The 72089-nt window shown below is 37.9% G+C and overlaps 2 protein-coding genes and 1 long non-coding RNA gene across 4 annotated transcripts; 2 read left to right on the top strand and 1 right to left on the bottom strand.

Annotated features, from left to right (window-relative positions):
• The first annotated feature begins 3553 nt into the window (after window positions 1-3553).
• LOC121382096 (protein PIF-like) lies at window positions 3554-15806 on the top strand. 2 transcript variants are annotated; one of them, XM_041511591.1, is made up of 10 exons: window positions 3554-3623; window positions 7018-7144; window positions 7872-8183; window positions 8690-8887; window positions 9667-9846; window positions 10274-10423; window positions 10960-11306; window positions 11902-11992; window positions 13187-13266; window positions 13700-15806. In XM_041511591.1, the coding sequence occupies exons 2-10, from the start codon at window positions 7039-7041 to the stop codon at window positions 13736-13738; spliced, it is 1503 nt and encodes a 500-aa protein (XP_041367525.1). In that variant the 5' UTR covers window positions 3554-3623; window positions 7018-7038; the 3' UTR covers window positions 13739-15806. The 2 variants fall into 2 exon arrangements, with proteins under 2 accessions (XP_041367525.1, XP_041367526.1); XM_041511592.1 differs by lacking the exon at window positions 7872-8183.
• A 775-nt stretch (window positions 15807-16581) lies between these two features.
• LOC121381913 lies at window positions 16582-33674 on the bottom strand. Its single transcript, XM_041511330.1, has 3 exons — window positions 32928-33674; window positions 19401-19544; window positions 16582-18298 (listed from the first exon to the last, which is right to left on the bottom strand). Exons 1-3 carry the CDS (start codon window positions 33124-33126, stop codon window positions 18087-18089), a joined length of 555 nt encoding a protein of 184 aa, XP_041367264.1. The 5' UTR covers window positions 33127-33674; the 3' UTR covers window positions 16582-18086.
• Window positions 33675-51754: 18080 nt separating this feature from the next.
• LOC121380995 lies at window positions 51755-56181 on the top strand. The gene is made up of 3 exons (XR_005959029.1): window positions 51755-51892; window positions 53812-53878; window positions 54554-56181. It is a non-coding gene; the product is annotated as an uncharacterized LOC121380995 (long non-coding RNA).
• The last annotated feature ends 15908 nt before the right edge of the window (window positions 56182-72089 follow it).

Here is a 72089-nt window from a genome sequence, read left to right on the forward strand (position 1 = left end):
CGATTGATATATACAAAGTCATGATATCCTTGTCGGTGGGACGTTGCGTATAAAAAGATCCCATGTTGCTAATAGAAAGTGATAGCGGGTTCATTAAAAATGCCGACGGGTCCTGTGGAGTCAACCCATCCTATCGCCTGAAGTAGCTCGGTCGACCGCTCTACCACTGAGATACTAACACACCTAACACTGTGTGAGTCATCATTTTAGTGCGGCATTTTTTATTATTATTATTATTTATATTTAGCCATGCTTCCTGGTGAAATGTGAAATCGGGATAATTATATACATGTACGAGCTGGAATTTGGTGTCAAATATGTCACTGAGGTACAATGTTGGTGGGGTGCATTTTGCTTTCAAAGTACTAGTGTGCACATCCCATCGCCGCAAAACATACACACGCACACCCACAAATATAATATATAGCGATATACATATGCATACATATATACACGCGCGAACATGCACACACACGCACGCACGCGCGCACACACACACGCACGTACACACACACACATACATACATATATACATACATACATACATATAGATATTCATACATCAATACATACATACGATTCGGTGCCATAGGTTCGAGTCCCAGCAACGGCATGGGACAATTTGTGAGGCCAGAACGTTTGTAATTATCTCCTGCGCCAGTGCGTTATTATCTATGTATGTAACAGTCATACAATATATAGATATTCATACATCATTATATACTAGCCAGTGCCAGGTCTGCCCACTGTGTCATGTACGCTTGTAGGCCACATGCATATAGTTGAGTTAAAGAGCATAATTTTTATGGATGCCTCAATAGCTCAAAATGTATCGTGACAAGTCTGCGAAATTGCGGGCGATTCGGTGCCATAGGTTCGAGTCCCAGCAACAGCATGGGACAATTTGTGAGGCCAGAAAGGATTTAATTATACCCTGCGCCAGTGCGTTAATATCTATGTATGTTACAGTCAACCTCGACATACATACAATATATAGATATTCATACATCAATACACAATATATATACAATATATAGCTAATCATACATATATACATACTAAAAGAACAATCAAAGGAAAAAGAAAAAAACAAAACAATCTGCTCTTGATGAGAGAATAATGTAATGACGCATATACTTGTAACTAATGCGGACTTTGTAAAAATATTATTTTCACGTTTTCAGAATGCGGTAACAAGTAAATAAACTATCAACGAATCAACGTAGTTTAGTTAGCAATATCTGGGCATACACTGTACCGTCTTGACAGGTGAAGTAAAACGTGCTAGTTGTAGCCGCGTTGGAGGACATCATATTAATATCTTACACAAAATAAAACCATGGTTGTGTATTTTTAACCAACGCAAATGTATGGACTTTTGTTCTGGTCGTAGCGTGGGCTTTTATAACACGAATAGCCAAATTTATACACAAAATAATGAGATCATGCATTTGTTGGGGCGAGCTTGTTTATTAATCATGTTTTTATTGTATTTGTATTGACATACGACCTGACACTAACGAATCTAAAGCTGTTTTTATGAAAACAAAACTATTTCGTATTAAAGATTTAACACAAAAAAGAAGAAATGTATATTTTATCGTGCTATTTATTATTTATATTATTATTATTATTATTATTATTATTATTATTATTAGTATTATTCACTTTGACAAGTTAATTGTAAATTGGTATGTTAAAACTTATAGTAATGATAAAAAGAGTGAACATTATGACCAGTCTAAGGTATAAATTATTGAATCCTGCAATGCACTATATGTATACTTCATCCACAATGCAGATAACGAAATGAATGCTTCCAAAAGTATCATTATTTAGCTTATAACCAAAAAGCAAACATAATATTATGTATCAACTTGGTTAAAAATCCAAATACAGAATATACCAAAATCAGTTGAATCAGCCTTGTACAATCACCTGTTTACAAAGAAAACACTGAGTGTATATCGACATTTATATGTCCACATCTAAAGATCTTCTGCATATAAATTGTATTATAGTAGCATGTACTGGGACTTTTAACATTAAGGAAACGGCTATATATTTTTCTGTTAAAAACACGAAGGCACATGGATGACTAAACAGCACTACGAACGTTGTTATCTGTCGCAATTCCACCGAATGCACCATAATGATTGCCTGTGGTTTACGTTTTTTATATACTGCAATAATAGTGCTATGTCATCTTCCTTATTTCCTCATTAACTCGCACCGCACCGCAGTTTAGCGCTTTTAGGACAGGTCAAGACATAGCTACATTGCATCTCGTCCCTCAAATTAATTATAGACCTACCTCACCGACATGCGGTGTTTTCGCTTGGCCGATTTCGACTATACATATGTCATAATTTATAACTTTGGCATGGATGGGGAAATATAGCTGTTAGGATTGTGAGGAAAGAGGCGATCATGATGTAATGATTTCTATTTCTGTCACAAATGGCATGGTGATTAATGAATTAATTATCATTACTGCGTGCATGTGTTTTCATGATTATAATAACTGCATGTTGCCAAAGACTAAAAAAAACAATTGTGTGTTTCCGGGAACTCGACCCTACCTAGAAAAAAGAACTGACCCTAAATTGTTTTCGAGGTTTTATTTTTAATTAGAATTTTGTTTTTAATGTATTAATATGTAGGTGAAAACAGTGCCTACATACCTTGTTATCTGGGCCAATAGAATATATGTAATAATAATAACAATAAGACAAATGATAATAAAATTAAAATAAATATAAAAAACCAACTTACTCTACCTAGTATGTAGGTGGGCGGAGGTGTGTGTGTGTGTGTGTGTGTGGTGGGGGGGGGGGTTACACTGGCGAACTAAGTTTCGTGTCATGCTCCCCTAAAAATATATATTTAAAAAATTTCGCTTTGACCCCCGACCCCCAGATAGCTGAGGTGTATGTCCAGGGCATTGTAATGCAACTTTGATGGGCGGGATACAAACATGCCATTATAAAGAATCTAACATAATATCGTAGTGAAATAATTAATTTATCTTATTTATAACGTATATTACATATACCGATCTTGTGGTTATTTAAAAAAATACGTCAATTTTTATTGAAAATAACTTATTCTCATAACACTCAATCAAAAGTTATGTGTCATATTGCGCCAGGCAACTGTCTTGCAGCTGCGGAAATGTCTTTTTTTTAAATGACTTTTTTTTTTTTTTTTTAAATTTTAAAATTATTATTGTTATTTTTTACATAATTACATATAATGACTGGAGGAATAACACTAAATTAATAAAACAAAATATTTATGCATTTTGGGGGCACAAATAAATTAAATAATTCATGTGACGTCATTGGATGCACCCCTATTAAGTAGTATTCTGTCATTGTCTAATGCCAACATATCGCAACACCCTATCACACCAGCTCGTGCTGTTTCGTGAATTAATTAAGAATAAATTTGTCTGAATTATTGAGGACATTTCCCGGATGCGTGGTCGATACCAAATATGGGCATTGGTCGTAGGAGTGTTTTAGGGATATATATGGCGGTTGTGTAACCAAGCTAACACAGTTTAATTTGTGGTTATACACTTAAGAAGACGAGAACGAAAAAGATCGTATTAGTATCTGGTAAGTTTAAGAAGTTTAATATTAATTACAAAACTATATATTTAGATAGCTTGAGTTTTAAAGTGTGCAGTTAACTATATTATTTTAAGAACTCTATATGTAATACGGAATTTTAAAACTTCTTATAAAATAATTAATTGCAATTATTTTATCAGATTAACATAATTTAAAATTAATACAATGCTAGACATCAAAATTTCTTTTGTAAAATAAAATATTTGAGTTTTTCTTTATTAACACGGTCAATTGTTTTATAAATACCTACTGAAATTTAGTTGTTTTTTTAACATAATTTATAATTCTTTAATTTTATAGTAGCTAATTAAAATTCGCTAGTAAGTTCATTAATCTTTAAATTATTTTGGAATTTGATTTTCATGTTAGTTGTTTTATAAACTATGATGTTATTTGAAATTTAATACGTCTTAATATTTTACTTTATTTGAAAATAATTTTTAAATTATCTTAATATGTTCACTGGGATTTTAATTTGGATTTTAGTAAATAATTAGTCGTTTTACAAACAATGGGGTTTAACTTATTCACATGATATAAAAATATTGTATTTAAAATGTATTATTCTTTAAAATAACTTTTGCATTTGAAACATTATAACTAGAAAGTCATAAAAGTATAAAATGTAATGTGCGTTTGTGTGTGTCCTTACCGAGACTAGATTTGTGGTACACATTCGAAAAAGATGTGCGGGATTTAGCTCAGTCGGTTGAGTACTCGCTTGAGGTGCTTGCGTCGCAGGATCGAACCACCTCGGTTGATTTATTCAGCTGATTGTTTTTTCTCGTTCCAACCAGTGCACCACAACTAGTCAAAGGCCAAGTTAGTAGTGAGTGCGTTCGTGTCTGTGGAGAAAGTGCATACAAAAGATCCCTCGCTGCTTTGGGAAAAATGTAGCGGGTTTCCTCTGATGACTACGTGTCAGAATAACCAAATGTTTGACATATCATTAGCCGATGATTAATCAATCAATGTACTGTCGTTAAACAAAACAAACTTTACATCAGAATAGTTAATGTGTAGTCAGTTTAGTGAAAAATTACAATTATTGATGAAGTAGAAAATTATTCAGATTATTTCCTAATGCGAAACGTATGATAAGATCGTTACTATATATCGCACAATGTGAATGTACCGTAACCCAGTGGTAAAGTGCACGCTTAATACACAGTCCATTTAGAATCCATCCCTCACGGTGTCTTGCTAGTAATGGAAACATGTAGCAGATTTCCTCTCTAAGACTATATGACAAAATTACCAAATGTTTGACATCCAATAGCCGATGATTTATAAATCCATGTGCTCTAGTGGTGTCGTTAAACAAAACAAACTTTAACTTTTTGTCTCAAACTCATAAAAATATAATTCAGTCACAATAAAACTAAGTATACCTAGCGTAATACTAGTATATAATAACACGGGCGGACTGGCAGTCTTCTGGATCCGCGAACTGTTTTAGAATCCGCTACCACCGAAAACCCACAATATTCTCTCTCTCTCTCTCTCTCTCTCTCTCTCTCTCTCTCTCTCTCTCTCTCTCTCTCTCTCTCTCTCTCTCTCTCCTTCTTTCGCCACCCTCTCTGTCTGTCTCTTTCTCCCCCCTCTCTCTTTCTCCCCTCTCTCTCTCTCTCTCTTTCTCACTTTCTCTTTTTTTCTTTCTCTCTCTCCCATTGATCAAAGGAACCAAATGCATATGTTGACACCAAATAACCACAGTGTAAAAACTTCTGAAATATCGTTAAACATAACGGGCTGAATTTACAAAGCCTATTTATGTCTTACACGCGTGTAACTACATACATTTACAATACAATGTTTAAACACCTGCGTTTAAGAAAAACAGGCTACGTAAATTCGGTCCAATTATTTCTCTTCGTGATTGCACGGCCATCCCTGTCGATGATCAACATCATAATATATGTCAGTCGGAGAACTGTGCAGGTTAATGTGTTCCGCGCTGCTCATGCATATTCATAGATGTCACCTGTCAGATATGATATTTATGTGTTTTCTTCAGGGTGCCAATAAATCAATTTTTTTGGCACCGATTGATTGGTGTAGACGCTTTATGTGTCTTGTTTAGAGAGTATAAATTATGTACACCAGGTCTTAAATAATGTTTGCCCCCAAAACCCAGTCTCCCATATTATTATTCCTGTAAGGAATGGCTTATGTACTTTTATATTGTATTTTATATTACATTGTATTATTGTGGGCATAAGGCGATACTTAAATCAAATATCTGGCTGTCACAGTTTGTCTGTCTACGTCTTAGATATAGTGCGCGACACTTCAAACACACGTTTGTAATATACTTTTGTTGAAATATTATACTGCACGGGGAATATTGAATATTATTCGGCATCGATTTAGGAGTATAAAGTTTTTAGATTACATTACAGAACACACTCACCATTAGTTTACTATTCTGTATCAAATTACCTTGTTAAAAATAAATATGACATGAATTAAGGACTTTGAAATACATTTGTTTATTATTAATATTTAATTATTAAATATTTTGTGTAAATTATAGCAGTTAATAACATATACATTTGACAAACCTAAAACAAACCACATAATACTACTAAATACCTCAACTTTAAAATGTAAGCTCCATAAGACCCTTTGTTGTTCTTGCAATGAACCATCGTTATAATGTTTTTAAAAACTCATTCATATTTCAGACACTACCACTACCGCAAACACTCACAAGCCATCGTATACTATACTCCACCATTTGGTATGGGTTACATAATGACTTTTACATTGGCACGGTCAGATAATATCCAATAATAATATAAATAAAAAAAATTAACGAAATAATTATGATATGGCAGGAACAGAACAGAACAGAAAATAATAGAATAGAATAAAACAGAAGAGAAGAGAAGAGAAAAATCCCCAGAAGAGATCAGAAGACAAGAGAATAAAGTAGAATCGAACAAAATGCTTTAATTAATTTGTTTATTTAAATTAAGGCCCAAGCACGTTGTCCTAGGTTCGCAATTCATGTGTCTTGGTTGCATATTTGGGGCGGGATGTAGCCCAGTGGTAAATCGCTCGCTTGATACGCGGTCGGTCTAGGATCGATCCCCGTCGGTGGCCCATTAGGTTATATCTCGTTCCAGCCAGTGCACCATGATTGGTATATCAAAGGCCGTGGTATGTGCTATCCTGTCGGTGCATATAAAAGATCCCTTGCTATTAATGGAAAAATGTAGCGGTTTTTCACTCTAAGACTATATGAATGTTAGCCGATGATTAACAAATCAATGAGCTCTAAGACAGAGGTTAATAGGTCAATAGCATGGCTGTGAAACAGGTATGTAACAAAACCATTCATCAGTATTTTAATATATATTTTTTTAAATTACAGAATTGTCCCACAGAAATAAAAATGAAATCCTTTGTGGCTCTGGTACTGTTTGTCTCCCTCGTTCACCTCGACCGGAAGTCTGTCGATGCTCTGATTCCACACTCGTATGGAGAACCACAAGCCATCGGTAACTATCAAATTATTCAGTTTTTGCTGAAACAAAAAGCAATCTAAAAACATTTATGTTCACTTAATGTGATATTGACTGTTTTTGGGGTAATCATGTCCTGGACGGACGAGCCGGTGAAAGTCGACACCTGCGCCCATGACAAGCGTACGCTACAACAGCTTTCTCTGAATATGCACGTTAAGCCCTTTGACCTGGCCTGACCTGACCTGACCTGACCTGCTTTGGTGTGCTTTCAATTTTATCGATTCCATTTTCTACCAAGCTACATAATTTCATCAAGTCATTAAGATCTTTCAGTAAGAAATACAAATCGTGTTGAGCTCCAAATGCATGAACAAAATATGAAATGGTAATATTAATAATAAGAATACCCATACGAGCAACTGAAAAAATAAATCATAAAAAGAGAATTGCTGTGCTCATAACGTTAATGTTATATTTTTGAATTTTCAAGCAAAATAACCCAGTTTAAGTGGCCACACTTTGTACACCGCAGTTTTCATATATTTAATGTTTTAATGAATCGGTCAAATTTTTTTAGGCTGCCACAGCTGGATGGTTATTTAACACAATCAGCGAAGTCCCAAACGGGCTCCATTCCGACTGTAGGTTCTCAAAACAGCATTCATAGTTTCAACATAGACATTTTGAGCATATTTCATTGACTTAAAAAAAAACAATATTGAAAAACATAAAATAATCTTATGACCATCGTTGTTCACAGCGAGCAATACCAACGATGATGATGATGACAACAACAATGGCTACCAGAATGTCCCACCTGTAACTCCTTGTCCACTAAACAAACTGCCGAATCCAAAACCTAAAGCATACGTAGTTAAGACTACAACACCGCCAGAACCACCAACAACAGCTACTACTACAACCACAACCACACCAATCCCCACCACAACCACAACCACAACCACGCCAGTCCCAACCACAACCTACAAGGCACCAGCGCCAATGAAGGATATAAAAGTGATACAAGGGGCTAAATACCAATCGAAAGTACCGTTCATCGCATCTGTAAAGGGTGAGCTCATTTATGGTAGTATCCCATGTAACTAAGAAATAGTGAAAACAACGATGTCTCTTGGCTCTAAAGACCTTTAAGAATATAATTATATAAAAGAACTGATGATTTAGCAGACTGCTAGTTAGAATTAAACTAAATAAATTAAGTTTTTCGTCTCTTAGCAGGGCCGTAGCTAGGATTATTTTTTTTGGGGGTGGGGGTGGGGGGTGGGGGGTGGGGGGCAACTGAGTAGTTAATAGTCTAAAACTCCTTAAACAGTTAAGAAGAGAATTTTCTTTAAGTTTCTATAATGTTTCTTCCCACCCCCTCTCCCGCTAGCTACGGCCCTGCTTAGAATATGTTTATAAAATGTAAGTATTATAATATTGCATAATGTTGGGTAAGGCCTCGTTGTAAGTCCACAGAAGACGATAATATTAAAAATAAATCAACAAATGTGTGTCCTTGCCACTTTAGTTGTTTTCTTCTGTAATGAAAGATTTCCTCTTGTGTTTCAATTCTAGGCGTCTGTGATAACTGTCTCATGACAAATGGAGTTGGATACGTACCACACCCTGACTGCTCGCACTACTACCAGTGTTACTATGACAACAACGAGCAGACAAGTATCCGGGCGGTGGAGAGAAAGTGTTCGTTTGGTTTGTTTTGGAACCAGAAGATATTGAGTTGTGATTTCCCACAGAATGTCCCGTGCAGCAAAGGTAAAGACATAAAGACAATACCTTTTAATATTTCTTTATTAGCAATGTTCTTTGAATTACGAGCTACATGGTAATTAATGAAAACAATTATAACATAAGAGGCTAAAGCTGCCACATGCAGCCTTACAATCAGCATATATACGGTATAGATAACTCTTAGTCGAAGAAGTTGGAAATTGAAGTTGCTCGTTTAGAATAAGGGTGGAATGTAGCTCAGAGGTACAGTTCTCGTCATTGGTGCGATGGATCACCGGATGAACCCTCATGATAGTCGCAGGGTCCAATAATTGACATTTCCAAACTTCTTGGTGTGTGCTTCTCTGAATATAAGGATTCCTTGTTGTTATTCGTTAGAAATACTCTATATGACGGCAACGAGTTTCCTATTTCATATTCTAGACCAATATTAGACATCAAATAGTCAAAGTATAAAATGTGATGAGTTGTCGCTGAATAAAGATTTGCTTCGTTTCCGTTTGAAATGTTACTGGAAGCATTTCTGACTACTTAGGCAAAGAAAGTTCCATGTTATTTTGTTGGCACCTCGCACACGTTTCAAACACAGTTGTGCCTGATAACCTGAAACTATTTCATACCAAAATACAGGCACATGCATTTATTGGCTTGATAAACAACATTTTATGAGACATCCCGTCAAATATTTCACTTTTGGCAGACATGGCAGTATGCAATGTCCGTTGAACTTTGACACAATGAAATGCTGTGTTATAGTACTACTTATATGAATGTATATACTACTACTTATTTTGTTGTTTCAGACATTTGCTTTAACACTCGACCACAGCCAATGGTAGGAAACTGCCGAGGATTCTGGGATTGTAAATCTGGATCACCTTCAGCTCAGTGTTGCCCTCTTGGATACTCATACAACGCGCAGTATTGTCAGTGTGTACCGGATATGACGTGTCGTGATGTCTGTACATCCAAAGATGTTGGAGGTAGGTGCCTGTTTTTTTAACATTAATTTTTTTTTTCTTTAATTGAAGTAAATATTATAACATTAAAGTTATATATTCCACTCTTCGTAACACTTAATATTCTATGACTGTGAAATAATTTTTATAAAATTTCAAAAGAAATACACTATATTTTGTATTACATTAAATCAGTTTTGGCATTTCTAAAACCTGTAAACGTTTTAAGACATATAAATTTGTTATATGCATTCGAATGGTCTACAGAAGTATGACTTGTTTAATAAGCATAACCCTACGAAACTTATTCATTTTGAGGACATCTTTAATATTTTATTACACGGCAGCAGTTTAATTATCTCTCTTATGGCTTGATAACACGTGTTATATTAGTTAAGAGTTGTTTTATGGTGTGATAATTTTGTTATGTACCGCTTATCTTCCATTTCAGCGATCATCTGTCAAAAGCTGGCTGTACCAGACAAACGATACTACAACCAGTGGACTCAGTCTGGCTGGGTTATAATGCCTTGTGCTCCATTTACAGCGTTCAATCCCAACACCTGTGGCTGTTCTGAGAGAATAATCAGTCAAGCACCAGGTATGTATATCATGACCATTTTAGAAATGAGGAATAAATAATGATGATGGTGATGCTGCTGATAAAGAGGATGATGATGATGGTGATGATAGTGTTAATGACGACCATGATGACCATGATAATGACCCTGATGAAAATGATGATGAAACTCATAACAACTCTAATCCAGGCAAATCTACATAAGTGCAATGTTGAAATGTGAGGCTGAAATTGTGACTATTTCACAGGGATGATTATAGGTTTCTTCATTGTTCATTTGATTTAGTATGATTTTCTACATATTATTATGTCTACAACAGTAGTCTATGTCCTACAGTTTACTAAAGTAATACAGAGACCTTATACAAACTAATTGTTAATCCAGGAGATACATTTCATTCAAATTAGACAGGAAAATATAGTAGTATTAAAGTTTAAACGATGATGTATATTTCTAAATGCATATTTTAGCCTTTCTGTCAAATGGAACTTTACCCTATTCAAAACTGACTGTATTATTTATGTCGAATATTAAATATCAATGATTTGTTTTTCAGCTTGTGTGCCCGAAGTATATTTACCTTTCGACAGGTCAACAGACGACCAATCAGACAGAAAGGTGCATGTGGAAAACAACGGAGTCAAGGTATCCAATGGGGTTGCTTATTTCGACGGCAAAGGAAGTTTGAAGATTAACAGATTCTCCAATGGCTGGTACGGTAGCACTGTCATCATCACTATCAGATACAAAGTGATTGACAACTCGTGTCGCCGCGTCCTTATCTGTAACGGAGACTGTGATGAGCATCCAACTCTTTTCATTGGCTCGAACCCTGATGGGGTGGAGTTTTATGCAAAAACAGAGGACAACATTATGCCAGTGAACTTCACCATTGCTTCCTCTGTAAGTACAAGCAGGCTTTAGTGGTCATGATACATGCTATAATTTAATACATAATTTCAGATCATGTAACACCTTGTGATTATGTATTCAAAAATTACGTATATTTGATCTGTAAATGTAATTATCATTCTCAACACTGAATCCAATTCATATGTACTTGTCTGGAAAATGTTGTACTGGGCCTAGATTTAACATTGTCAGTATTGTCTGACCTTCATCGCTCCAGAATGCATATATTTATCCTTAATAGCCTAAACGCTAGGTGTTATTTATTTGTGAAAATTGATGAGGACTAGGCCGTTTTCAGAAACACCAAATACCTGATCAGTTGCAACAAATAAGTGACCCCTAGTTCCTGATCTTTAAATAATATGAACCAGAAACAGTTCGTGTTATATCGTACTTCTGCACAAAGTACAGTCGATTAGGTGTTTTTGACAAGGTTTCATTGCTTGCGTGAGTCATAACATTAAATTTGCTGATAGTAATGTCCTGTTAAATGATATTTAAGAAGGTATAGCATGCTGTTCGGTTTTATATTACCATACTGTTAATTATGAACAACAACCAATTATTATCTTTAAACTCTTTTCAGAATCACGGTTATCAGACTGCTACCTATATTCTGGATGGAGGGAAACTGATGGGTCAAGTTGGATATGGCAGATACTACGAGCCAACTAAAGGTAATGTTGCGACTGTAGTTCATATTTATGTAAGTGTTCTGTGTTTGTTTCAATAAGGCGCGGGACGTAGCCCAGTGGTAAAATGCTCGCTTGATGTGCGTTCGGTCTAGGATCGATCCCCATCGGTGGGCCTATAGGGACAGTTCTCGTTCTAAATAGTGCACCACTACTGGTATATCAAAAGCCGTGATATGTACTGTCCTGTCTGTGGGATGGTGCATATAAAAGATCCCTTTCTACTAATTGAAAAATATAGCGGGTTTCCTTCTAAGACTATATGTCAAAATTACCAAGTGTTTGACATCCAGTAGTCGATGATTAATAAATTAATGTGCTCTAGTGGTGTCGTTAAACAAAACAAACTTTAAGTTTTATTTCAATAACCTTCCTTTTCAAAGTGAAAGACTATGAACCAAAATTATTGGTAATTACTGGACACTGAGTTGGAGCCGCTATAGCTGATAAGAGCCGCGGTTCCTGATCAGGGTTATTTCCCTTTCGCTTTGCATTGTATTTGTAGTCAGTTTAAATCCCCGATATTCGAGGAGTTACCACATTTGACGTCCACTATAATTATCGGAGTGTTGATAATTGAGAAACGTTATCTCCTTGTATCCATCTTGAATCAACGCTAACTTGAGAAGAGTTATCCCGCGTTCACTATAACATGTAACTGTCATCAGTCTGACAACAGAAACCGATCTTTATCACGTCGAGGTCACCATCCAGTGGCATAATAGGAATAAATACACGTTTACAAATTGAATGAGCAGTCAGTTTGATACACAGTGAAACCTCTCAAAACCGGACCCTCTGTAACCTGGAATTTCCCCCCGCAAAAAACCAACAACAAAAAAAACCCAAAACAAAACAAAAAAAACAAAAAAAACAACACCGGACATTTTTCACGGTCCTTTTAAAAAAATTAGTACAGAACTTAACCTCTCTAAACCGAATACTTCTATAAAACCGGACGTTTTACTTGATGCCGAGGGTGTCCGGTTTAGAGGGGTTTCACTGTATACCAAATGGGTCTTATTGTTATGTTACTCACATTAGAATTATCGTCACGTTGGAGACACCCGGAGAAGAGTTATGCCCCTTTTCACCATGCATTGTAAATATTAAATTTAAATATTAATTAAAATGTTTTGTAGTGGAGTTCATAAAGATACAATTTTTCTCTCTTCTCAGGTAACCTCCAAACCACGACCAAAGCTTTAACCATAGGAGGCTGTGGGACGTCTGAAAATTTCAAAGGCTACATTGACGAGGTAAATAAATATCTATTGTTTTTTTATTAGGTACTAAAGTTTAAATATGCATATACACCTATGTCGTAAATTGAAGTAATACATAACAGATGTTGAACGAGTTAAATGTATTCAGATTTGAACAATCAATTGACTGTTTTGATAGAGATAGAGAGAGAGAGAGAGAGAGAGAGAGAGAGAGAGAGAGAGAGAGAGAGAGAGAGAGAGAGAGAGAGAGAGAGAGAGAGAGAGAGAGAGAGAGAGAGAAGGATGGGTCTTACTGTGGATGGGTCAGTGATTAGAATGAGACTGTATCATGAGAAAATAAACTACATACAATTAGAGTAAAGAAGATGAAATGAGGCTAGTATGTTGAGCGATTGTTAAATATATGGTACCTAATAATAACTGTTTACTAACTTGCTTTAATGTATTTATTTTTGTTGTTCTACAGATTGCCATATACCTCTGCAAGCCACCAACTGTCTATTAAGGAAATACCAATCCAAGAAATCCAGAAAAGTCTAGCTTCTTTCGCTGCATTCATTTCGCTTTAATCCAATTATGTGTACCTTTTTACTATTACTTTTATTGATTTGTTTTTGTGTGTGAAGTGTAATATTTAATTTATTTATTTATGCTCAAACTTAACATAGTTAAACATGAAATGAAACCTAACTGTATTTATTATTTATTGTTTATATCAATCATGATTTTTTTTATTTAACTACACGTTTAGTTTAGTCATTGTTATGCAAATATGACACCACCAGAATGGTAACCATGTAACATTGTATTAACTGGGTTTTTTTCACAACGAACATATTATTTTGACCCCCTTCTATTTAATACGACATAATCTGTATTATGTCATCAATTAATGCAAATTTTAATATATGTATGTTAAATGTATAAGATACTTTACTATACAGTGTGTTATGACACTATATTTAAATAATGAGACAACGGTATATGAGAAGCTGTGGTATGTCATACCCTGTCTATGAATACACGCATATAAAAGATCCCTCGCTGCTTTATCGGTAGGAGAAGATGTGGCTGTAGAGGGTTTCCTTTCTGTTCATCTGTCTATCGATCAAATGTCAAAATATCCATGTGAGACACAAATAGCCATAGTTAAAAGTGTTCTATTATGACGAAAACAAATATTCGTTTGCAAATATACAGGACAATATTTGTTCGTGTAAACAATATTATTTTTTAAGTATTAATTATAGACGTTATTCTCCCCTCCCCCTTTTTATTTAGTATGACGCATTACATGTGCTCTATGAATACTATCAATGTGTATGTATACAGAATATAAAACCAAACCAGAACGCAAATCATGGTTCAGGTGACTTTATGTTTAAAATAAATTTACTATAGTCCGTCCGTCCCATCCTACAAAAAAACAAATTGTAAATAATTTCACTTTGGTTTGACATAAGAGGAAAAGTAAAAGTGTTTTGGAAATATAAAAAATATACTATTTTAACAATCAGCTCATAAATAAATAGCTTGTAGTGAATTCCGCTGTATGATAAAAGGTGTTCCCTGTGGGACGGACTATAGATTACACGCGCTCGGATCTGTGAACTGATAGGCGTATACTATTCCCGCCTATAATTATCCTGAATCTGTGTTGAACCGTTCTTAAAGGCAAACTTTAATCTTACAGTTACATGTTTCTTCTGGTCTTCAGTATAGGATCAAACTTTTAGGAGCCGTTTACAAATGTAAACATTATCCAGGCGCGTTAACGAGGGAGTGGGAAGGGTGGGGGTTTTTGTGTGTTTTTGGGGGGTTTTTTGGTGGGGGGTTACCTATTCGGCTCCCTAGAAACAATTTAGACCCACTCATCTCCACTACCTGGCATGCATTCCTGCACACGCACCTGTTTTTACGAACATACAAACAGTACGCTATAAAGGGAGGTGTCAAAATCAACATTTATAGGAACCCTTTTAGGAGGGGGTAACAAAACTAAATACTAGTACCCTTTTTACACTTGCGAACATTTTGTTAACTGGGAATGGGACCTTAATACTAAAAATGCTTTTAGTATTTTACATAATTTTTTTCTTCACTTTACAATATGTTACCATATGACATCATGCCGTCTATAAATACTGTTATGATTATAACAAATAGCGCCAACAAAGAATTTCATTCTTCAAAGTATTAATTTTTTGCATAATATATATTTTTTTGGTCACTTAATATTTGTCACGAGACAATATAATGTCCTGTTTAAGATCATTAATATGATGTACGTGGGATTTTTATTTGTATAATGTACCATCAACCTTTGCCGCAGGTAACATGCTGTTTTATGCACACCACGATTTGCTCATCTGTCTTTGTCAGTCATTGTTTATCATGCATACAAGTGGACATTAATTCACACTGACACTCTACCACTGTTCTTTGAAGTATACACGTATTAATGCAGATTAATGCAAAGGTAATTAATGCAAGTCGATAAAGCATCGTGTATTCATTTTATGAAATGCAAAATGTTTATTTTGATAATAAAAATGTGGATTTTATTTTTCAAATATGTTTTGTCTTGGTTACTGTTGTAAGAAAGATCCAGTTTTCTTCGACTGCATTCCGTTCGAGCTTTCTCATCTGTATATGGGGTCTTCTTATGGCGCGTTCAAATAACATACAAATATAAATGTATTCAACAGTCTCGCCTTGGTGATATAGAGGTTAAACCGTTGGATTTAAGGCTGGTAGGTGCTGGGTTCGCATACCGGTACCGACTTCCACCAACACTAAGGCCACTACACCGAATCGTTCCAGAGCCTTGACTGATGTATCAAAGGCCGTGGTATTGCTGTGGTATCTATGGGAAAGTGCATATAAAAGATCCCTTGTTGGTTTATCTGTATACCAGTAACCTATGTGGCAGCTGGTTTCCTCTAGCAATCTCTCTCTGTCTGGTGATCTGTTCTCTCTATCTCTCAATATGTGTGCCTGGCTCTCTCTCTCTCTCTCTCTCTCTCTCTCTCTCTCTCTCTCTCTCTCTCTCTCTCTCTCTCTCTCTCTTACACACACACACACTCTCTCTCTTTCTTTCTATCATGTAGATTCGCACACTTGAATCACTATCAGGTATTTTCTTTATATAAGAGAATAGCACGACATAGCTAGTATGGAGGACTGCCACTCCCAAATTTTTTTTGACACATTGGCTTGAATAATAAAGTCAGATTTAAGCACAAGACAGAGATCGCCTTTGACAGTCGTGGTGACATGTACTCATGAACCATGTTAAAACACTGGTGATGTGTTCCTGATTGGCTTCAATTTAGACAAATGCTTAAAAATTATTCCTTTTTTATTTGTACATACCTGTGCAAAACATAACATTGATGTTAAATTGTAATACATAAGTATGGAATATGCGTTTCCATAGCAACTCGACAAACCACTCTCGTATACGTCCTTGTTTTACGATAACACAGTTTGCTGGTTACAGAGTCTTTTGCACATCTGAATATTTTATTATGACATGTAATTATTTTACAGTGGCGAACCTACTCTAAAATAACAAGTGGTCCAATAAAACAAAATCTAGCTAGCAAAGTAATACAGGGTCTTCTCTGGGCGGATAAAAATGGAACTTCTAAACTAAAAGGGCAATGGGGCAATTGATATCTGCCCCCTTCCCCTCGAATAGGTACAGCCCTGGGCCCAATTTGACAAAACATAGTAAGCCTAGTTTTAAACACAAACCTACGAGTAAAACACAATTCTTATTACCATCGTAAGTACAACAAATATAGTTTTAAGTACACATATTTCATTTCCTTTTGTCATTAAAATGCACCATCTTCCGTAATGATATAATTTTCTGCGTGAAATAGATGCCAAACACGTCTAAACGTATGACTGGTATAACTGCTAGTCGCAGACGTAAACTCACGATATTTTGTGAAATGGGCCCCTGCAATGTAATCATATATCACTGATGTCGAACATACGTCATAAAAAAGTAAATGATCCTTTTATTTGTATGACGAACTCGTCGCCAGTGGAATACATCATACAAACGTCATCATTCATGTTAATATATTCATACCCCAATTTATATACAATAACAGAGCGATCGAAATTACATTTAGTGCACGAAGGGTACAGGGGTGATTTGTACTGTCAAAGGATATACATTAAGTTTGTTTTGTTTGACAACACCACTAGAGAACATCGATTCATTAATCATCGGCTATTGGATGTCAAAAGGATATAAATGATTCGTCTCGAATATTTCATTATTTAAAAGATGTGTTCTAGAGTACAAGTATACACTAAAAAAAAAAATTCTGCACATAAATGAGTTCGTCGTTCATTGCAATAACATTTTACACTAATATGCTTTTCCATAATTACTCAAAATTCAGCTTAGTAGAATCAAAAATCAAAATGGGTATTTGAGCCATTTTCCATGTGTATTTTTTGGCTTGCCGTGCGAAATGGGAACTGAAGGCGAAAAACAGTATAAAATGGACTCGTATGAAATCAGTTATTGGTAAGCCAAAAAGCGTGCACATAGAAATCGGTCCTTAAGACTCCAAAACTTTGATTAAATTTATTTTATGTACACAATTCTAAAGGCGCAGAATGTATTTATTACCATTAACAGTCCGTGTTTATTTGTGTTTGTGGTGGGGGTTGGTTGTACTTGTAGCTAAACAGTAATAAGCACTCGAAACAATCTATGTGTTGAAAAGCAAATCGAGTGATACTCTTTTGCAAAATTAATGCTCTGTTTTCTTTGTTTTGTCCTTCTCGTCGTATTTCACAGCACAACAACAACAATCTGGATGAAGTCAGCTGTCAAATAAATTGCTTTCCGACAGAGATTTGCTCGTACGAAGGAACAGGCCCACAGCGAGAGCGTCGAGGAAGCACAAAATGGCGGCCGCGGCAGACAATCCGATTGGCCAATCCACTTTCCCGCCAGAGGTCTCGCGCTTTGGATACCGTGCCAGACCAGCGGACTTTTTGGCAAATACTGCAATTCCAATCACAATGGACGTACCTTATTCAAAAGAGAAAGAGAGAAAAAATAAGCCATAAGCTGAAACATTAGTTCTCGTACAAAATTAAGTTTATGTCGGCTGAATTTACGAAGCCTGTGTTTCTTAAACGCAGATGTTTAAGAATTGCAAATGTATGTAGTTACATGCGTGTAACAAGCTTTGTAAATGTATTTAGTTACATGCGTGTAACAAGCTTTGTAAATGTATATAGTTACATGCGTGTAACAAGCTTTGTAAATTCGACCCAACTATGTTCTCTACGACTGGCATATTAAAGAGGTGGTTTGTGTTATCGTGCATGTGAGAAAGTGAGCCAAAACGCCCGCATGTTATGATAGTGTATTTCATCTCACAATGTGTCCGTTGACATGGTTAACTATACAATCAGGAAACAGTTTGGAAGGAGACTTTTCCCATTGCTGTTGGGGAATATTTTATATAGTACGGTGTTTTATCTAAACTAGATTTTAAGCAAGCTTATAGTTACGACGTCGGCGAATAAAGAAAAAAAATGGTTTCATAATTTATAAATCACAGTAGACAATCATCAAAATGGAGCAAATACAAAAATATTTTAAATTTATTTCACTTTTTGGAGGTGCGAAGCCTCAAAGTGAATTTTCTTTTTTAAAATATTTTTTCCGACTCGAATCCTTAGGTATTAAACTTCACTTGCTACAATCTAGACCTACCCCACACCGTTGCATAATTTCCTGTACAAGTGCCTGTTTTATCATCTATGTACGTCACAAGTATTATTTCATTATTACAACCAGAGGTCTTAAACGCTTGAATTGTGATAATCTAACATTGATACAGTTTGGTGAACCAAAACTACATTAGGCCAATAACACTGCATCAAAATCTAACAAAATTAAAAATTAAAAATCAGAAAACTGGCTAAAGAGAAGAAAAAAGAAAAAACAGGTGGTGAAAACAAATATATATATATATATATATATTAAAGCAAAAGTCCAGTAAATCCTGAGCCTGACTCTGCATAGATAATGATGTGACGTTGATCCCAACATGAGAGCGGTGTGTCGGTAAGTAATCGATCATGCTGTTTGACAAGCACCACACGCAGCTCTGCGCACTCACCTGCTATCGCCATCAGGCAGACGAACAGTCGATTGAGCACGTGAGCCCCACTGGCCTTGAAGAGGCCGACGGCGTACAGCGTGACCGCCACGGCGACCAGAACGGCAGCAACGACTTCGAACACCTTAGTCACCTGGATCCAGGCTGAAGAACAAACAACAGCAACAACAATGAGACGAGTAGTCAAAAACAAATACAGAATTTCCTTCAAATGTGATAAGTCAATATTAGCGCTGCATTATTATTATTATTATTATTATTATTATTTTTTTTTTTTTTTTTTTTTTTTTTTTTTTTTTTTTTTTTTTTAAGAATTCTAAAAGAAAGACCCTAGTTACTTGAATTATTAAAGAAATAATCACATACAGTAAATTCTCTCTATCTTAAACTACGTTTTCTCAAATGGCACGCTATCTCAAAGAAAGAGATTAACGACAACACTAGAGCACATTGATTTAACGGCTACTGAATGTCAAACATTTTGTAATTTTCACGTCTTAGAGAGGAAACCCGCTACAATTTTCCATTAGTAGCAAGATATATTTTATATGAACATACCTCGGCCTTTGATATATCAGTCGTGGTACACTGGTTGGAGCGAAAAATAGCCCAATGGTCCTACGTCCCGCCCCAGAATTTGTTTCAAATGTATTAAATCGATATTATCGATGTTTTTTTTGTTTTTTTTAAAGCATTTTTTTTTTAAAGGACCCCAGTTACCTGAATTATTAAAGAAAGAAATAACGTAGTTTTATTTAATTACAGTGTTCACAACAGCACGCATGTAGACACACAAACACACACACACACACACACACACATACACACACAACACACACACGTACACACACATACACACAACACACACAACACACACACATACACACGCAACACACACACACAACACACACACACATAGACAGACAACACACACACACACAACACACATAGCACACACACGCACAACACACACACGACACCCACATAACACACACACAAAACACACACACACACAGCACACAACACACACACAACACACACACAACACACGCACACACACAACACACACACAACACACACACACAACACACACACAACACCCACATAACACACAACACACACACACAACACACACACACATATACAACACACACACACACACAACACACACACAACACACAACACACACAACACACACATATACAACACACACACAACACACACAACACACAGTACACACAACACATACACGCACACAACACACAGCACACACACACACCACACAACACACACATCACACTACACACACACAACACACACATCACACAACACACACACACAACACACACAACACAACACACACAGCACACATATACAACACACACACACACACACAACACACACAACACACACACAGCACACAGTACACACAACACATACACGCACACAACACACACAACACACACACAACACACACACACACACACCACACAACACACACAACACACACACAACACACACACAACATACACACAACACACACACAACACACACAACACACACACACCACACAACACACAACACACACAACACACACACACGTCACAAATATACGGCAGGAAATGCATGATGAGTTTGTTTCGATTCCGTAACACACAAAAAAACCACCAATTAAAAAAAGAAAAAACTAAACAAAAATGAATAAAAGTAAAAACTAACAAATATGAGTATCAAAGAAGTGATGTAACTGTGCCAGAAGTGTGTTTACATCAAGGGAAATAATTGGCGCATCGGCAAGTACGGTTCCCCATTACTGTGATAAGACTAAAATGCCTTACGTTTTGTTACCGCGAACAGCAAAGAAATCGTAACGCCAACTGATGATTTACTGACATTTTAATTAATTGGATAACTGTTGTATTTGACCATTTGTGGACGTTAATGCTGGTTTTACTTGAACTAGCATCATATTTTAACATTCTGGATCAAACAATGCACAAAAAAAAAAATCGATTTAGAATTTCAAATCACTTTTTACCAGTTGAAAAGGGGAGGTGGACAAATATTTTATATGAAAATAGAAACTGTACGCTTTGTAATAGCAATATTGTTGGAGATCAATTTCATTATCTATTTATATGTAAAAACTTTAGACAAGAAAGATTAAAATATCTTAACAAATACTATGTAAATATACACAAATTCCAGCAACTCTTCAGCTCAAAACGTATTAGTGTTCTTAAAAAATTGTGTAAGTTTATATCAATTATTAACAACAATTCTGTGCTTCTTGACTTGCGTGTAATTTTAACTGTTTTTAATATTTAGCTGCTCATCTGTTTGTATCGTGGTATATATGTTTCTGAAATCATCTTGACAATTTGTATGTTTATTATTATTTATGTTCCTCTGATGCCACCGAATGGGGGCCATGAGAGTAAATAAAGTTCAGTTCTGTTCTGTTCTATTCTGCCAAATGAGTTATACCGACGACGCCTAGCCTGTCTGCAAATGGTCAAATACACAATAATTTTCCCCTTATAATGTGTCACGGGGATTCTATAATACCCGTAACTGAATAAAACACGATTATCCAAATATCTCTCCTAACTGTATATCTATTAGATCTCTCTGTAACGGGCGGTATATACCCGCGTTGGCTCGTCTCTAGGTATGATCAGAGATACGATCTTATAAAGTATATATTATATAGCACGTTTAGTTCACTAGAAAACACAACAAAAACACAATACACTTTGGAATCTGTATTAACCTACGCTGACAAATGTACTGCCGCAGTAGTTAATTAATAACAACAAATAATGACAACCCAGAACTGATCACTTAATTAGTTAATCTCTAGGTGTCTAGTTTACACAATATGCTAATCACTTCACCGTGACACAACACCCACACGTGTGATAATTGAGAAACGCTTCCAGGGGAACTTGATTAATAATGGAATTACAGCTCTATTCCTAACTGGTTAATTTTTAATTAACCCTAACTACTCATTCAGTAACCTTGTAACACAGAATTAATACTGGTACCTATCACAATAAAGACAATAACCTACAGTTTACCTAGGTCTTCTAGGATGACTGGCTAAGCTTTATATTACCAAATACTCGTATAAATATAGAACAGTAAGACTACGATTTACTTCGTCAGATGACCGAAGACACTGTCTAAAGAATATTGGTATAATACAGTATTGCAATATTTAAAGTCACATCAATCACATCAAGGTTATACAACAGAGCAGAAAATAATATATTTACCAAAGTCCAAACGGACAACGTTCCCGGGAAGCCTTCCTTTTTGGTTCTCCTAGATATCTCTAAACCCTAGCTATTTATTATAAAACAGAAAATCGCCTGGGGGTACAAGGCGGTACCTTACGTATCATCTGAATTTCCACAGCGACCAAGACGGCATATCTTTCTCTTAGATCGCCAGACTGGCTGTCGCCAACCGCGAGCAATCCCCTGGCCATAAACAGCACTACCGGAGATATTACGTAACTACTATCCACATGGCCTCCACACCTGCTCTGGGTGTGTATTAGGCGTACCGATCGAGGACCGTCGCGCAGAAGTATTACGTAACAAGTTGCCCACCTGGCTAAGTGCAATTTGGAACTGCACACGGCCTTCTAAAACAATAAATATCGCCACAGGCGAAAACAAATTAAGAGCATTTTCCGTCACATAATTCAATAAATGCATTTATTTATTTTTAAAGGCATATTGTCACAGACCACTGACCTATTAGATAGCCTAACAAAGTATTAGCTAAAAATATGTAAATCTGATTTGTCCCTAAATGTACTTTATTCAACCATCTACGTAGCCATCATACTCCACTTATTAATTATATTTCATAAAAATAACTGAATTATGGCAATGGTTTAGAATTCAAAAACGAATATTGTCAACAGGGTTGACATGGATTCACTCCAACGTGGTTCAGTTAAGGTGATGCGATTTGGTTTCCAAATATTAATGTAATTTTCATTTATTATAAATTTTTTGAGAAATAAGGTTCTTAAATCTGTGACAGTATGCTTTAAATATTTTTATATATATATTTTTTTTAAATGAGCGCAGCTCTAACCAAACCTAATCACTACGTCTTATAATATAATTATTGCGCAAGCAAATTAAAATAGATTTACGTTTTTACGTGCAAATACAAGTGTTTTGCATTTGTTGTTTTACTGACGACAGTGCCAACCATTGTTACCGATTTTACTTATTCCGAATAGTTATGAAAACGAATGCTCGATAACAAAGATGCATAATTCAGCATACCGATGGTTACCGTTACTTACTTCCGCATTCCTGTCAGTGTCACACCGTTGACGTCACACACACGTTTATAAACAGCATTTACGTCATACAAATTAAAGGAACACCCATTTTGCTTCAGAAGTAGCGTATGAATATGTAAATAGGCTCTTGGGGAATACCCTAAATTTCCGAAACGTTATTGGTTGCTTTACTGCCACAAATGGCTTTGATTAGCCAATCAAATGTCACGTTATATGCAGAATGAATTAGAATACATTTTTATGTGACCTAGATTAGTAATTGCATCTAAACGAATGACGTGTTAGTTACGAGAATACAACTTTAAATAAACTCGAACTTGAAATTTTAATATAAATTTAAACTAGACCTTAAAATTGTTTTCGGGAACCCGACCCAACTTAGAAAAAAGGCCTACCTTATTCTTTTTCCATTGTTTTATTATTCAGATTAAAAGAATAATAATAATAATAATAATAATAATAATAATAATAATAATAATATCTAGGTAACAATAGTACATACATAACATTTTATTTGGACCCATAGGGGTGATTGTAATAAGGGGGGAAAAAGGCCGACCTACACTACCCAATTTTTTTTTTGGGGGGGTGGGGGGTGGGGGGGTGGGGGGGGGCAAGATCCCGGAAACACAATTTTTATGCCCTAGTTATTGGGCCGCTCTGACTTTTTAAACATAACGGCCGTATCTACACATTGATCTAACGGGTCATTCATGGTACGTGCTGTCACGCAGTTGCGCTACCTGGCGGTTAAACAACACTATGTTCTTAAACCTCAACATGTGACATCACGCGAAACACACGTGATGCTGGCGTGATTTATGACGTGGTGTTCGAGTGGTGTTAGTTTTATGTACCGGTATTGTCTGTATCTATGTTAACATATGTCCTTACTGTCACGCCCTCTTCGCTATTATTTATAAATCTGAAGCGAGGAAAACAAAGATACAAACAACTATATATGTCAAATAAACATAAGCTTGACTGACAGGCAAGTACGAGTTAAAACAGAAATAAGAATACACATGTGTATAAGTCTGACCATATAACATACCATGATGATATTATGATTGGCATAGACTTACTGTCCGAAGGAAAGGAGCTATTGTTTGTTTTTAACCATCTGAATATATTCCCCCGATTACAGGATCCCGGTCATGGGTTCATAACGTACGTCCATTCGCTATTCCAGAAACTGATGAACACTGTAGGTATGTGTCAAGGCCACATACAACATAGCTGGGATGGAGAGCGTCAAACAAAAGGCGCCGCCCAAGATTTTTCTAACCATTTAGTTTCAAGTTGTAGCCCATTACCATGACCTACATCACTAGGCATGGTAGGACAATCCTAGGAATAGCACTTACCCCTCAAATATCTTATATCCAATTAAGGTTCAAGCACGCTGTCCTGGGCATATAACTCAGCTATGTGGGATGTCTGTCCAGAACAGTGAGTTAGTTGTTAGTGCTTAGTTATAGAGAAGAGGGTGTAGTGGTCTTACACCTACCTACCCATTGAGTCGTTAAAATTTGCTCTGGGTAGGAGCCGGTACCGAGCAGCGAACCCTGTACCTACCAGCCTTATGTCCGGTGGCTTAACCACGACGCTACCGAGGCCGGTCTTAGTTATTAGTCCGCTACTGGTCCAAAGGGAGGGAACTATAAGTTGCCTCTTCATCCGTCTGTCCGTCTGTCTGTCTGTCTGTCTGCCCCATATAGAGTTTTCCGGACTTCCTTTTTACAATGCCTCTGTATATTGAGCTAACATTTTGTATATAACTTTACCATATACCGTTTCAGATTAAGTTTGACTTTCATGATGATTTACTCATTTTTCTCAGAGTTATAGCCCTTGAAATTAGGAGATACGAAAATTAGTTGAGCCTGGTAGGGGGACTTGTATTAGCAGTACTTTCAGAATGCTTGTTAAAAATGAAAGTTTAAGACTTTGAGACCTCTAATAATGTATTACAATAAATCATACATCATCGTGTTAAACCTGTTTACTTAGCGCTTTACGTTTTACAACTTTACACCTATATATGTTTAGAAATGAAACCCACTAATTGGCAGTAAAGGATCTCATACATTCTATCACTTATCACATTCAACAGCCTTTGATATACAAGTCGTTAAGCATTCTTCTATATATGTAGCATACATATCATTAGTGATCCCAATGATAATGAGCTAATTATGTATAATTCTGCTTTAGTTACCATTTAAAATTAATACACAGACACAGACACACACACACGCACGCGCGTGCACGCGCGCGCACACACACACACACACACACATACACACACACATAATACATAAAGATTACATTATTAAAAAAAAAAACCCACCCCATTTATTATTAACATGACTTTTTGTTTTAACGCTTGGGAAAAGAACACTGATCCAGTCGATTTGTATCGCATCAGAACTTTGACATAGCATGCGGCGAATTCCACTCATGCTGTTAGTAGGTCAACATGGCGACTGCAGATAACGATTTTTTGAAAAACTGCTGATTATTAATGGACGCTAGTTTGGACATTTTGGTCTTATCACATTTGTCAATCTATTCTAATGGTACCTCGATTGGTGACGAAGAAGGATCAAATCCGTTAGAGGTACTTCCCTATCAATTTGAGCGGGAATACAACAACGATGATCCAGCGAGCCAAATGACTAAAGTGCTGTTCAGTGTATCGACGCACCGAAGCAGTCAAAGATCATTTTCTATGTGAATACTGTGAAATACTTAATAAAATGTGTCTCTCACCAAAGAAACAGTGCACAATTTGAGATACACTACAAATTGTTTTATGTCTGTAGTAAATAAACATTTTAAAATTGTCGATAAATGTAGGCACCCCTTGTATCCAAAATGATTTGCATGTCCGGTGTTTCGGAGAAGTAGATGTGGATCGGTTACCTCGTTATTTATAGACCGCCCATGACCTCACTTTGTAGCCTATGATCGCTACACTATTGTCTCAGATTAATTTAGCACTTTTTTGTTTTGTCTTGTTAAAAATATCACTGTGAAAATAAACTATCACACATGATACATCGCATGATCGGTTTCCAAATCGTTTTCTTAAAGGGACACACCCTAGTTACGGCTAGTTGTTAACCATTACGGCGTTGTTTTTCGCTATTAAACCCATTTTTCACAAATAAAATTGCACTTTACTTACCGTTTATTATTTAGAATATACATTTCCATTCACCTGAAGTGTTTTTTGGTAATCCTGGTAATCCTGGTTTTTGTAATACCTCAAAATGCATTTTTCGTATTTCATAAAATGGCACGGGCCTCTGAGAAAAAAACGTTGAGCAGACAAGGTCTAATCTATTTTTAGACGGGATATTTCCATTTCAATGTCACAGACGTTGGTATACCACGTGACCGTTATCATTTTGGTTCGGTTTGTTTTCTCGTGCACGGTTCGCGCAATCAACATCCGATTTGTTGTTGTTCAATTGTGAGATTTTTCTTCACAGTTCGTGAACATTTTCAGTAACAATAAAGTTCAGACAAGTAAGTGTCTCAATACAAAACGTTACAAACCCTTAAAACCAATAATTTGGCTAAGTCTTACGATATCTGGAGAGCGGATACAACCAGGACAGAACAGTTGGAACATGTCCAGGAGAGGTGAAAGGAACGCACCCCAAGTCTGTGAAATTGTTCGTGACGTAGGCATTGTTTTGCTTCGAGCGACATCTACCGGTGACATCAGAATACTAACTTTCAAAATTAGTTCAAGCAATTGGGACATGGGGATTCCCATGGTATTTATCGATATAAAACCTGCTTTTTCACTCCATTTGATAAAAACGTGATCTAAGTGTGTTACAGGTTTGTAGATTAACCAAATTATAATTTATTTTCGCTGGATGGAACTAGGGTGTGCGGCTTTAAGTGACACAGTTTGTCATTACTGCACATGCATACATGTTCATTGCCATGCATGGCTAAGATGCCTACATTGATTTTTTTCCTCGAATAGATTGCGCACACACGTGAATCACACTGGATTGAATGTCAAGTGAGGTGTTAAAACTTTCGTTTTGTTTATATTTTTCTCTGTTTTCCATTTCAGTTTAAATAAAAATATCCAAAAGAAAAAAGGAGAAGAATTATACCTCTTTGCCCCCTCTTTCTCAGTCACCCGCCCCCCCCCCCCCCCCCCCACCCCATACCCCCATGTCTACTTGTTTCCGCCGTTCCTGAAGTTGGCCAACTTTCTGATGGCGGTTGGTAGTCTAAGCTAGAGTTACCGAAACCGGTTATAATATATTCTAGCATCAAACTGAAGCTGTACTGCATGCTAATGTTTTCATTTCATGTTCGTCCGGACAAAAAAAGAAAGCTGACAGTTTTGTAACAAATGGGCCACGTACACTGGTACTAGTAATCACGAGTTGCATAATCCCTTAATCACGTCTTTAGACCGAGACACCCGCCGAGTTACGTTCACTCGCGGTTTCCGTAGATCATACATTTCTGCGCAGTGTGCAGAGGAAATACGCGCACACATACACAGTAACGTAATCCTACAATCGTTCTGTTAAAGTCGTATATTGATCTTCAAAAACAATAATCGTACAGTTAAAGCCATTGATCGTAAATATGTTACTGTACGTTTATAAACATATTTACAAAAAGAAAATTCAATATTTAGTCATGTACTACATTTTATTATATTTATCATTCCATATTCATGTAGCCAGAGGATAGTATACACCGGAGGTCAACACAGGGTCAACACAGGAACTCAACATCCAGCAAAATGATAAAAGAAATGCACATAATGGCTGTTTTCCAGTGCCGGATTAAAAGTTTACTAAATTGGGACACCTCCTGACAATTCACTAAAATATATTTCTAAAAATACTTTAAAAATACAGTATCATAACAATTTTGGCAAACTGTCATATCAAGACAATGCTTTAGACAGCAAAGTGTAAACGCGGTAAGCATTGTAGATGAATATATATGGTTGCCCGCGAGTAAGACATATAAGTTGGGCCTTATACGGTTCTATCAGAGGTAATATATATTGGTTTTTGAATCGATCTAATTGAAACGAACTTTTATAAATGTGTTAGAGAATGTAAATTTGAATCTGAACACTTAATACTGTTTACTCTCTCTCTCTCTCTCTCTCTCTCTCTCTCTCTCTCTCTCTCTCTCTCTCTCTCTCTCTCTCTGTTTGCTTTCCTCATTATCATTCTCTCTATCTCTTACTGTCTCCCCTCTCTCAATCCCTCGTACGTTTTCATTTTTTCTCGCCCTCTTTCTCTTTCTCTTAGTTTGCCTTTCTCTCTCCGATCTGTCTCTTTCCACCTGTTCTCTCTCTCTCTCTCTCTCTTCTCTCTCTCTCTCTCTCTCTCTCTCTCTCTCTCTCTCTCTCTCTCTCTCTCTCTCTCTCTCTCTCTCTCTCTCTCTCTCTCCGTTTGCTTTCCTCACTATCATTCTCTCTATCTCTTACTGTCTCCCCTCTCTCAATCCCTCGTGCGTTTTAATTTTTTCTCGCCCTCTTTCTCTTTCTCTTAGTTTGCCTTTTTCTCTCCGATCTGTCTCTTTCCACCTTCTCTCTCTCTTCTCTCTCTCTCTTCTCTCTCTCTCTCTCTCCCGCTTTCTCTCTTCTCTCCTCTCTCTGAGTTCTGTCTCTTTTCAAAAACCTTCTCTCTCTCTTCTCTCTCTCTCTCTCTCTCGTTCTTCCTCTCTCTCTCTCTATCTCCTCTTTCTCCCTCCCTCCCGCCCTCCCCTCTCTCGCTCTCGCTCTCCGATCTCTCTCATCTCTCTCTCCGTTTGCTTTACTCACTAGTCTTGTCACCTTCTCTCTCTCTCCGGCCTCTCTCTCTTCCTCTCTCTCTTCTCTCTCTCTCTTCTTCCTCTCTTTCCACCCTTCTCTCTCTCTCTCTTCTCTCTCTCTCTCTCTCTCTCTCTCTCTCTCTCTCTCTCTCTCTCTCTTCTCTCTCGCTCTCCATCTCGTCTCTCTCCTCTGTTTGCCTTTCCTCATTATCATTCTCTCTATCTCTTACTGTCTCCCCTCTCTCAATCCCTCGTACGTTTTCATTTTTTCTCGCCCTCTTTCTCTTTCTCTTAGTTTGCCTTTCTCTCTCCGATCTGTCTGTTTCCACCTGTTCTCTCTCTCTCTCGTCTCGCCTCGCTCTCTTCTCTCTCTTCTCTCTCTCTCTCTCTCTCTCGTCTCTCTATTCTCTCTCTCTCTCGCTCTCCGGTTTGCTTTCCTCACTATCATTCTCTCTATCTCTTACTGTCTCCCCTCTCTCAATCCCTCTCTTTCTCTTAGTTTGCCTTTCTCTTTCCGATCTGTCTCTTTCCACCCTCTCTCTCTCTCTCTCTCTCTCTCTCTCTCTCTCTCTCTCTCTCTCTCTCCTCTCTCTCCCTCCCCTCCCTCCCTCCCTCCCTCCCTCCCTCTCTCTCTCTCTCTCTCTCTCTCTCTCTCTCTCTCTCTCTCTCTCTCTCTCTCTCTCTCTCTCTCTCTCTCTCTCTCACTCTCACTCTCACTCTCACTTCTCACTCTCACTCTCTCTCTCACTCTCTCCCTCCCCTCTCCTACTGATGCTACTTCTTTACTTCTTTTATAAGAAATGTAACGACTATGACTCGAATCTCTACACAAAATAGTCCAAATGATGTTTTTACGAAATAATTATTGCAGGCACCAATGGATCACTGTGCCGCGTTCCGTCTACAGGATAGCCAACATAACAATAGCCTCATCTGGAGAACTATACCTGCCAAGATTGGTTTCACATATTAGAACAAAATACATGGAACGTCAAATTTACAAGCAGGAGTGGCGGGACGTAGCTTAGTGGTACAACGCTCGCCTGATGCGCGATCGATCTAGGATCGATTCCCGTCGGTGGGCCCACTAGGCTATTTTTTCTTTCCAGCCATTGCTCCACAACTGGTGTAACAAGGGCCGAGTTATATACTATCCTGTCTGTGGGATGGTGCATATAAAAGCTACCTTGCTGCTAATCGAAAAAAGTAGCCCATGAAGTGGCGACAGCGGGTTTCCTCTCTAAATATCTGTGTGGTCCTGAATCATATGTCCGACGCCATATAAAATGTGTTGAGTGCGTCGTTAAATAAAACATTTCCTTTCCTTATAAACAGGAAAATATTTACTCTTAGATATTACATATTTCATGCCATGTTGCTTTTTAAAGGAATTCCTTTCGATTGTGTAATTTCAAATTCAAATGCAATTTCTATTTTGCAATTGTTTATTCCACTTCGCATATAGGAAAATCAGTTATTGACGCTGTCATTATTTTGTATATTTCCAAATTCTGTACGTGATCACAGTAAACAAATGTTTACATGTTGGACTGAATATTTATATGGCTTTTCTAGCAAAAAATAAAAAAGAATTGATATTTGTGTACAGAGTGGACACATTGAAAACCAGTAGCCCTTAAATTGAAGTGTGAAACATGAGTTTATTGTGACAAACGATGTACTAAATAAACTGAAAAACATGAAGGCATATTTAGGAGACCGAGCGTTCGCAACCTCTTGCTAGACTGGTTTTGTGCCTAAATAAAATGTGACAGGACTGGATAAGTTGGGAACCATTCAGCGGGGTTTTTTTCGTTTTCTTTTTATAATTATCTTGTTTGCGAGTGCTCGACCTTCTGAGTACACTGCTGGAACCGCTAAGCAATTCTTTTCATGTAAATTATCAGAGAGATTACGAGTTTTGAAATATCGCGGTCGTAGGAGAACAAGAAAACCCCTACCGAGTCCAACGAGTTCTTTCTCCCCAGGTAGACGCAGTAGTGTATTTGTAAAACGTGGTAACTAAAGGAATACTGTACAGTAAAACGTCTATACCTGGTGTTTTTAGCTTAATTTAGAGAACTAAATATATATTTATAAAGTGTTTATAAACAGTAATAGTCAAGCATAAATAAAACTTATTAGCACTGTAAAATTGAGTTCGACAAGGATGTCTTCTTGTAGCTTCTTTATATTTAATAAATATGTCATTAATAAATTTGAAATGAATATATTATTGTATTTTATTCCTAATTTATGGACCCTTACAAGGACACTGCATAGTTATGTCGAATACAATAATATATTTAAGATGCATTTAAAACCGTCCTGATTACTGATTTATTTAATTAAATATAATATATACTCGTTTGCTTTTTAATATTTTCTTCAGTGTTTATTCAAATTTTCATTTGTTTATAATACATTATATACTATTATGAAATAACAGACTAAAACAAGAAAGGGAATTACGTGTCTAAAATTGACAGCTGATTTTGATAAATATGTGACAGTCACAACCGTGAACATATTAAATGTTTTGAGACGTTGAGCGATCGTGACATTTAGGTATAGTCTCAAAGGGACATTTCTGAGTTTGTTGCATTGTAAGATGTTTCTGACTAATAAAATATTTCTATGATTAAACTTACATATTCAATATATTTTCTTGTTTAGAATATCAGTGTCTGTATATTCATTGTGTTTCTGGTCGTCTTAATATTTGTAAGAAGCCCAAACTGGATTTTGTTTTCAAATAATTTCGTGCGTAAGAAAAAAACTATATTTTAGGAAATATTTGATAAGCAATTACAACCGTTAAAAAGTCTCTTTTAGTCGATAACATCTTAAACATTGCAGGCAACTCAGGAATGTACCTTTAATCTAGGACCTAACGACAGCAAAACACTTGTTGGTGTTAAAAATATTAATTTAAAATTTAAAAACCTTTATAAAGTAGAGGGTAGGTAGCAAAACAAAATAAGGTCTATTTGGGATATTATGGCAATAGGGCAGATAATTGTGCCTTGTTTCCCAATACTTTTAATATGAATAAACCAAATGATTTTAAATGATTATTCTTTACGTGTTGGATATTATGAGACTGACATTTCACCTCTCTCTCTCTCTCTCTCTCTCTCTCTCTCTCTCTCTCTCTCTCTCTCTCTCTCTCTCTCTCTCTCTCTCTCTCCCTCTCTCTCTGTTTCTGTCTCTTTATCGTTCTCTCATTCACACACACACGCACACACACACTCGCTCGCGCGCACACACACACACGCTGCCCCCGCGCACACATACGTATGCACATACACACGTACATACAAAATAAAAATTGGCATATTTAAAACAACCCCTAAAAACGATACAAATCTTACCATTTCTTCCTGAGGCGTCAGTTTCTCTTTCTTCACAGCTGCCCTGTTCGCAGACTATGGTCGTCCAGATTCCATAATGAACAGTTCGGTTTTCTCCAGGCTCTCCAACCACCCACCAGCCTGGAACCAGCAACCCTCCTAGCTGGCAAGCCAGGGCAATAGAGCCCAGTAAGACCGCGGTGAGATCGATAGAAAACATAAGTCCTGGTAAACAAAATTCTTCTACTTTGTTTTTTCACCCCGTCACATATAATCCGTAGAAAATAATACTATATCTAGTAAAAACGTACATCCGTCATCATTTGGATCATCTTGTTATTGTTTTGCTGGTTATTTGTTTAGTTTGTTTCCTTTTCCTTTGCGTAACTTCTATTGTCCGATGATGAATAACCAAAGTTCATATAATGCGCATAAACTTGTTGAAAACTGACTTGCCTCGAAGCTGCAGTATAAACACTTCCGGTAAGATATTTTAATTCAGGTGAGAGCAGACGTCAAAGAAGAAAACAAAATTCTTAGCTGTAACAGAAACGTCACATTCTGAGTTCAGCAGACGTGACTATCTCTCTCGCGCAGAAATAACAGCGCTGTGGACATTAGGAACTGTTTGGAGGAAATACGCGAGCCTACCGCTAAGAACGGCGAATGACCCGAGCTTTAACGTCAGGCTTAGTCGTTCTGTAATAGGATTACATGTCAACAATTTCAATTTATGTCTTGCAAACACTTCATATATCTTTCACCAGTAGGATCGCTTTATAACAGTCGTATGAACAGATGACATAGCAATGGGCGGGATTATTTAGTTAGGCGAACGCACGAGAAAGCAGATGATAATAATAACCGGGTTACTACATTCATTCTGTCCACTAGAAGCGGTATTCCTATTTAATTTGCATATAACGAGACATCTGATTGGCTAATCAAATCCAGTTGCTGCTGCACTAAAACTGTCGGATATTTTAAGGATTTTCTAAGAGGCCATTTGCATATATTCATATGCTACTTCTTGTTGTTTAGTTGGACGCACTAACTTTTAAAGTAAAACCTTTGAAAACAAAATACAATCATTAAAAATAAATATGTAAATAGATGTTATATATACAATCATTAAAAATAAATATGTAAATAGATAATACAAATATTAAAAATAAATATGTAAATAGATGATATAAATGCAATCATTAAAAATAAATATGTAAATAGATGATACAAATACAATCATTAAAAATAAATGTTTATTAAATATGGTATGATGAAGACATTGTGACACATTTTATTTTTCAACTCGTGTTTTATTCCAGTTAGTAACACCATTTTCATATTCAACAATATTGACAAAACCTATGATTTTGTTGATTTTAAACAGGTATACATGATAACAAACCCAAAAACAAATAAATTTCATATTTATTTAATCATTTATATTATACGAAGTTTTGTTTTAGCGTAACCACAATAGCTGTAGCCATTGATCAGCAAATTTAAATGATTGAATTTTTAAGCCACTTATTGAATAGGAAGACAAAAACTTAGGTTTCCACGAGAGCATAGATTATGGGGGAAACATTTCCATGTTACACACAATTGTTGGCAAATATGATATGCGTATTGAAATTGGTCATTCCACTTACCACTCACTTTGTCATACCCTCTTCTTGTGTAAAGCAGCAGGCTATTCACTATCTTGTAGTCCGTTGCCACATATTTTACTACCAGAAATTATACCAACATCCTGGATAGTTTATAACATTTGATGAAGATAGCTCTCACATAGATTGTAAGTGGTCCTGATTTGGAATTTACACCTTCAACATGAAGCGTATTAATAAGTTTTTAATAAAATAAAAAAAAATCCTAAGCAACAGTCAAAGATTATGAACTAATATTCCTCAAATTGCCTACTGATCCTGAGGTTGTGACAACATCACTGAATTACTGTCTTAGGTATCAAAGAAAGTTGAGTAAGACAAAGTTGTTATGACGTGTGACCAAGTCATTTATGAAATAGTATTATCACTTCGGAATTCGTGTCCTGAACATTTAAATACTGCTGTACCTTTAAACGAAATTTTTAGTCTGCAAAAGGATTCTTCATGTGATTAAGGGACATAGAATATATTCTTGTTCCTGCACAGGTTTTCCTTCCAAAATCTTCCAAAAGGAATCTTTCTGGAGAATCTATTACTTAATACTGAAGGCGAAGAGTGCGGTGTGCACTGTAATATTTAGAGTTATTTTGATTGTATTGCCAGAAACATCAGATCTGGATATTTTCTTCTCTTTTTTGCAAATCTTGATGAGACTGTTATTAATATTATTGATATTTTGGTGAGGAAGAGCATAGTGAAAAACACAGGTGTGTTCCAAGCAGATGATGTTTCTTAATTCATCCCAAATGTATGACCACTCCTTCAAATGAATGAATGAATGAATGAATGAATGTTTAACGAAATATACATCGACTACTGGGTGTCAAACTATGGTAATGCAAACAAATAAAATGATGATCAACATCAATATAAAAATTCAAAATTTTAAACATACATTGTGATAAACATATTTAAGCACAGCTATAAACCAAGTTTTAATGAAGTAGGACTAATAGTTCTCTTTTGAAATGGGGCTTAACGTAAAACTAACGCTCGAGCTGAATGTAAACGTTGACACTGTCGCCGACGTTGCCGACAGCGTAATATATATATATATATATATATAATATATATATATATATATATATATATATCTTGCGTTTTACCTATGTTAAAACAAAAAACATTTTGCATCATCTGTGATACAACTTTCCATAAATAACTTCGAAACTTTTATAAAAACAAGTTTTAGAAAATTCTAGGATGCCCATGAAATATGCGTTCTATATAAAATTCGCAATGGATTTCGCAAAGCAGACCGCCATTTCATAACTTTTGAGATGATAAACTTCAAATAAAAAATGGTTTAAAATGTATAGCAGAAGGGTTCACTTTGACCACCCCTGCGCGTGCTGTAACCTCACCGTGGTGCAGGGGTGTAACATTTTCTTTGAGAATGGCCAATACAGCACAAAATTGAAGTTTTGAGTAAAATTCAGTATCCGTAAAATTCTGTGATATTTGTGTTTTTGCACAGTTCTTTACACTGTTTTTGTTTAAACCTTGAATTTTTATATTGATGTTGATCATCACTTTATTTATTTGCATTACCATAGTTTGACACCCAATAGCCGATGTATTTTTCGTGCTGGGGTGTCGTTAAACATTCATTTCATTCATTCATTCATTCATTCATTCATTCATTCATTCATTCACTTTGACCAAACCATCCAGCATTGGCTACCTGACTAATGGCCCAATTAAATCTAGGAAGATTAACATCGTCTATTGAAGTTTCAATATTTTATCATTCTGAATTTACGGAGAATTTTTAATGGAAATCGGACAAATTCAGAATATACCATCATGTTAGGGGTTTTTTTCGACAAAAGTCCACATATACCTTTTCGATATCCGCAGCATTGTGGTATCCCCACACTTCACAATATGATAGCAAGCCTTCACTAGCCGAGAATATCTACACGGCCGCCGTATATATAGCCACTTCTGTACATACACGGTCGTCGTATATATATCCACTTCTCTACATACACCGCCGCCGTATATATAGCCACTTCTCTACATACACCGCCGCCGTATATATTTGCGACTTTTCTGCATACCCGGCCGCCGTATATATAGCCACTTTTATGTTAAGTGATAAAGATCGCGATGTCCATTGGGGTTGTATTTCTAGAATTCATCTTTCTATGCAGCATTAAGCTCCCACCCAGAACGACTAAATGGATAGGTGTAAGACCAACGTTGTTTTGTTTAACGACACGACTGGAGCACATTGATTTATTAATTATCGGCTATTGAATGTCAAACATTGGGTAATTCTGACATAGTCATAGAGAGGAAACCCGCTACAGGTTTTTTTCCATTAGAAGCAAGGGATCTTTTATATGCATCATCCCATAGACATGACAGAACATATCACGGCCTTTGATATACCAGTCGTGGTGCACTGGCTGAAACAAGAAATAGCCCAATAGGCCACCGACGCGGATCGGCCCTAGTCCGAACGGACATAGAGAGTGACTTAATGTGCGCCGTGCACTAGGATCGACCTTAGACCGACCGCGCATGAGGCGAGCGCTTTACTACTGGGCTACGTCCCACCCCCGTGTAAGACCACAATACCCTCTTCACTCTCACTAACAACTAACAACTAACAGCTAACCCACTGGCCTGGACAGACAGCCCAGATAGCCGAGGCGTGTGACCAGGACAGCGTGCTTGAACCTTAATTGGATATAAGCAAGAAAATAAGTTGAAATGAAAAGGAGACGCGGTCGTAATGATCGCTAACTTTTAAAACGACCTTGCTTATTACAATGTAACTGACATAGATTTTACTCCTGGCTTTGTATTATATGTTTAAATGTTAATTGTTTGCTGTGTTGTTTGTCATGTTGTTACGTGCATCACCTGTAACGTCAGTTTTATTGTCCAGATATTGCGACTTTGTGACGCAGGTTCTGTGCTGACGTTTTCATTATTCCTGACATAAAACCTGTATGGAGAACAGGATTACATGTTATGGGGCTTTTTAAAATATTAAAGCAAGTTTATGGTGCACATTTTATAGCCATTTCATCATGCTGTAACAGGTCCGTTGGACAGAATTATGAAATTTGATGCAGGGCTCGAACTTAACGGCGGCAACGACGGCAATAAACTGCCGTCGGGTGGGGGCGTCACCGATGGTACTTTTGTGCCGTCGGATAAAAATTACGTCGGTCGGTAAAGCTCCTGACCGACGGCAAAATGTATAAACATGTATGAACACGGATGTTTGGATCCTGGTTGGAATTAATGGGCGCTTAGTACCACGCGATGGAACTATATTTAGTCATGCGCATACCATGTGTTGTTGTATAATATACGTTCTCACTGCATTTTTCCTCGTCGCTTTCGTGATATGCCGCCCCATTTGTTGTTTCTGCGCCCCTCTTTATATTTCGGTATCCTGTTATAATTTACAGCACCCAGCTCAGATGCACATTTTTTTTAACACTGAAAAACATCGATCAGTCTGCACACTGGACATCAAAGGAAACAAGCGTTACCGTAACCGTATTTGGCGCCAACTTTGTCACGTGATCAGAACGGTCATTCTGTCTTTTATGTCCACTAACTCATGTCTGATATTTTAACCTCAGTTGCAGATTTAATTTGTCGTAACTGATGATTTTTACTTACTGTCATTTGTTTATTCAGCAATTCCTTATAACATATTAGAAACGTTTATTATTATTTTTTATTTTTTTTAATTATTATTTTTTTTTTTTTTTTATTATTTTTTTTTTTTTGGGGGGAGGGGGATATCACCGCTTATAAAAACGGAAGTGGTAGTGTTCATTATTAAAATCATTTATTTTTGGTGCCAAATAATATATACACTGCCTTTACAAAAACGAAACTACTTTTTATCAGCTGACAATATCAATGTGATCTATTCACTTGATGAAGATGGAAATGAAAATCCCCAGAAAAATGTTATCCTAAAGTAGCGGATCGCTTTAAAATATTTCTTTATTATTTTTCAGATATCTTAAAATCTTTATTAAAATAATAATATTAAAACTTTAATCGGTTTAGCAAAACGAATACCCGTGAATGTCAGACCGACACTCCGTTTTATCTGAACTACGTTTTAACTAACAGTTGCAAAAGATATATATCGTACCAACTTTTCAGTACCAGATATCAAGGTGCAAAATAAGGGACATGAATTTCCTCAAAGTTGACCAACTCACAACGATATACGGTAAAAAACCGTTCCTTTTTTTTTTTTTTTTGCTTTTCAGGTTGTGTTTTTTTGCTTTTTAGTGGGTTTTTTTGCTTTTCAGTTGAGTTTTTTTTTTTTGGGGGGGGGAGGGGGTTATTGGTGGGTGGGGTGGGAGCTGCGCGACCATCCTCCTTTAATTTTTACCCAGCAAGAACACTATATACCTGTAGGTACAATTTAATGTCATCCACAGAACACTTTTTATGTCATATTCACCGAAAACTTGATCAACTTCGTCTCACAAACACCAGGTTCCGTTAAATGTTATCTTATACTAGTAGTCCATGATTCCATTTGTAATAAATTCTTGATTAATGAAGTTTATGCACATACATTGAAGAAATATGACTAAAGTACATGAGAAAAATACCCTTTCAAATAAATTTATTTGCTGCAAAAGTCAGTTTAACAAATTTGCCATCGACATACTCAAAATTGCCGTCGGTCGGCCCTTTCATCGACGGCAATTTGTTTTTTTAATTGCCATGGGTGATAAATTCTCAAGTTCGAGCCCTGTTGATGGGTGTGCGGGTGTGACTAATATTGATGACGGGAAGACCCAAAACTATCTAAAGGGGTTTGAGTGGAGACGGGTTCGTACTTTACCGTCTTGTGTTATTTTACCGCATTTTAAATCTCTTCCCCCTCCCTCTCCAATCCGCAGAAAAAAGTGGGCGGAGAAAGGGTCCTGTATTCCCAACTTAAGAACCGAAGCATTCCTTTGTTATTATGCTGATATATACACCGCGTCACTCATATTGTTAGTACTACACATGTTAACGATGCCCGTCGTGCAACACACTAATTATGAAAGAAGGAATGTATGGCCTTCGTGATTTAGGCCCAGAGTGGTTTCCTAAGTAGCATTTGGATTTCAGTATGAGTAATGATACTTCCGGTTATAGGCCACAACGAAATGGTAAACGCTGTGCAAACACATGTACCTACTATCACCCCAACAAATGGGTTGTCTCAACACACCCATGTCTGAAATTCTGTATGTTGTGCCCGTGCAATGCGTTCTCACCATGGGTATAAAAGTGTGCATGATTGCCATCTACATATTCACGCACACGTCAGTTAAAAATGCGTCGTGTTTAGGCTAATGTTGAGAAGGGCAATGGAGTAGGTCGGATACATATCAGGCCACAGACCACAATTCATTTTACTATATGTTTTTATATAGCCTTAGTGGCTATAACATTTTTATCAGCAGGCCCGTGGATGTTTGTATGTACCTTTGCCTGCCTGGGGGACACATACCCTGAAAAGGACAACCCTGTCGTCCAGCTCTTTCTCCCAGCATATTAGTTTAAACAAACACACCCTCTAAACCTGGCCGGAGTACACCCATTTTACACAAAAAGCACTACTTTTGCATGGGCCGGAATTACCACAAACAAGTCTTCAATGTCAACACGTTACACATGTTTACAAACTACATGCTCTCCCCTGTCACTTCAGTCAAATAGTTGCCACTTCATAGCTGTCTGTCATGACATAATCACAGTCAAACAGCAGACTACTTGCGCGGACAAATTTCCGGATTTCCAAATGGGAAGATAACTGTAATCTGAGGCCAGGTTGAACACAGTCAACGAGAGTCGCGAGGCACTTCATTGTCAGTCAGAGTGTGATTGGGTGGATGAGGCTACGACTTCAAAAGACTGGATCCGTTTCCTATGCACAAAGACCAGGGCCAGCATTAAGGGTGTATTCTACCAAATCAAACCCCATAGACGACAATAGTAACATATGTGGCTAAAACTCAAAATAAATGTCACGGATATAAATACTCCCACATCTCACCCTTAAAGTGAATCAGAAAAAAATTGGGGGTCAGGCTGCTCATTTCTGAAATAACGGGTAGTGTCTGTGACTATCCTAGTTCCACACAAAATTCGAGGACTTGTTTTTTACAGGTACCTCATACGTGTTTCAAACACATGTCGCTACTTGACACAGTGGTACTAGATGAAATAAAATTGCATATTTTCTTTACCCAGATTAAACTATTTGTTTTAAAACCAACACACTCTCATTTATCACTAATCACAGGACTTGTGTTTATTTCTCTATCAAAAGTTGGATGCACCTCGAACTTTGACCCAGCCGGAAGTTATTTAGTTTAGTAATACCATAAGTAAATCTATCTCTCTCTCTCTCTCTCTCTCTCTCTCTCTCTCTCTCTCTCTCTCTCTCTCTCTCTCTCTCTCTCTCTCTCTCTCTCTCACTGTGTCTCTCTGTGTCTCTCTTTCTCTATCTCTCTGTTTCTGTCTCTGTTTGGCTCTCTCTCTCTCTCTCTCTCTCTCTCTCTCTCTCTCTCTCTCTCTCTCTCTCTCTCTCTCTCTCTCTCTCTCTCTCTCTCTCTCTCTCTCTCAGATGGGACGGGAGCTAGGTCAGTCGTCAAAGCACTCGCTTGATGTGTTTTGGTCGAACGATCCAATCCCCTCGATGAGTCTATTCTCTGATTAGGTATTTCCCGTCTCAACCAGTGCCCCACGGCTGGCTGCTATATCAAAGGTCGTGGTATGAGCTGTCATGTATTCGAAAAGATCCCTTGCAGCTGATGGAAAAATATAGCGGGTTTTCCGTGTGTCACAACGACCATCTGTGTGACATCCAACAGCCGATGATTAATAAAAAAAATAAAATAATAATAAACTATCTCAGAACATAAATGCACTATAATAACATTGAACGGATGCGTAAAACTAAAATGCATGTATACTTAACAAAATTAGTTAAGGGCCAGTAGATTTGGGGTTTTTTAATGTTTGTGTGTGGAGGGGGGGGGGGGCGGAAGGGGGTTGTTTTGTTTGGGTTTGTTTTTGTTCTTTTCTTGGGGGGGAGAGGGTGGGGGGGGGTTGGGTTTGGGTTTGGAGGGGTATAGCTTCTTCAGAACGGTTTAGGACCTACAAGTCTCGTCGCCATTTTGTTTTTGTTCATTGCCCATCTAAACTATTTATAGGTAGCAGTATTCCAAATAGCATTTAAATGGTACGTTAAATAAGGTCACGCCTACCAGTGGTGATATATTAGACACGACGTGTAGTCATGAAATGTTGTTTCATTTGGACTGTGAATACCTGTTATTATTTCTGTTCCTATGTAAATTGCAAATATATATTACTGTCGTAAAATGTATGTGTTATGAAGAAGGCCTAGTAAGTTGTATAACTTGTGTCCAATCCATCTGTTCTTTACAAAACAATAAAATATATTACTGTCGTAAAATGTATGTGTTATGAAGAAGGCCTAGTAAGTTGTATAACTTGTGTCCAATCCATCTGTTCTTTACAAAACAATAAAATATATTACTGTCGTAAAATGTATGTGTTATGAAGAAGGCCTAGTAAGTTGTATAACTTGTGTCCAATCCATCTGTTCTTTACAAAACAATAAAATATATTATGTTTCAATCAATTACTCCCCTACTGGTCCAGCCGGAGGGGACTATAGGTTCCAGCCTTGTTTTGTTTCAATCAATTACTCCCCTACTGGTCCAGCCGGAGGGGACTATAGGTTCCAGCCTTGTTTTGTTTCAATCAATTACTCCCCTACTGGTCCAGCCGGAGGGGACTATAGGTTCCAGCCTTGTTTTGTTTCAATCAATTACTCCCCTACTGGTCCAGCCGGAGGGGACTATAGGTTCCAGCCTTGTTTTGTTTCAATCAATTACTCCCCTACTGGTCCAGCCGGAGGGGACTATAGGTTCCAGCCTTGTTTTGTTTCAATCAATTACTCCCCTACTGGTCCAGCCGGAGGGGACTATAGGTTCCAGCCTTGTTTTGTTTCAATCAATTACTCCCCTACTGGTCCAGCCGGAGGGGACTATAGGTTCCAGCCTTGTTTTGTTTCAATCAATTACTCCCCTACTGGTCCAGCCGGAGGGGACTATAGGTTCCAGCCTTGTTTTGTTTCAATCAATTACTCCCCTACTGGTCCAGCCGGAGGGGACTATAGGTTCCAGCCTTGTTTTGTTTCAATCAATTACTCCCCTACTGGTCCAGCCGGAGGGGACTATAGGTTCCAGCCTTGTTTTGTTTCAATCAATTACTCCCCTACTGGTCCAGCCGGAGGGGTCTATAGGTTCCAGCCTTGTTTTGTTTCAATCAATTACTCCCCTACTGGTCCAGCCGGAGGGGACTATAGTTCCAGCCTTGTTTTGTTTCAATCAATTACTCCCCTACTGGTCCAGCCGGAGGGGACTATAGGTTCCAGCCTTGTTTTGTTTCAATCAATTACTCCCCTACTGGTCCAGCCGGAGGGGACTATAGGTTCCAGCCTTGTTTTGTTTCAATCAATTACTCCCCTACTGGTCCAGCCGGAGGGGACTATAGGTTCCAGCCTTGTTTTGTTTCAATCAATTACTCCCCTACTGGTCCAGCCGGAGGGGACTATAGGTTCCAGCCTTGTTTTGTTTCAATCAATTACTCCCCTACTGGTCCAGCCGGAGGGGACTATAGGTTCCAGCCTTGTTTTGTTTCAATCAATTACTCCCCTACTGGTCCAGCCGGAGGGGACTATAGGTTCCAGCCTTGTTTTGTTTCAATCAATTACTCCCCTACTGGTCCAGCCGGAGGGGACTATAGGTTCCAGCCTTGTTTTGTTTCAATCAATTACTCCCCTACTGGTCCAGCCGGAGGGGACTATAGGTTCCAGCCTTGTTTTGTTTCAATCAATTACTCCCCTACTGGTCCAGCCGGAGGGGTCTATAGGTTCCAGCCTTGTTTTGTTTCAATCAATTACTCCCCTACTGGTCCAGCCGGAGGGGACTATAGGTTCCAGCCTTGTTTTGTTTCAATCAATTACTCCCCTACTGGTCCAGCCGGAGGGGACTATAGGTTCCAGCCTTGTTTTGTTTCAATCAATTACTCCCCTACTGGTCCAGCCGGAGGGGACTATAGGTTCCAGCCTTGTTTTGTTTCAATCAATTACTCCCCTACTGGTCCAGCCGGAGGGGACTATAGGTTCCAGCCTTGTTTTGTTTCAATCAATTACTCCCCTACTGGTCCAGCCGGAGGGGACTATAGGTTCCAGCCTTGTTTTGTTTCAATCAATTACTCCCCTACTGGTCCAGCCGGAGGGGACTATAGGTTCCAGCCTTGTTTTGTTTCAATCAATTACTCCCCTACTGGTCCAGCCGGAGGGGACTATAGGTTCCAGCCTTGTTTTGTTTCAATCAATTACTCCCCTACTGGTCCAGCCGGAGGGGACTATAGGTTCCAGCCTTGTTTTGTTTCAATCAATTACTCCCCTACTGGTCCAGCCGGAGGGGACTATAGGTTCCAGCCTTGTTTTGTTTCAATCAATTACTCCCCTACTGGTCCAGCCGGAGGGGACTATAGGTTCCAGCCTTGTTTTGTTTCAATCAATTACTCCCCTACTGGTCCAGCCGGAGGGGACTATAGGTTCCAGCCTTGTTTTGTTTCAATCAATTACTCCCCTACTGGTCCAGCCGGAGGGGACTATAGGTTCCAGCCTTGTTTTGTTTTTTCAATGCCTCAAGATAGTGAGCTGAAATGTTGTGTATAGCTTTATCGCGTACTGTTACAGATCAAGTTTGACGTCCATGGTGATTTGCCCATTTGTTTCACATAATTATGGCCTTTAAAAACAGGAGATAAGACCAATCGTTTTCTGGAATTTTTCTGCAATACCTAAAGATATTAAGCTGAAATTTTGTGTATAGCGTTATTATGTACTGTTACAGATCAAGTTTGACTTTCATAGTCATTTATCCCTTGGCCCTTGATCTTATGAGATACAAAATGTGTTGGTCCCGGTAGGGACCTTGTATTGCTTTAGCAGTACTCTCAGAATATTTGTTTAATTTGAGAGAGAGAGAGAGAGAGAGAGAGAGAGAGAGAGAGAGAGAGAGAGAGAGAGAGAGAGAGAGAGAGAGAGAGAGAGAGAGAGAGCGATCATATATTAGGAATAAAAATTGTATTATGCGAGCCTCTGTCGAGCATAATACATTATTGTTATTCCTAATATATGATATTGACGATACCGTCAATAATCTTTTTCCTGTATATGTATATGTAGATGTATATGTATATGTAGATGTATATGTATATGTATACTTGAACCATGTTCGAGGTTATACTAAAAATAGAATTAGATTTTGTTAACGGAACTAGGGAAGTCAATGAATGAATTAATGTTTAACGACACCTCAGCACGAAAAATGCATCGGTTATTGGGTGTCAGAAGGATGTCAAAGACGCTTCCCGTTACAGCTGAAACTAGCAGCATAACCCTTTATTTTTCTTACAGTAGGAGTTAAAATGAGATTACAGAGTGCAACTACGCTCTCAGTGCTTCAATGTACCTAACCGGGGCGGGATGTATTCCAGTGGTAAAGCGCTCGCTTGATGCCCGTCAATGGGCTCATTGGGCTATTTCTCGTTCCAGCCGGTGCACCACGACTGGTATATCAAAGGCCGTGGCATGTCCTATCCTGTCTGTGGGATAGTGCATATAAAAAAATCCATTGCTACTACTAAAAAAAAATGTAACAGGTTTCCTCTCTAGGACTATATGTCAGAATTACCAATTTTGTCACATCCAATAGCCGATGATTAAAAAATTAATGTGCTCTAGTGGTGTCCTTAAACAAAACAAATTAACAATATGCCTTAAGAGAGCTTTTGTATATGTAAACTGTACTGAATATTACAGTTAGCATAAATTAAAATATAATGACGCTCCACCGGAAGAACATTAAACGTGGTAATATATTCTGAGGCTTGGATATTAAAACTGTACTCAGGATTGCTGCATTAAAATGTTCATATAATTTACAATTGCTTTAACATACGTGACTACACTAAGACAGATTCAAATAAAACGTTTTAATAAAGTTGATTTATACATGCATATATATTTATATAGTTTCACCTGGGTTATTAAGGATTGTTTGCTATTTCTTTTACGTTCATCGGGGTATGAAAAACGAAAATTGCCCGCAAATTGTGTGAATCGGTGAAACTGTTCACTTATAAGTTTGCGGATTATTTGCTTTTTGTTTATACCAGTCGAACGTAAGAGAAATAACAGACAATAGATGTAATTAAATCTGAAACTTACTTACTAATAATGACACTAAAAGTTCATATACTGAAAGGCAAAAGTTATTTTGACACACAATAGAACGAGAAATGTCCGAGGGTATGGAAACAAGCAATAGTCCATGAAAAGGGCGCACCTGCCATATGCAGATGAGCCACACCACTGGAGGGGGACCAGAGCGAAGTTCACACAGTCAGTAGCGAGTGTGTCCACCTTGAACATTGATACAGGCTTGGCACCGTCGTCTCACTGAGGCCACTAAACGCTAGAGAAGGTTCTTGGGAATGTCATTCCAGATCTGAGGAAGGACCAGCCGGAGTTCCTGCAGTGCTGTTGGAGGATTTGGACTGGACTGGATAAGTATTTAACGTGCGTATATGCCACGAAAGTTTCACGCATGCCTGACGCAGGCTTAATCTCTGACTTTCGCCATTGACTAAGTCTGGGTCGGGGGTAAGTTTGAAGTGGGCGGAATTTTGAACAAAATAATTTTTAGTAGTCGGTCAAAGACCTAAGTCCTAACAATAATAACCTGCTGTAACCTACACATGTCTGAATTAAGAAATTAAATCCAAACGTATTTTTAATTGCTCGGCCAAAAAGGTTTTAAGGTGATTTGAGCAATTGAATGGGCGCCAAAGTAAAGTGTGTTGGACTGTTTACAAAAAAATAAATATAAGAATTTTGAACGATGGCCAAAAAATGTAAAGTCCAACTAAGCCCAAAAAAGGAGGTTACCTGTCCTAAGAAAGGTTGACGTCAAGTTCGGGACTTCGTGCTTCCTGTCCATGATAGCTGGTATGACCTGGTGGTAGCCGGCGCCGAAGATAGCCTTGAGGATCCTGTGGATGGTCTGGCTATCCATCTCTCACAGCAGGATCGCTTGTCGGTAGCAGTCTCGGCGCCGGTGGGTCACAACGAGCCCCGAGTGACCTTCCTTGGTCCGGAGATGGTGTAGTTCGAACTCGGTACCATCCTGCAATGGTCTCCAGAACTGGTTGAGGAACTTCCCCATCAGCTTGCCTGGGTCGGCGGTGTCCCCCTGCACGCAATACCGGAACGCTGGCTTGATCTTCTTGACTTGAAGCTTCCATGCGTCTTCCGGCTGGGCTGGGGGGGGGGGGGGGGAGATTGCGGCTCGGCGGCTTGTCCGTGTCGGGCTGGATGGCAGGTGTAGTGGCCTTGCGCTTCGCTGCAGCAACAACAACAGGGTCCCTTGCCTGCTCAACGGAACCGGTCGGTAAAGTTGACCGCTGCACCGGAGCAGGCCATATCATAACGCCACCACCTCCAAAACGATCCCCTTCAAGAACACATGGCGTGACGTAACGTTCACCTTGACGTCTGTAGACACCTGTCCTGCCGTCAGATCTGTGGAGAAGGAAACGGGATTCATCGGTGAAGAGGATACGTCTCCAGTAACGTGCTGTCCATCGCAGGTGTTGTCTGCACCACTGGAGACGTCGACGTCGATGTTCTGGCGTCAGGATTGGCCTTCTGGCTGGGCGTCTTGCACGGATGTCGTAGATGCGTTGACGTCATCGGACTGTCCTCGCTGATACACCTCTGTTGCCAGGGATGGTACGGGCTGTGAGGGTTGCTGGCTGAAACCTGTTTCGCAGATGCGTGGTTCGGATCCATGTGTCTTAGCGAGGAGTTGTCACGGGTGGTCGGCCGCTACGGTGACGGCCCCTGACCTGGTTGTTTTGTTGATATCGTTGCCATAAGTGCTATATGGTGTTTCTGTGGACGTTGAATTGATGTGCGACGTTACGCTGCCAGGTCCCAGATTCAAGCATCCCTATGACTCGCCATCTGTCACTTTCAATGAGGCGTGGCATGACGAAATTGCATCAAACAGTTCACTAATGATGTTTTTCTGACTTCTGGACTTCTGAAGGCTGCACAGAGTGTCAATGATTTGCGACTGAATGCCTGGCCTTTTATGGTAAACACTGGACAGGATTTCTCCCGAATATTCCATCTTTCTTGCACAAAGCATACACTCGCTGCAACAACTGTTTGGTTGCATTTCTTCGAGCTGTTTCATGCACATTTCTCTGGTTTATATCCATAAATCCATTCACAAATTTATTACTCCAAACAATCCATGTCACAATAACTTTTGCCTTTTAGTATATTTTATTTTGAATAATGTTTTGCTTCTTAAACAATAACGTATGTAGTGGAGAGAGAGAGAGAGAGAGAGAGAGAGAGAGAGAGAGAGAGAGAGAGAGAGAGAGAGAGAGAGAGAGAGAGAGAGAGAGAGAGAGAGATTGAGATTTGTGAGAAATCATTTTGAACATCTCAACATTTTCATGATCGTCGAAATTCCAGTTTCCAAGTAAAAATGTTTTGTAGTTTGAGAGAGAGAGACAGAGACAGAGAGACAGAGAGGAAAAAACGGAGCGGGTAGAAACTATGTAACAGCACATTAGAAAGCCCAGTGTCTACGCCTATGTATCTGTATGGATTCTGAGTGGTACAGGTAGAAATGGCATAGGTAGATTGCTCCTCTGAATATTGTGATAGAGTTCAAGTGGCTCCGCTGCTTCTTTTTTATGGTAGGTGTTATCATGTTTATAAGAGAGAATACGAGAGTGAGAGAGCTACGTTATACGACAGCATTTAGTTTTCACTCATTATCTCTAGATACCAAGTGTCACATTTCTCTTTGTTAGACATCTGATAACCACCGATTAAATCATATATTAGTGTATCGTTAAACAAACTTTAATTTTCGTCGCTGTCTTCATTCACTTATTGGCATCATAATTTAATATAGACTGGTACTTGTTATGTTAACATAGGTTGTCCAACAAATCACATCACAAACTACCGAACCATATCGCAGCATGCTATCACTTTAATTTTATAGAGGGATATAAATTCACTATAAACCATTTTTAACATTTAGCCAATACAGGAATCTTTGATCCGAAATAGTCCGATTACTGCAAATATTAACAAATGATAAAGTATGAAAATAAACTCTAAACTTTATAGACATTTCAAGTATCATATATCTCACATTTTACGCTGTCTTGACATTTTGACTGACCATAAATTTTTGGGCATGCAACTCCTGTTTGATTTTTGACATGTGTGTTGATTTAACCAATTAGAATACAAAAGTGCTGCACGTATTGCCCTTCTCGTGGCATGGTATCACCAAACACGAACAACAAACGACGTGTGTGGAAAATAAACATCAAATTACTTAAAACCTCCATATATGACAACAATAAAGACAACCATTACATTCCCAGTAATACGTTCTTCCTGTCTGTCTGTCTTGTCTGTCCTTCCTGTCTGTCTGTCTGTCTGTCTGTCTGTCTCTCTCTCTCTCTCTCTCTCTCTCTCTCTCTCTCTCTCTCTCTCTCTCTCTCTCTCTCTCTCTCTCTCTCTCTCTCTCTCTCTCTCTCTGTTTTTGTTTGATTTGTAAATATAAAACAGCACACCACAATATATCAGGATTTATCATTTGAGAAGGGTTTTTTTTTTTAAATCGAGGGATGATAATCCTTACTAGTTCATCTGTAGGAGGACTGCCATTTCTAGGATGATACATCCGTCCTACTTCACTTATTGGACTATCACTTCCCAATATGATACACCCTTCCTACTTCGCCTGTAGGAGGACTGCCACTCCCAGGGATGGTTCATCATTACTATTTCGCCTGTAGGAGGACTGTCACTCCCAGGGATGGTACATCATTCCTACTTCGCCTGTAGGACGACTCACTCCCAGGGATGATACAACATTCCTACTTCGCCTGTAGGAGGACTGTCACTCCCAGGGATGGTACATCATTCCTACTTCGCCTGTAGGAGGACTGTCACTCCCAGGGATGGTACATCATTCCTACATCGTCTGTAGGAGGACTGTCACTCCCAGGGATGGTACATCATTCCTACTTCGTCTGTAGGAGGACTGTCACTCATCATTCCTACTTCGCCTGTAGGAGGACTGTCACTCCCAGGCTAGTACATCATTCCTACTTCGCCTGTAGGAGGACTGTCTCTCCCAGGGATGGTACATCATTCCTACTTCGCCTGTAGTACGACGCACTCCCAGGGATGGTATATCATTCCTACTTCGCCTGTAGGAGGACTGTCACTCCCAGGGATGGTATATCATTCCTACTTCGTCTGTAGGAGGACTGTCACTCCCAGGGATTGTACATCATTCCTACTTCGCCTGTAGGACAACTCACTCCCAGGGATGGTACATCATTCCTACTTCGCCTGTAGGAGGACTGCCACTCATCATTCCTACTTCTCCTGTAGGAGGACTGTCTCTCCCAGGGATGGTACATCATTCCTACTTCGCATGTAGGAGGACTGTCACTGCCACTCATCATTCCTACTTCGTCTGTAGGAGGACTGTCATTCATCATTCCTACTTCGCCTGTAGGAGGACTGTCACTCCCAGGGATGGTACATCATTCCTACTTCGCATGTAGGAGGACTGTCACTCCCAGGGATGATACATCATTCCTACTTCGTCTGTAGGAGGACTGTCACTCATCATTCCTACTTCGCCTGTAGGAGGACTGTCACTCCCAGGGATGGTACATCATTCCTACTTCGTCTGTAGGAGGACTGTCACTCCCAGGGATGGTACATCATTCCTACTTCGCCTGTAGGAGGACTGTCACTCCCGGGGATGGTACATCATTCCTACTGCGTCTGTAGGAGGACTGCCACTCATCATTCCTACTTCGCCTGTAGGAGGACTGTCACTCCCAGGGATGGTACATCATTCCTACTTCGCCTGTAGGAGTACTGCCACTTCCCAGGATGACGAATCCTTACTACGTCATATGTAGGACAGCCACTCCCAAACCTGGCTAGTCAAATCTAAACCTGCATAAGACAATTGTGTTTTCATGCATTATGAATAACTGTGCATATCAGGTGTTCACGAAAGATGTGCATGTCCTGCCCCGCCAAGGATTATGTAATCACGAATGCATGTATACATGTACGTAAGTGTATGTGTATGTGTGCGTACGTACGTACGCATGGATGATTATAGGTGCGTACGTTCGTGCGTGTATGTCTGTCTATCTACTTGAATATGTATTCATTACTAGAAAATATATTAGTATGTACATAGTTATAAAACATTATATATCTCTTTTTTATGTGTACTAAAAACAAAGCAGTATTTGTTTTTTCCATTCCCATTCATGTTTGTTTAATTATTTAAAATACTAGAATGCGAACACTTGACCTACTAATTCATCTAAAAAGTATTACCTGAAAATATAAAGTACTCTATTCAACCAGCTGCAGTCCCCAAATTCTGCTTGTTATCCATATTTCGAGATATTACTGAAATTAAGGCTACGTAACCATAAATAAAAATAATAACTTCGTGAATATTTTGTAATTTTAGGATTCTAAAGGCAACGTTACACGATACGCGTGCTTCATACGAGAAAAGCCGATTGTAACAAGACAACATTATGATTTAATCAGTTGCTATCAATTCGACTGTTCTCGTACGATGCACTCGTATCGTGTGGTGTTGCCTTAACAGTACTGGTATTAAAACTCTGCACAACAGACATTCAATACTGACACAGACATTCCTCTGACGTAGATCACTCAACACATACTGGTTGGATTAATAGCAATGTTTAGTATTCTGCATGAGTCTAATTTTTATTTGTAATCCCGTTTTAAGGTCCGGACTGTATGCGTGTCATGCGTACGTATGCAAAAAACACATGCGGCCAACCGCAAACATAATTATATATATGGTGTAGACAACAATGAACTTTGTAATTCGTCATGCTATGTTAGTAATGATACCTTTTTGAACAACATCTGCGCCAATGGCCACATGTTGCCATCACATTGTATTAAATAATTTCGAAATAAAGTGTACGTAATTGTACATTAGAAACAGTTGTAGTTCGACAGTTCTAATAGTGTAGACACTAACTGAGCATTTTGTTCACTAATGTTTTAAGACGTGCCTCTTTAAGGTAAGTATGACTGTAATGTTGTGGGCTGTTGTTCAAATGTTAATTATTTTAACCAGTGATTAAAAGAAATTTTCAACACCAAAGACTAAATAAATATCATAAGCGTACGATACAGGGGGAGGAGGGGAGGCGAGCAACTACCCACACCACCTACCCACCCCTATCCCACAGTGTTGGAGCAAAACCTCAAATTCGGGCAAAAATTATACAGATATTCCTGCAATATTCGTTTAATTCGGACAAAAGCCAGCCTGCCCCCCCCCCCCCCCCCTTACAAAAAATGGATCCCGTACGCCTATGATCAATACTGATAAAAACTGAAAACATAACGTCGAAACCTGGTTTACGAGAACAATCAAAGATATTCAAACACAGTGAAATCTAAAGTTTATTTTGTATTTGTGCTAAAATAATTAAATGAAAAATATTAGACTCCAGGTTAATTTAACTATGCTTCGAACAACTGATTTCTATCTTTTGTACGTAGTTAACGTAGAGAAGGAAAGATGCTGGAGAGCAACATATTATTTAAAGTAGTACACTGTAGACATTATTTAAGCGCCGTTTTCTATGTGTGTGCTTTCTTGGGAATGCAGGAAAACGATGCGCCAAAAATAATTTTTATAAATATCAATAGCAGTGCTTTCATATGAGCCAGTTTTATGCAATGCACATGAATATGTTAGTAGTTTTGAAAACACTGATACTGATAACCATAGAATCAATTTCTTTGCGTCGTTTTCCGGGTTTTAAGGCCGTGGTATGTACTGTCTTGTCTGTGAGCGAAAGTGCATAGCATATAAGATCCGTTGCTGCTAATGGGAAAATGTAGCGAGTGTCCTCTATATCAACGGCTTGACATCAAATAGCAGTTGATGATTAAATCAATGAGTTCTGGTGGTGTTATTGAATAAAACAAACTTTAAACCTTTCAACAGATGGAAACTCTTTCTAAGACCAAAACAAAATTATGTGTCAAAGAATAATAACATAAACAGACTGTTGTATTCAAAATTAAATGGGAAATAATAAATAATAGGTTTTGAGTATTTTAAGTATCGATTACTTAGGGGGGACCTGTAGTAACTTAGTAATGGATAGTTATGGAATCATTGTTCCAATGCTGAAAAATAATGGAGCGTTGAGACAATACAGTGACGTCACATGTGTATTTGAATATACAGAATGAATCAATGAATGTTTAGCGACACCCAAGCACGAAAAATACATCGGCAATTGTTTAATATTGTTCAACTTATTTTCATGCTTATATCCAATTAAGGTTCAAGCACGCTGTCCTGGGCACACACCTCAGCTTTCTGGTCTGTTTGTCCAAAAAAGTTTGTTTTATTTAACGACGCCGCTAGAGCACATTGATTTTTTATCTTATCATCGGCTATTGGACGTCAAACATATGGTCATTCTGACACTGTTTTTAGAGGAAACCCGCTGTCGCCACATAGGCTACTCTTTTTACGACAGGCAGCAAGGGATCTTTTATTTGCGCTTCCCACAGGCAGGATAGCACAAACCATGGCCTTTGTTGAACCAGTTATGGATCACTGGTCGGTGCAAGTGGTTTACACCTACCCATTGAGCCTTGCGGAGCTGTCTGTCCAGGACAGTGGGTTGGTTGGTGGTTAGTGAAAGAGAAGAGGGTGTAGTGGCCTTACACCTACCCATTGAGCCCTTAAGAACTAGCTCTGGGTTGGAGCCGGTACCGGGCTACGAACCTTGTACCTACCAGCCTGTAGTCCGATGGCTTAACCACTGCGCCACCGAGGCCGGTTTATTGTTTAATATACAGATAAGTAGATGCGAATAGTATAATTCTAGTTATGGAAGAAACAAAGTGTTAAATAGTGTGTTGGTGAGCTTCCACGGTTAATAATATACCAATGATTTTACTGGTTTTTCAGAAGAAATATTCGACCATGCTCTTGGCACTGCAAGCCGTTGTGTCTGCCAGAAGCGCATTTAACAGAGGTAAATTGTATGTTATATTGTGTCTCTGGCTATACTGTCTAGATGTTGAGCTTTGGGAAACAGGTTTCGCTCTTCAAATATTAGCACAAATTCTGTATCCCAGGCCTCTAAAAATTGCGGGAACGGTCGTTTCGTTTGCGCGTTCCTTACGCAAACCTAATTTTGCGTAACCTATTTTTTTTTCGCGCAAAATATGGAGCACCATTTATTTGGATATAACGGGTTACGCAAAAAGGAAATGGGTTACATGGATTTATTTCTGCGTAACCGATAAATTGGTCACGTATATTTTCAATTCTCTGACGCCTGGTACCCGCAATTCAGTATTCGAAGTTAACTTGCTATTTTTCTTCAATAGATATTTAATTAGCTATTGGTTTATTTTGTACAGATTGTTTTGAAGATGAATTACACGTTTCATTGTATTGTCCGATATTTAAAGATCTCGTATACTTTTTACTATTCATATGCATTCTTCACATGACCATAATGACACTCTTTCTTTAAATGAAAAATTAGTTTTAATAATTAATATAATGAATGATCACGCGAAATCTTTAGTTGTTAGCATCTTATTTAATATGTTTCAACGGCGCAAGAGTCTTTATAATTAAATACAGATTTATTTATTTGTTTAATTTTTCATTGTATTTTGCCGTGTTTTTAACATTACAGATGTTCGAAATGAACGAGTTAATCATCAAACTAGCCTGCTGACAACAACAAAAACGAAAATCAACGAACAAACCTCGGGTGTTTCCGACAACATGTTGGATCAAGATGTGATGGCGCCAAATGACTTCTTCGTATCGTTTTTGACAAGTTGTACGTGTTGGACAAACAAACAAAAAATGGTGTGGAAACTATCACCAACAGTATTCCTTAAAACAACAGAAGAGGTTGTGCCATGCGAATCTGGAATTATTGAGGATCATTCGCCAACTTAAATTTTATATTAATTGTGTTTATTTAAACATAAGTAACAAGTCAATTTTGTTTTCTGCATTTTAAGGTTCAAAGTATTGCTGTATTGTATATTATATGGACTTCGTGTGAGTTTGTAGCACACATTTTAAATTTGAGAATTAGTGGTCGCGAAACATAAAACCTATATTAAACATGACCTTAGAAAGCTACTCTTATCCTGAGTTTGTTTAGTATATTAGTAGTATGTAGATAAATTGAACTTATTAAAGGTCCTATGTCGAAGAATTGAACCTTATTAAAGGTCCTATGTCAAAGTTGAAACTTTCGTTATTTTCACATTTATTAGTAATAAATAACTACAAATTAATGGAACCCGCATAATATTTCGACTATTAACTCCAGAATAATAATGTTTAAAAGTCTTGCGCTGGGCGACAAGAGGGATTTCTCAAATAATTTGTGGCTAAAAATAACAGGTTCACCCTGTTTGTTTCTTTTGTCAGTTGACCGCAGATAATTCGTGGTAAAATTAGTGTGTTGAATATGTACGCATAAAATAGTGACATCACTAGTAACTAGTAGTTAATGCGTGTGACACACTCTCAAGATCCCCCACCCCTCGAAAGTAATTTTGTTTCTACTAGTAAATGGAATTAGTTGGTTGTATTTTTTTTACAGAAATATAGCTGAAGGTATAAACTTTATGTTTCAATGAACAAATTAATAAATATTTTTGGCGGGAACCGCTATTATTGCAACTTTGGCATAGCACCTTCAACGACTAATTTTACACATTAAAAATACAAGTTATTGTTTAGAATATCAGAATCTGTATGTACACGGTGTTTCTGGTAGTCCGAATGTTTGTAGTAGCCCAAACTGGATTTTACCTCCCACTATATTAATTTCATACGTACGAATACGTATATTAGGAAATAAAGAGAAGTTAGAGCTACTAATACCTCAAACATTATGAAGTAATATTGTAAACATTAAACTGATTGATTATGTAATTTTAGTCATACATTAACAGTCTATCAGACAGAAATAATTTATAATGGTATCAAACTGGGGACAGTCTTTTTCATGTTATCTAATTGGTTAAATGGTTTTGAATAAATGTAATAGGTATCTAGTGCTTCTACGGGCACATTCAATAGTCGATGAATAACTAAGCAATGTACTCCAGCCGTGTCGTTAAACAAAATAAAACGTTTTTAAACTTTTACTACTTCTGGCAGTAACTACAAAAATATAATGTGCACACTGCGGGGAATGGTGTGTAGCATCGGGTTACAATCGATAAAATTCTATAGTAAATGGGTAATGCATGCATAGCGATAATATACAATAATAACATATGTCATATATCAATGTTGTCTGTTCTATGCGTGGTAGCAGTTTTCAAATATTTACACAATTTAATTAGCTGTTTTGAATTGTCGCTGGACAGTAGTTGCGTTAATTTAAATGTTGATGGTTTATTGTAATAAAAAGGTTTAATATATTTTTCTCTTATGTTACTGAAGAAAGGACACACTAGAACAAAGTGATATTCGTCTTCTACTACATTCATATTGCACAGACGACAAATTCTATTATTCCTGTCAATATTTTGGTATCTGCCCGTTTCTATAAAGAGATTATGGGAAGATAATCTATATTTACTCAAAATATGTTTTTATTTCAAGGCAATAGGTTTCTGCAGATAAGGTTGTAAGCAATAATTATTAACAACGAATTTGTATAACAGACATTTTGGAGAATTGTTGAATACAGCATACATAGATTGGATAAACTGATCAGTCATTCTCTCTTTGAATAGTGATATAAATGTATTGCGATTTTCTATATTTTGATTATACCATATGTGACCAAAACCATTAGTGAGAAGCAGGTCTCTTATCTGACTAACCCAGTTAACAGAACGTGGTTTTCTTATGCATTCGTCATATAGGGTGTTATAACACTCTTTCAAACTACAGTTATCTATATTCAACAAATGTATCCAATATTTAACCATACGGGTGTTCCTACTTATGTACAAAGGTGATCTACCTAATTCAAAATAGACCATCATATTAGTAGTGCTCTTTTTCACGCCTAAAATACGTTTACAGACTTGTAAATGTAGGATCTCGTGACTATTTGCTTTGTTAAAACCCCAAACTTCACAGCCATAATTTAAAATACTACTAACATATGTATCAAACAGTGATAGTAATGTTTCTGCATTTACGAAATAGTTACTAGTTTTACCAAATAGAGCAGCCATAGCTTTTCTACCTTGGTTGCATATTACCTTCTGAGCGGTATTAAATTTTCCATTATAATGAAGACAGAACCCAAGATAGTTAAAACTGTCAACAATTTCTAAATCGGTTTCGTGGTATGTCCACCTTTCTTCAGGTTTCACATTTCCACCTTTTCTGAATACTACAATTTTACTTTTATTAATATTTACTTTTAAATTCCATTTGTTTGAGTATATATACAAAGTGTCTAACATACTCTGCAATTCAGGCGTACTCTCGGAAAACAATACTGTATCATCGGCATACATCAGTAGACAAAGATGAAGCATATTTAACTGGTATAGTCGGTTGGTGGAATTTAACAGTTCCATTTCTAGATCGTTAACAAATAAAGAAAACAAGAATGGCGAAAGAGCTTCTCCTTGAATTAGACCGGATTTGTACCAGAAGGATTCAAATATATTTCCCTGATATTTCACACATGATTTTATCTGACCATACATTGATTTTACAACATCTACAAGCTTACTATTTAATTCTAATTTATAAATGTTTAGCCACAATGCCTTGTGCTCAACTGTATCAAATGCTTTACTAAAGTCAATGAAAGCACAATAGTCTTTTTTTACTGCCAAGCGTAATAGTTATAAGACTCTGCAGAGCAAAAATAGCGTCAACTGTGCTAAACCCGGGCTTAAACCCAAACTGTGCATCAGATATAATATTGTAGGTTGAACTCACATTCAATAATCTATTATTTAAAATTGTTGTGAACAATTTTGTTAAGTGGCTCATAAAAGTGTGATACCTCTATACTTATTTACATCGTTTTTATCACTCATTTTAAACACAGGAATAATTGTGCCATTGCACCAGTTTTCTGGAAAGATGCCAGAGTGTAAAATAACATTAAAAAGTTTACATAGTATAGGCAGCATTATATCTTTACATTCAGCGAAAAACTCATATAATAGGCCATCAATGTCGGGGCTTTTGTTACGCTTAGCTTTGCTTAACACATATAGGATCTCATGTTAGGTAATACGCTTATCTAATTCTTCGTATAAGGCTTGGTTATCTTGATTAGTGCAATCGTTAGTCCCTTGTATATCATCGTTTTGTGTAGAACAAGCGAGGTTTTTAAAGGGACATTCCTGAGTTTGCTGCATTGTAAGATGTTTCCGACTAATAAAATATTTCTACGATTAAGCTTACATATTAAATATATTTTCTTGTTTAGAATATCATTGTCTGTATATTCAATGTGTTTCTGGTCATCTCGATATTTGTAAGATGCCCAAACTGGATTTCGTCTTCAAATAATTTCGTACGTACGAAAAAATTATATTTTAGGAAATAAAATGAAATTTAACCTGGTACAAATATTAGAACAATCAGAAACACATTTAATATACACCCACTAATATTTTATGCAGAAAAATATATTTGATATGTAATTACAATCGTTAAAAAGTCTCTGTTAGTCAATAATATCTTTAAAATCGCAGCAAACTCAGGAATGTCCCTTTAAAGTGATTCAGAAATGTATCTATTGTTATGTCACAGTTATGGTCTTTTTTAGATTTACTAAATTTTTGTAAAATGCTTTAGGGTTATTTTTCCTAAGAGTACCAATCATATTTCCTTCCTGCATTAGGTAAGATGAACGCAGTTTCTTTTGTAACACTTTGTACTTATTTTTAGCATCTGATAGTTTGAATCTATTTAAATGGCTACGGTTGTAACTGAATTGCCGGAGAGCGCACATATACCTGTTGTATAGCTTTGTGCATTCCTCACTGAACCACCCCTGCGCGTGCTGTAACCTCACCGTGGTGCAGGGGTGTAACATTCTCTTTGAGAATGGCCAATACAGCACAAATTGAAGTTTAGAGTAAAATTCGGTGTCCGTAAAATTCTTTGATATTTGTATTTGTATTTTTGCACAGTTCTTTACACTGTTTTTGTTTGAACCTTGAATTTTTATATTGATGTTGATCATCACTTTATTTATTTGCATTACCATAGTTTGACACCCAATAGCCGATGTATTTTTCGTGCTGGGGTGTCGTTAAACATTCATTCATTCATTCCTCACTGAACCAAGGCTTGTGTTCACGGACGATACCGCGTTTGTTATTATGTACTGAGCACTTGTTACCTATTCGAGTTTCGCGCTTACATGTCTCGTCAAATATATCATGTAACACCCCTGTTAGATTATTTACACACTCATTAACATAAATCTTCTTAAGAATAAGGTCGTCAATACAAGCACTTAATTCTTCTTGTTTAGACATAGCATTGTTAAGTGTTGTTTCTTTTTTATCATCATTCCACTCATATACATATGTTCTGCTTGCCTTTTTACAAGTACATGTACATTCATTTATACCATACGGTTTTCTTAATAACATGAATATAGGTGCGTGATCAGAGTGAATATTAAAATCTACAACATAAAAATCGTGTGTAACATCTAGAGAATATTTATCTACAATACAGTAGTCTATTACACTAGTGCCGTTTTTGTTATAGAATGTGATTTTCCCAGTGCAATCACTAGCTGACCGGCCGTTTAATATTCTAACACCAGACGCTATGCACAGGTTTAAGATATATCTTCCTAAGGTGTTTACTTTCATGTCTTCGGAGTTTCTTTTATAATATATATTGCTTTCGTAATCAAAATGCTTTGGTACACAGCCCATATCATCAAAACGTGTGTTATAATTTTCTATAAAATCACTCTCGTGGCCGACACGACCGTTAAAATCACCCATTAGTATAACGTGCCCCTGATCTTTAAAATACTCAACATTTTCTTCCAGCACTTGGAATAAGTCACAATCAAACACTGAATAAAATTCACTTCGATCTGGGGGTAAATATACAAAACAAATATAAGTGTCTACATTGTCAACAAACAGAGATTTATCACATCTTATCCAAATTATACTATCATGTTCTATGTTCACAATTTTAATTTTATCATTTAAATATTCTTTATATAGTAATACCAATCCTCCACCTCTACATCTCTTCATTGGCACTTCTTCACTGTTATAGCCTTCAAGGCTTAGTTTGGTATTGATATTTAACCAGCATTCACATAAAAACACGATATCACTGTTATCAAATCATTTAACAAAGTCTGCGTTCTTGATTTTGTCGGCTGCACCACGTTGAATATTCCATGAACATATTTTTAAAACATCATACTTTGTTGATACCCCCCCCCCCCCCCCCCCCCCCCGCACTGTCCTATTCTGCGCTATCGTTCGATCTGTGTGGAGGGGGGTTGTCCGATGTTGGCGTAGAGGGGGTTCGCGGGCGTTTCGAAGCAGGTGTAGGATTATGTTCCTTGGGCTCACTACGCCTTCGAGAGCGTGCACTGTTACTGTTAGGCTTTACTTGTACGACATCCCGGTAAGATCGCGGGTCAGCTTGGGGTGGGTCAGATTCTTCATACAGCTTGCCATCAACGAAAAGCCTGTCTCGCACCATTCGCGTTTTATGTCCAGCTTGCCCCAGCTTGGTATGTACTATCCTGCCTGTGGGATGGTGCATATAAAAGATCCGTTGCTGCTAGTCGAAAAGAGTAGCCCATGAAATGGCGAAAGCGGGTTTCCTCTCTTAATATCTGTGTGGTCCTTAACCATATGTCTTACGCCATATAACCGTAAATAAAATGTGTTGAGTGCGTCGTTAAATAAAACATTTCCTTCCTTCATGTGTTTGAACCACACAGGGAAATGTCTTTAGAAATATCGTCGGTTTTCATTATATCACAAGGGATACAACTCTGGCGTGCCTAGTATGTTTAGGAGTCAACTTCTTGTGTGCGTGTATGTATGTGTGCGTGTATGTATGTGTGTATGTATGTATGTATGTATGTATTGATGTATGAATATCTATATATTGTATGTATGTCGAGGTTGACTGTTACGTATATAGATATTAACGCACTGGCACAGGGGATAATTAAATCCTTTCTGGCCTCACAAATTGTCCCATGCTGGGACGCGAACCTATGGCACCGAATCGCCTGCAAATTGCTGACTAACCACGATGCGTTCTGAGCTATCCAGACATCCAGACGCGTGTCACGTATGTGTATGTGTGCGTGCGCTCTTGTGTGTGTGTGTTTTAATGTATAATTGATTGGACGTTTAGAAATACTATGTTTTAGGCTTGGTTTTTGTTTAAACAACATTGATATTTCAACTTTCTATAATTTCTTTTCTTTTTAAGATTTCACTGATCTTATTTATCTTTCAAGAAGGTTTTTCCCCTTCTTCCATCTTTATTTCTATTTCTAGTACTCGTTTTTCTAGTCTGCATTTTCCCTTCAATTATGTAAGGTTTTTGCATTGCTAATATCCCGTTTTACAGTATCATGTTAAGCATATCTGTTTCATCTTAATATTGAATACGTCAGTGTGCATTTCTCACGCCCTTTGTTTTCCCTTTCGTTTATCTTCGTCTTCATCCCTGTTAGTCCACACGTCCGCGTCTCTCTCTCTCTCTCTCTCTCTCTCTCTCTCTCTCTCTCTCTCTCTCTCTCTCTCTCTCTCTCTCTCTCTCTCTCTCTCTCTCTCTCTCGCTCTCTCTGTCGCTCTCGCTCTCTCTATATACAGTATATATCGCTCTCTTTGTATCTGTCCCTCTCTCTCTCTCGCTCCCTCACGCACTCGTACATGCATATGTATACTGAAACACAATGAAAACGCAAAAACAACTTTTCATTGCAAATAACGACAAACTATTAATGAATTGATGGATAATGTAATATGACATTAATGACTGGTATTCATGAGATACATTCACATGGAAACATGGCCAGTTATTATCAGTAATCGAGTTGCATTCGTAATCGAAAAGTTCAACCCCTCCTCTCCCCCCCCCCCCCCCCCCCCCTTATCGAGGTCAGTATCTGGTGTGTCCACCATTGGCCCGTGAGCATGCGTGAAGACGACGGGGAAAGGATTGGCACAAACATCTCAAATAAGCAACAGGAATGTTCCTCCACTCCTCCTGCAATGCCTGTGCAAGCTTACGCGGTGGTGGGCTGGCGGTGACGTACATGACGTCCTAACTCATCCCACATGAGTTCAATTGGGATCAAATCCGGTGAAACGGCGGGCCAATTCATAACGGTGATACCGGCTTGTTGCAGGAATGCCTGGGTAATTCTTGCAGTATGTGGACGAGCATTGTCTTGTTGAAACAGAAGGGGACCTCCTGGTCTTCGGTGACGGCGCAAAAGTGGCTGGAGAACTGGTCTTAGAATAACGTCAACATAACGCTGGGCTGTAAGGGCATCGTGGACAATGATGAGATCACTCCTGAAATCACAGTTGATTGCCCCCCATACCATCAGACAACCGCCGCCAAACCGATAACGTTCCCTCACACATCCGTCAGCGTACCGTTCATGGAGTCTCCTGTACATACGTGCTCTTCCATCGGCAAAGGAGACAGAGAAACGGGACTCGTCTGAGAAAACAATGCTCCGGTAAAAGGCTGGTGGATGATTACCATTCTGGATAGCAAACTGTAGTCTCGCAGCACGATGTCGCGGTGTCATGATGTTACCGTTGTACGGGCGTCTGCATCTGAGACCAGCCGTTCTGAGTCTAAACGGATGACCGTCATCGGATGGATAGGCCTTCTATGACGTCCTATCGTGTTGCTTGCTGTCATCGTCGCAGTTCTGAACCGGTCACGGAGGTGGTGTCGTCGAATCTGCCGATTTTGGCGTGGGGTCGTAACGGGACGTTGACCAGGTCGAGGTCGATCACGAACACTCCCGGTCTGTTGATGACGTTCAACAAGTCGTCCAATAGTTGATGGATGTACTCTGAAGGTCCTAGCAACTTGGCTTTGCGAAGTCCCCCCTTGAACCATGCCCAACGCTCGCTCCCTTTGTTCTTCTCTAAGTCGTGGCATTCTTAATGTGACGAGGAATATGACACCGTTACGTGACTTTTATGTGTCCACATACTGGCATTTCACGTGCATTGCATGCAGCATGATTGAGCATGTAGTGAACGCATTTCACACCTTTTTGTGTGTTTCTGCTATTGTATGTGCAACGAGAACAAAACCAGGATTAAAACCCAGACAAAAGTACCAATCAATGGCTTCCTCTCATAAATTAGTATTTTAAGTCCAATAAATATATTTTTCATTAATCACAACAAAATATTGAAAAAGATCTGTTTTGCGTTTTCATTGTCTGTCAGTATATATACATATTATTTAATAAATGCATTATATACGAGTGTATAGCTTTAATTATGTATTGTTTATGTATATACAATAATATCATGTACAGCAAAGACTCAAGGCCCCCAAACTTGACCTTGCTTATGTTTCTGGGGACAATACCCCCCCCCCCCAAAAAAAAAAAAAAGAAAAAAAAAAAAAAAAGAAGAAAAAAAACAAAAAAAACAACAACAAACAAACAAAAAAACAACAACATTGATTTATACATTTTGGAATCTTGAGTGAAGAAGGAAGGAAGGAAATGTTTTATTTAACGACGCACTCAACACATTTTATTTACGGTTATATGGACATTTATTATTATTATTATGGAGTCGAACATAATTTTTGGTTAAGGACCACACAGATATAGAGAGAGGAAACCCGCTGTCGGCACTTCATGGGCTACTCTTTTCGATTAGCAGCAAGGGATCTTTTATATGCACCATCCCATAGTGGCACAGGCAGAATAACACATACCACGGCCTTTGATATACCAGTCGTGGTGCACTGGCTGGAGCGAGAAATAACCCAATGTGCTCACCGATGCGGATCGATCCAACACTGACCGCGCATCAAGCGAGCGCTTTACCACTGGGCTTCATCCCGCCCCCTCGAGTAAAGAAGAAGAACACCAAATGGTAAATTGATCATCGTGCTTCAATGAATTCTCCTTTCTACAGAATCCAACTAAACAAATATTTCTCATTTTGTTTGTTTTGTTTTGCTTTGTTTTGTTTCTCGTAGAAAAGGTTGCGATGTTTTGATGGGTATGTCTATTTGTTTCATGTTTAACATTTTAGTATTTTTAACTATATAGATATGATTTTAGTACTCGTATATTAAAATGATCATATTTTCATTTATTATTATTATCATTATTATTGTTGTCGTTATTATTATTATTATTATTATTATTATTATTATTATTACTGATTGCCAAATTTATGTAATGATTTACATAATAGGGAAGAATTCCTGGGGGTTTCTTCTTTAAACCACATCATACATAGATTTACAATCGTATTTTAGGGAAGCATTCCTATGGACTCATTTGAACAATGAAATCAATTTTCTATAATGATTGTAGGAAAGTCTTCACAATGCTGTATTCAAACAACGCTCTTGAAAATCAACGATGCTAAGTTTATCCTTCCGTTTGACATACTAAGTTACTAATATTCGGAAACAGGTCAATTGTTGATCTGGGGCCTAATTCACTAAACTCTCGCAAATTTGCAGTGCAGTGCTAAAAGACATGCAAAGAGGATGCTTTGTTGTCTAGCAGAGCCTAAGAGACCTTTATGAATTGGCCCCAGAGATGTTTATGTTCATTGGTTGCAAATTATAATATATTACTTTAGATCAGTAATAATATTAAGAGCTATATTCAATAGGAAACAGCATCGAAGACTGGCGGAACAAATATTTTACGTTGATTATGCAGAGAAATACACAGTAAACTTAATTTTATATTAACTATGTATGTTATACTCGTAGTTAATATTTAAAAAACGTTAAGTCAATATGTATTACATAGGCATTAGCATAAAGTTTGTTTCAAGAGCAAATTGATGTCTTAATCATCGGCTATTGAATGTCAAACATTTGGTAATTTTAAAATATAGTTTTACAGAGGAAACCCGCCACGTTTTTTTCCATTAGTAGTAAGAGATATTTTATATGCACCATTCAACAGATATGATAACACATACCACGGCCTTTGATATATCAGTTGTGGTGCACTGGCTGGAACGACAACTAGCCCAATTGGCCCACCGATGGGGATCGATCCTAGGCCTACCACGCATTAGCATTGATATAAGGGATCGCAAACTCTTTCAGAGATCTGCGGTTAATTTCTTGCTTCTATATTGTTCAGAGAAGTACCGTTATTGTCAAATTTGAACGACAACCATTAGCGGTTTCATGTTTGTATCTTTGCACATTGTCATGGTCGAGTCAAATGGATGTTTTGACAATGCCATAGCTCCCCCCATTAGTCACAGTCAAAAGGTCACATTCCCAGTCTGGAGCTCCACGCGGTAAGACGTGTTTGTTTCGCTTGTGCACACTGCACGTGCTTTCGTGTGCTCGACTTGGGGGTCCTTCATTTCGTAGTTTTTGTCAGCGAAATGAAGTTTTCTACTGGGATGTATGCGGCCATTGGAACTGATTGAACGCTGGAACGCTTCTCGTTTCGACAGTCTGCACCACCAGGTTGGATTCTTTTTTCAGCGAGATTCCTCGCCTCCACGTCATTTCTCCGTCTGACTATGTTGACTTGTTTTTTCGTGACTCGTATGACGACCATTCTGCAGAACGCCACTTTTGTTCGCGTTTAGTCTCTACATGTCCGAGCCTGTCCTACCAGCACTGGAAGATTGACCGCCCCACTCTAAGAAGAAATAGGAAGCGGGGTCGGCCCCTACTACTCTTTTTCTAGACTTTACATTGCTTTATAATGATACCATCTCGTATCCTCCGGAGTCGGGCCCGTCCGCACCACTATACCAACCCATGACGACTGGACTATACCCTAGTCTGATACTCTACTCGTTCAGACGGATCCGGCTTCTCAAGATCTGTATTTCAGCACAGCACTACACCTTCAACGTCTATCGACTGTCAATCTAGGGGTTTTCTTGACGGGATGCAACCCATCTCGTCCCTTTAAGCTGTGCACCCAAACGGCCTTAACGAGGCCACTCGCGTGGACATATCGATCGGACTTCAAACGTTTAGATCTGCGTTCAAAATTTTATGTCGAAATTACTTCTTTTTTGTAATAGTATTAAATAGTCCGATCCTCTCTTCTTTCTCTTATTTAATTTTGGACTGTCCTTCTAAAATGCTCCAAATTATATAAATATTCGGCCGAGCAGTCAATTCTTTTTTATTTTTGGCTTGTAACCTTTTTCTTTTTTTATTTATTCTATTAACGTTTTTACTAATTGCTATTTTCAAAATTCTGCCCATTTTCAACCCCCCCCCCCCCCCCCCCCCTCCATCCCGAGTCAGGCCACCGATCTTATCGGAGGTCGGACTCGGGATGGGCGTGTTCGAAACCCTAGTGGTATATGGGCACGTTAAACTAGTTATCATCATCATCAAAAGGTCAGTTTATGTTTAATTAGTAATGTTGGAGATGGTGTTGTAAGTCGATTTGTAAGGTACTTCATCCTTTGAAATACACAAGATCGGTTGTACTGACGTTTTAATAAAAGTTCTAACATATTGTAGTGCTACAATTTGTTCACTGAAGTTCCAATAAATTTTATTGCTTAAATTTCAAAAATCAATTATAGTCAGCACAGTGTGCGTGAGATGTCATCAAATCATGTTTCATGCTATTCAACATCCACGATATGCCCCACAACCATCAACAATAACTATCTTCATACCATCCCATAAAGCTTCACACTTTCTATATTAAAACACACATGCGTTTTCACCATTCTGATGCCAATGTATCTTTGTTTAAATTATTATTATTATTTTATTTAAATATATATATATATATATATATTATCTTTGCTTAAATTATTATTATTATTTTATTTAAATATTTAAATATATATATATATATATATATATATATATATATATATATATATATATATATATATATTATTGTTCCAAAGCAAAAACAGACACGGTCAATGTTGGGAAGCTTTGAATCATTGCCTTACAATGGTAATGCATATTGTATGGATGTTAACATTTCAAGATAATAACTCGACAAAACAAGTCCATATTTCGAAATATAAGTCGAAGTTCAAAATCTTTAAAAGTAAGAAAACAATATGTGTGTCCTAAATATACCACCATATTATTTATTTTATGGGGTCTGTTTTTCTTTAACATATTATGAAAATAAAGTTTAAAGCCTTGGAACATTTTTAATTGCATGGCCGAACATTCATTCATTTCTGTGGCAACGGGATTAAATAATAATCGTAACCGTTTTGAATTAAATTTATATACGCAGTACGGCCGTGGTTCATATAGCCGCTACGATTCAGTTAGATTGTCGCTAAAGCAATCAAGCAATAGGCATAATTCGTAATTCACCGAAGCATTTCGTATACCCTCGGCATTTTCCGAATGTTTTCAAATTCTTTTCAAATTGCTGGCCTGATTCTGCATGTAAGCTTTTGATTGGTCGAATGAAAGGTCAACTGGACATGAGCTCCAACGGGATGCTGTTAGATCCACTGGTAATATTTATTAACCAGAGGAGCTGATTTTAATCGATTGCTGTTTCCCCTAGAATTGAACAGTTCCATATGGTCGATTACGGTTGTGATGAGGGTTTACCTCTGGTGCATTGTATGACTTTGATGCCTTTGATACGTTTACAATAATCATACTCTTCACAGGTGGTTAACATAGATTAACTCTAATCAGGAGTGTAGAATACTGGATGGATTGTGTTGGCTAGTGATACCTTTACAATAGTCATACTCTTCACAGGTGGTTAACATAGATTAACTCTAATCGGGATTGTAGAATACTGGATGCATTGTGTTGGCTAGTGATACCTTTACAATAGTCATACTCTTCACAGGTGGTTAACATAGATTAACTCTAATCAGGATTGTAGAATACTGGATGGATTGTGTTGGCTAGTGATAAGGACGCAAAGAGCAAAGAAAATCTCGCAAGTTGCTGACAACTGACTGAGTGTGACATATTTTTAACAATAACATACTGTATTTTAATCTGTTTGTAATATGTTTTAACGTATTTTAACCTGTTTGTCATAAGTGCTTGGGAAAGCAGTATCAACCTCAGAAAACAAGAATGCAAGTATTTCACTGCAAGTTTATAAAGGTTTTTTTCGTTTTTCATATTTAAAAATGTGACACAATATATTCACGACAGGATGTTATCGCGAGCTACATTTAGACACGTTTTTCGCAATAATATCCTGTTCGAGTTAATTTCCTGAATTACAGTATTTAATCGTACGAGATAACTGTGGACAAAGGCTCGAATAACATGTTATTCGCATCAACAGGGACGTGTTATTTACAAGTACATGTAATCCTAATGTTTTTATATGGTGTCATAATATGTTCGCAAAGTTCTTATACAATTATTACGAACTAAAGCATCTCTCTTACATCTAGGGGCGGGATTTAGCTCAGTCAGTTGAGTGCTCGCCTGAGGTGCTTGCGTCGCAGGATCGAACCACCTCTGTGGATCAACTCAGCTCATTGGGGTTTTCTCCTTACAACCAGTACACCACAACTGGTCAAAGACCGTGGTATGTGTTTTCTTGTCTGTGGGAAAGTGCATATAAAAGATCCCTTGCTGCTAATGGAAAACTGTAGTGGGTTTCCCTTGATGACTACGTGTCAGAATTACCAAATGTTTGACAATCTAATAACCGATGATTGATTAATCAGTGTGATCTGGTGGTGTCGTAAAACAAACAAACCTTATCTGTCTTACATCTGTTGTCTGGTGTGTCTCGGGTACTTAGAGAATAAACAAACAAACCTCAACTGTCTTACATCTGTTGTCTGGTGTGTCTCGGGTACTTAGAGAATAAACAAACAAACCTCAACTGTCTTACATCTGTTGTCTGGTGTGTCTCGGGTACTTAGAGAATAAACAAACAAACCTTATCTGTCTTACATCTGTTGTCTGGTGTGTCTCGGGTACTTAGAGAATAAACAAACAAACCTTATCTGTCTTACATCTGTTGTCTGGTGTGTCTCGGGTACTTAGAGAATAAACAAACAAACCTTATCTGTCTTACATCTGTTGTCTGGTATGTCTCGGGTACTTAGAGAATAAACAAACAAACCTTATCTGTCTTACATCTGTTGTCTGGTATGTCTCGGGTACTTAGAGAATAAACAAACAAACCTTATCTGTCTTACATCTGTTGTCTGGTGTGTCTCGGGTACTTAGAGAATAAACAAACAGACCTCAACTGTCTTACATCTGTTGTCTGGTATGTCTCGGGTACTTAGAGAATAAACAAACAAACCAACCTTATCTGTCTTACATCTGTTGTCTGGTATGTCTCGGGTACTTAGAGAATAAACAAACAAACCTTATCTGTCTTACATCTGTTGTCTGGTGTGTCTCGGGTACTTAGAGAATAAACAAACAAACCTTATCTGTCTTACATCTGTTGTCTGGTGTGTCTCGGGTACTTAGAGAATAAACAAACAAACCTTATCTGTCTTACATCTGTTGTCTGGTATGTCTCGGGTACTTAGAGAATAAACAAACAAACCTTATCTGTCTTACATCTGTTGTCTGGTATGTCTCGGATACTTAGAGAATAAACAAACAAACCTTATCTGTCTTACATCTGTTGTCTGGTGTGTCTCGGGTACTTAGAGAATAAACAAACAGACCTCAACTGTCTTACATCTGTTGTCTGGTATGTCTCGGGTACTTAGAGAATAAACAAACAAACCAACCTTATCTGTCTTACATCTGTTGTCTGGTATGTCTCGGGTACTTAGAGAATAAACAAACAAACCTTATCTGTCTTACATCTGTTGTCTGGTGTGTCTCGGGTACTTAGAGAATAAACAAACAAACCTTATCTGTCTTACATCTGTTGTCTGGTGTGTCTCGGGTACTTAGAGAATAAACAAACAAACCTTATCTGTCTTACATCTGTTGTCTGGTATGTCTCGGGTACTTAGAGAATAAACAAACAAACCTTATCTGTCTTACATCTGTTGTCTGGTATGTCTCGGGTACTTAGAGAATAAACAAACAAACCGTATCTGTCTTACATCTGTTGTCTGGTGTGTCTCGGGTACTTAGAGAATAAACAAACAAACCTTATCTGTCTTACATCTGTTGTCTGGTATGTCTCGGGTACTTAGAGAATAAACAAACAAACCTTATCTGTCTTACATCTGTTGTCTGGTATGTCTCGGGTACTTAGAGAATAAACAAACAAACCTTATCTGTCTTACATCTGTTGTCTGGTGTGTCTCGGGTACTTAGAGAATAAACAAACAGACCTCAACTGTCTTACATCTGTTGTCTGGTATGTCTCGGGTACTTAGAGAATAAACAAACAAACCAACCTTATCTGTCTTACATCTGTTGTCTGGTGTGTCTCGGGTACTTAGAGAATAAACAAACAAACCTTATCTGTCTTACATCTGTTGTCTGGTGTGTCTCGGGTACTTAGAGAATAAACAAACAAACCTTATCTGTCTTACATCTGTTGTCTGGTGTGTCTCGGGTACTTAGAGAATAAACAAACAAACCTTATCTGTCTTACATCTGTTGTCTGGTATGTCTCGGGTACTTAGAGAATAAACAAACAAACCTTATCTGTCTTACATCTGTTGTCTGGTGTGTCTCGGGTACTTAGAGAATAAACAAACAGACCTCAACTGTCTTACATCTGTTGTCTGGTATGTCTCGGGTACTTAGAGAATAAACAAACAAACAAACCTTATCTGTCTTACATCTGTTGTCTGGTATGTCTCGGGTACTTAGAGAATAAACAAACAAACCTTATCTGTCTTACATCTGTTGTCTGGTGTGTCTCGGGTACTTAGAGAATAAATGGTTCTCAGAGTTTTGATCAAAAATAAAAAAAAGAGTTGAAAATTGCACTGATCTTCATGAAGGAATTGTGGGAAAAGAACCAGTTCGCGTCGGATATAACATTTTTCCCTTTTCTCTTTCCCGACTAAAACGGACAGGACGTAGCCCAGTGTTAAAACGTTCGCTTGATATGCAGTCGGTTTGGGATCGATTCCCGTCGGTGGGCCCATTGGGCTATTACTCGTTCTAGCCAGCGCGCCACGACTGGTATATCAAAGGGCTTGGTATGTGCTATCCTGTCTGTGGGATGGTGCATATAAAAGATCCCTTGCAACTGATGGAAAAATTAGCGGGTTTCCGCTCAAAGATTATATGTCAAAATTAACAAATGTTTGGCATCCAATAGCTGATGATTAAAATAAATCAGTGTTCTCCAGTGGTGTCGTTAAATCAAAACAAGCAGACTAAAACCTATCATGCTAGTATCCACTTTTGATGACGTGGATGACGTAAAGAGACGTACGACAGAGCACCCAGAGAGAATTTCCTACAAAGACTTCCAGGAATGTTTTGAAGCGTTGAAGAAAATACTAAAGAAGTAAGGAAGGAAGGAAATGTTTTATTTAACGACGCACTCAACACATTTTATTTACGGTTATATAGCGTCAGACACATGGTTAAGGACCACACAGATTTTGAGAGGAAACCCACTGTCGCTACTTCATGGGCTACTCTTTCCGGTTAGCAGCAAGGGATCTTTTATTTGCGCTTCCCACAGACAGGATAGCACAAACCATGGCCTTTGTTGAACCAGTTATGGATCACTGATCGGTGCAAGTGGTTTGCACCTACCCACTGAGCCTTGCGGAGCACTCACTCAGGGTTTGGAGTCGGTATCTGGATTATAAATCCCATGCCTCGACTGGGATCCGAACCCAGTACCTACCAGCCTGTTGACCGATGGCCTAACCACGACGCCACTGAGGCCGGTAAAATACTAAAGAAGTGTGTTAAAGCTAAAGTTTGTTTTGTTTAACGACACCACTAGAACATATTAATTTATTAATCAACGGCCATTAATGTCAACTATTGTTCGGTAATTCTGACTAGTGGTGTTCAAGGGAAACCTGGTACACTTTTCCATTAGCAGCAAGGGAGCTTTTTATATGCTCTTCCCCACGACGCATACCACAGCCTTCGATATACCAATCGCGAGC

The sequence above is a fragment of the Gigantopelta aegis genome, chromosome 9 (genome assembly GCF_016097555.1).
Source record: "Gigantopelta aegis isolate Gae_Host chromosome 9, Gae_host_genome, whole genome shotgun sequence".
NCBI classification, from domain to species: Eukaryota; Metazoa; Mollusca; class Gastropoda; order Neomphalida; family Peltospiridae; genus Gigantopelta; species Gigantopelta aegis.

Coding starts and splice junctions, on each gene's coding strand:
- LOC121382096 (XM_041511591.1), top strand. CDS start 7,039: ATGAAATCCTTTGTGGCTCTGGTACTGTTTGTCTCCCTCGTTCACCTC. Junction 8,888..9,666: donor GAATGTCCCGTGCAGCAAAG/GTAAAGACATAA, acceptor TTGTTGTTTCAG/ACATTTGCTTTAACACTCGA. Junction 11,993..13,186: donor ATACTACGAGCCAACTAAAG/GTAATGTTGCGA, acceptor CTCTCTTCTCAG/GTAACCTCCAAACCACGACC.
- LOC121381913 (XM_041511330.1), bottom strand. CDS start 33,126: ATGTTTTCTATCGATCTCACCGCGGTCTTACTGGGCTCTATTGCCCTG. Junction 19,545..32,927: donor TGACGCCTCAGGAAGAAATG/GTAAGATTTGTA, acceptor TTTGTTCTTCAG/CCTGGATCCAGGTGACTAAG. Junction 18,299..19,400: donor CTGCCTGATGGCGATAGCAG/GTGAGTGCGCAG, acceptor CTTTTGAATAAG/GTACGTCCATTGTGATTGGA.